This window comes from Rana temporaria, chromosome 2, assembly GCF_905171775.1.
Source record: "Rana temporaria chromosome 2, aRanTem1.1, whole genome shotgun sequence".
In the NCBI taxonomy this organism is placed as follows: domain Eukaryota; kingdom Metazoa; phylum Chordata; class Amphibia; order Anura; family Ranidae; genus Rana; species Rana temporaria.
In genome coordinates this window covers 306108297-306169244 of record NC_053490.1, presented here as the reverse complement: position 1 = coordinate 306169244, position 60948 = coordinate 306108297, and the positions used below count along the sequence as shown (strand labels likewise).

Genomic DNA, 60948 nt, shown 5'->3' with positions numbered 1-60948 from the left:
GGGGTGTACTCACTTTTGTGAGATACTGTATATATAGGATAAAAACAATTATGTTTTCTGCCTGGAGTTTGGCTTTAAGGTATATTATTAATTATTTACTGTATATACGGAACCATCATCTCTTGGGGTGCTGTACAAGTGCACAAAGGATTAGTATGGGTTATACAAATACAAAAAAAGCTTTAAATGACAAGTACTTACTATTATACAACATAAAATATACAACAATAAGATACAATGCACCTTACTATTTAGAAGGATAAGTGTTGTAACAAGAGGTATCTGGGATTTTTGGTAAGGGTAGAAGGAAGTGGGTGATTACTATAAAAAACATTTTAAGTGCTCAGAAGTGGGAAATTTGTACTTTGAGGGATCTGTTGTACTTCAAAACGTTTTATTTAAAAATACATCTGTGTCTTATTTTTGAGTTGTGCTTCTCTTTCTTCTTCATCAATCAAAAGAACCAGGTCTTTACACATGAGCCCTTGTGGATGGATATGTCCCTTCCATAGTTAAAGCCATATTTCCTAACTGTACCAGAACAAAATAAACGATCATTGCCCAAAGAACACAAAATATAACGTATAATGCATTCTGCAAAGTCAATTCAAACGCAGATCATTTCTTGTTTTTAATAAAAAAAAAGTTAAAAGAGCATAATGAGACTTTGGAAGTCAATGTGCACATTGGTTCAAAAGTCAGCAGGCCGGATCATCATGATGACAGACTTCAGTCCATGGCTGGGGCCTTTCCAATAATGCCATTTGATTCCATTGTACTTTGCAGTTCCAGATCCACTTGGATAATAAATACCATTGAGGTTTGAAGGTCCACACGCATCAAACCACCAACCTAGGAATTGAGACATTTTTATTAAGAAATATATGGCAGAAGCTAAATTTTTTTAAAACAACTTTCTCCATCAAAACAGAAGTGAAATACCTGGTACCTTTCAGAATGGAACACATGTGACTCACCCCCCCCCCCCTTCCTTTCCCAAAACAGTGCTAGTGCTTAGTGTTTGGCTGCTTTGGCATCCAGGCGGGAAGAGAATTCTTTGTCATGTATAGGTTCCAAGTCAAAAATCTAGTTCTAGAGTTACACTATTCCTGCAAATTCTGAGACTTGTTCATTCTCCGACTAGTTGGGGTAGGCGGTACACTTTGGTGGGGGTGGGTCAGCCACGCCTCGTGACCTTTGCCCTCTGGGAATCCGCCTTCTGATCTTTGACCTCTGGGGGAGGTCCCGTTCCAATTCCTGAGTCCTAGCCTTATTCTTAAAGGGAAAACCCTAATCCCTAACCCCTAACCTTAACGCCCTAACCCTAACTCCCTAACCCTAACCCCCTAACCCTTTTTACTGGTGTAATAGTGCACTTGATTATTACAGCTTACAAGTTCTAGGTCCATGTACCTAGAACAGAACTGCTAGCAAATGAGGACCACAGTTTGCCTCAACTTGACTTTGACTTTTCTTAGAAGTTAACAACAGGAAAAGCGAGGCAGAATGGCGATAATGTCTCTTTCAACCTCTCTACGCCTTGGCATGCCTCCAATGCCTATGATTTCTAATTATTTCAATGTGACATTAAAGCTAGCCAGCTAATTGAAGTAGCAGGGTGGTACCACAGGACAATTGACCAAGGGGAGAGGAAGTATAAATCTGGCCCTGCAGATTATATTTAGGTGTACAGTTGCATGTTGCCAAATCAGCTATTAGGAACAAGTCTATCTCATAAGAATGACCGCACCAGGCCTGCCTTGAAGTTTTTTCAGTCCAAAATGTTTAATATTTGGCAGGCTAATACATGAAATTACATATGTCATCATAAAATATAGATTTACCTCCTGTTGCAATCTGTGCACATTTGCAACTGCATCTGTCATTATCTGCATCCTTGGTGCTAAAGTCAGTTCCTGTGGAACTAAAACTGCTTATCCTTCCTGCTGTTCCACTATATCCTCTTAAATTCAACCTGTGAGAAGAAATAAGCATATGCAGTAAGTTCCTTCATTTCTAGGACCTCCCTTAATACACCAACAGCAGCCCTAGAGAGCAGGATACAGTCTATCATCTGAGGGAAGAGATGAACATACGCTCAGCCACTACATATCTACTAAAGTGTAGATAAGACTTCAGACTCTAATGGTGTACTGTGATTAATAATAACGTTTATAGTTTGAGCAGTGGTGCATGTAGTAGTGTGCCCTAAAACCCAACTTGAGCCAATAAATATATACTGTATATTATATACACTGATGCATGTATATTGTGAGATTTTGCTCCAAATGAAGACCTCAGTCTATTTAGACATGTGTGTTTTAGGGCTCCTGACCACTTTTATCTATCAACAGAAGTACCTTTACACAAGTTTTGCCTTTTCAGACCTGGACACATGCTCCTTACATGTCTGTATATACACACGCTGTTCCTGCAGCAACCTGTCCCCTAGGGAGGAAGCACTGACTAAGGCTAGGCTCATACTTGTGTGGGTTGAGAACCCGTGCATAATCAAATGTGCTCCGGACCGGCAGACAAACATGCTGCTCTTTTGCAGAGGTACGGGGTTCCATCAAGCCTTAATAGCACACCGAAAAACACGGCACGCATGACCTGCACACGTGTGAAGGAAACTCTCTTTTGTGGGCAACACCCACTTTTATTTAGAAGGAAGACTATAGAGGTCATGTACATAGCCCATCCTGAGCCATTCGGCGGACAATCATGAAGGACCAAAACCATAAAAGAAGAAAAAGAAAACAATGGGGGGGGGGGGGGAACCCATATATTCCATCTATTTCACCCCCTCCTCCCTCCCAATCCTAAATCAATGGCATCCAGCTCTACATGGTAGGGTGGATCAAGATAGGTCAACAACACTCAGCCTATTTTTCGTCAGCACTCAAAGCCTCCCCCCGACCTATAAGGAGCCCGGTGGTCCCCAGGGCCCCGGATGGCATTCCCCTTGTTTTTAATATTTTTTTTTTCGTCAGCACCCAAAGCCCCCCAAACGTAATTCGCGGCGGCTTCTCAACTTGCGACACTCCCCCCGCTTCTCAACTTGCGTGTCACCCCCCCGCTCCTCAATTTGAGGCGGCAGTACCCCCCCCCCACCGGTTCTCTGCTCCAGGGGGCCCATGCCTGAAGCTGTGTAAGGGGCCCCAAAATTCCTGATGGCGGCCCTGCAGCCATTTATATTATTTATATTATGAATGAATACAGGGCTTCCTCTAATTGGCAGAGGTGAAGAGGTGGATTATGTCATGATCTATACGTCACTATACAGCAGATTAGAGGAAGACTTGTATTTAATGATCAAATACAAGCCTTCCTATGAATAGCTGAGCAGCACATGAGAAGTCCTCATATCACTGACGGGACACAGCGCTGTATTCTGTGTATTTTTCTGACAGCAGGCACATCTATTAGTAAAGGATACATTTACATGGGTCAGCTTGGCACTAAGGCCCCGTACACACGAGAGGATCCATCCGCTGGAATTGATCCGCGGACCGGCTCCAGCGGATAGATCCCCTGGTGTGTACGATCCAGCGGATCTGTTTCCGCGGATTTTTATCCCCTGGGATGGATTTCAAGCGGATAAAAATTTGAAGACATGCTTTCAAATCTATCCGCTTGAATCCATCCCAACGCATTGATCCACTGGTCTGTACAGACTCACCGGATCAATCCGTCCGAATGGATCCCCCGCATGTGTCGTAATGATTCGACGCATGCGTGGAATTCCTTATATGACAGCGTCGCGCACGTTATCGCGAGGGGATTTTGGCGCGGATTTCGATCCGATGGTGAGTACACTCCATCGGATCCAAATCCGTGGAAATCCTCGAGAGGATTTATCCGCGGAACGGTCCGGTGGACCGTATCCGCGGATAAATCCTCTCGTGTGTACTAGGCCTAAGGATCTATTTAAAGTGAAAGTATACCCGGGGATATGCATTTAGGGGAATCCAATAGTTTATGGTTGTCACCAAAACATGAGTAGGGAAAAAAATCTTTCTATCTGGACACCTGCTGTAGTTACAATAGTGAAGGTCCCAAGGTGGTATTTGCGATCACTGTCAATTCCACTCAAGTCCTGTAGCATCTTTGAGACAGAAAGTGAAGGAAAATCTCCACCATGGAGAGACAGATTTTTCTTACTATCCAACATGTAAACAAAATGTTTTGCCAATAAGAATCAGCTTACACAATACTAGGCAGGTATACATTGTTATACAGGATTTATATAGTAACAAGATAACAAAGTAAGGTGCCTCTATATAAATAATTGTGACATAATTGTTACTTTTGTTATCTTTATGTGACTATTAAAGTGTTACTAAACCCACAACAGTAAAATCAGTCCGTACATGCTTGTTATACTCACTGTTGAACCTAAGGGGATAATCCTCTGCAGTGTGTAAAACGGCTGTTTAATCCCATATGCACATATTCTCCTCTTCTTCTGACTTACTGAACTCTGGATAAGACAGAGTTACTGGAGTCAGGCTGCACATGCTCAGTTTGGTGTGTATCACTTTTGTTCTTCTTGGGAGAGTGCATGTGATCAGCACAGGGCCAATCAATACTCTCCAGAGACAGGGTCAGGGGTACTGGATCCTGATAGGACAGCCAGTGCAGTATGAAAACTCCTCATACAAGCTTTACCAGGAACTGATAGAAGTCACAAAACTGCTTTATACTGCTGATGAGAAAGGGTATTTAGCAGCTTATGTTTACTAAAATAATTGCATTGCCAGGTTCGGTTTACTGTGGGCGGCCAGATATAGTGAATGCGGGCTCCTGGGTTAAGTAACAATTTAGGTATATAGTATCATCTATCTTTTGTTATCTTATTGTTTCGAAAGTGGGTTTACCACTTAAAGGGGCAGCTGTACTTTTTATTTATTTATGTTTTATTTTCTAATTTAATTCTTAATAAGGATTTTGTTGGCGCCATACTAATCACTTTGACTTGTATATATAGTGCCAACAGTTTGTGTAGCGCTTTACAACATGAGAGCAGACAGTAAAGTTACAATACAATTCAATACAGGAGGAATCAGAGGGCCCTACTCCTTAGAGCTTATCATCTAGGAGAGAGGGTATATATATATATTTTTTATTTAAAGTGGGTATGATCTTTGCATTCCTACTCCCAAAATGTTAACAGTAACTGTATATGAAAACAAGGCACATGTGAAATTATGTATGGTCCACATGGGGTAGTATTGCATCTCTTGGTTTATATGTGCTTTTGTTTCTCTCCCTTCTGTAATAATATTTGGTCTGCTTTCCTTTCCTATTGGATGAATCATCAAAGCCTTTAATATGGTCTGATGTCTGTGAGAGGACAAAAGCAGAGCATGCCTGGTACAGCCGTGCCAAGCCAACTCAAATACCCTGTGATATTTCCATTTGTTTATCTGAAGTGTTGTTTGCCTGAGACGATAAAGACAACAGCCCATTTCAAACAAGCTGACTTCCAACCCACACAGACTCATGTCCTGTTTGTCTTGAAGTGAGCTAGGGGGTTGCCAGTATCTGGCAATCAGGGCTCCTGAGAATAAAGCTGGAGCAAAACAAGAAAGGCTAACATGGTATTTATCACCTAACCTCTTCCTTCTTTTAATCACACATTCTCTAACATGAGCTTTCATAATATGGCAGTTCTTTCTGGATCTGTTACAAATACAAGTGTAAAATCAGTGCATGCAAGCTAACAAGATTAACTGACTTCTGCCTTTTATGCCCCCTGGGGGAATCCAGGATGGAGAAATATCTGGGGGTCCTCTGACTTCCAACCCACACAGACTCATGTCCTGTTTGTCTTGAAGTGAGCTAGGGGGTTGCCAGTATCTGGCAATCAGGGCTCCTGAGAATAAAGCTGGAGCAAAACAAGAAAGGCTAACATGGTATTTATCACCTAACCTCTTCCTTCTTTTAATCACACATTCTCTAACATGAGCTTTCATAATATGGCAGTTCTTTCTGGATCTGTTACAAATACAAGTGTAAAATCAGTGCATGCAAGCTAACAAGAGTAACTGACTTCTGCCTTTTATGCCCCCTGGGGGAATCCAGGATGGAGAAATATCTGGGGGTCCTAGTAGATGACAGGCTCAGCAATGGCATTCAATGCCAAGCTAATACAAGCAAAGCCAACAGAATATTGGCATGCATTAAAAAAAGGGGATTCACTCCGCAGATAAAAGACACTGAAAGAAGTCACAAGACTGATGAGAAAAGGTATTTAGCCGTTTATATTTACAAAAATAATTGCATTTCCATGTTCTGTGTACTGTGGGAGATCAGATATCGTGAATGCAGGGCCCTGGGTTTAGTAACATTTTAAGTAGTAGGTTTTACATATACACAGTGCTGTTTCCTCCCACCTGTAGTTAAGTTCCTCATTTTCAAGAGAAAAGGAATCATATAGTGAATATGCTTCATTTCCATCCCAGTCTCTTAGCTGGATTCTTAGGTTGTATGAGCCTTGAGATGTCAACTGGTGGACAAATTCATTTCCTAGCCAGTACTCTCCAGAAGTGCTGCCGAAACCCTAATAAAATAATAGGTTACAGTTATCAATGATCAAAAGCTGCATATAACACATGCAAATGCTATTAATAATACAATACAAGAGCATGCAGGAAAATTTTAGATCGGAATATATTGAATATTAGATCTTAACCCAACCCTTGAATTGCTTTGCAAATTGGGTAATTCTGATTGTCTAGATGCATGTTTTGTGTGATATTCTATGGCAGGAAAAAAACTGCATACCTATACAGTGTTCAAATAAAAATGTGTGATTAGTTTTTATGGGTTTAGCTGAATCTGAGAAATCTGAATATGTGAACTGATTTGATCATCTCTATTTTTACAATCTGTAAAATTGGTGCATATTTCTTATATTAGTTACATTTGCTTTATTGTTGTTCACCGTTATTGTGCTGGCTGGTTGAATTTATTTCTATATGATTTTAAGGTTTATTTAGCGCAGCAGACACTTATTATTTCTATTTTTATAATCCTCTCATAGATATAAGGGCTCAAACATAGACATTGGATCGAAAAGCAAATTCAGCTCAGTATATAAACTCAAGCGCCAGGCCAACAGCCCCCGGAGTTCATTAGGAAAGTGCACCAAACTCGCAATGTCCATATATATGAATCCAAACTTTTCAGCACTTGCAAATTAAGGTGCATTCCAAAATTTTGAGTTTTACATCTACAATGAACTAAGTGCATGCGCTGGATATGATCCTTAAAAATATCTCTCTCTATGTAAATAACAAATGAAAACTGAAGCACTTAGAATTTTCCAAAGATTAATTTATTAGAATTTGAAATGAATGTGCAGATGTAACATGTATTCCTGTTTCTGTGGTAATGAAAACAACAGAACTATGTGCATACACATCACTATGTGCTTCGTGAACCAGTTAATCTCTCTTGACCCGGTTTATTGCAAACATAGTGAAGTGGTATGTGTAACTCTTCTGCTTACTAATGTATTGCAGATACAGCTGTCAGAAAAGTATATTCTACATAGTGTCTATTTTAAGAAAATTATTTAACAAACATTGTTCCATTGATATGTGAAACCCATCAAAAAATCTCAGCTGTTAAAATTAAGATAGTTGATCTTCATGGGTACCTTTGCAAATCAGGACTATGCACAAATACAGTTATTTTCTAAATGTGGCCATACAAAAATAATAGATCTATGCTCTAATATACACTCTTTTTTTGTGAAAAACAAAAATATTTTTGTGTAATCCCCTAAAAAGTACATAAGTATAATATGTACAAACTATATATAAAACAAGTTACACAAACACAGTAGGGTATCACTCTTACACAATTAAGTAGTGTGGTGTTGTGTGAGTATACTCATCTGGTGTATGCTTTTTCGCAATGAGTTGCACCAGTCTAAAATGTATTTTAGGCCATGACAGCCTACTTTTTTGAAAACATGGAAAGCTCACATAAACATCAGTTGCCCACACCTTGTTTCCTTGTCAGCAGCACTAATGCTCTTTTTAGGTGTCCCTCTGACTGTGTTACCCAGCTCTCCTGGTTCATGTGGCTCACTTAGCCTTTAGTAGTAGTGCCCTGCTTCACGCCCCACTTCTGGCCCCTGGATAGGAGTTCTCCTGACCCCCCAATAGGAGCCCATCTGACTCCTGGGATGAGACCTTCTGTCTTTTGGCTGGGGTGCCTCTGACCCCTGGGTGAGACCTCCTGTCTCCAGCACAAGGAAACATAATGAGAAAATACTGTGCACTCATACAACACTGAGAGGAGTATACACAAATGCTAGGAGTCTAGCTAAAAAATGTAGGAACTGAGGCTGCTATTAAAGGAGAAGGATTTAGTCTTTGTGGGAATAACAGAAACTTGGTTTGCCAGCCAATCACATGATTGGCTGGCAAATATCGAGAGGTATTCCTGGTATCTGAAGGACAGGGAAGGTAGAAGATGGGGATGGGGTGTGTTTATATGTAAAAAATAATGCAAGGGTGGTAGAGAGGAGTGACATTGTGAACATGGGGAGGTAGAACTTCAAAGAGAAAACATAAACATAAACTGCGGTCGTTACTACATGACATCTTTTGGGACCAAATCCTAGAAACATTGAACACAGAAGAAAAATGGGAATGCTTTAGAAGAATATTAAACAAAGGTATCACACAGTGCATTCCAATGGGCAATAAATATAGAAGAGTGAAGGTTAAACCTGGGCGGCTAAAACGTAATGTGAAAATCCTCATTAAAGAGAAAAAAATGGTCTTTAAAAAACATAAAGGGGATGGGTCATCGTGGGTCATCATCAGCATTCCAACACTACAAGGAATGCAATAAGAAATGTAAAACACAATCAGGGCTGCTAAAAAAGATTACGAGAGATATATAGGAGAGTAAAAATAATCCAAATACATTTTTTAGCTACAGCATATTAACAATAAAAAAGCTATATCAGAGCACATTGCACACATAAAAGACCAGAATGGGAAAATGCTTACAGATGACATAGAGAAGGCAATGATCGTTTTTTTACGCAGGAAAAGGAGGCGTATACCGACTGCGACAGTACTGTTAGTGACACATCACAGGATGTACCCTTGTAGCTAACAGAGGCCAGAGTCAAGGAAAGACTAGTAAAACTTAATATAAATAAATCACCAGGACCAGGTGGCTTACACCCGAAAGTCCTCAGAGAACTCAGTCAGGTTATATCCAGACCATTGTTCATAATCTTTGCAGACAGCCTACTGACAGGAATGGTACCAGCTGATTGGAGAAAAGCCAATGTGGTACAAATATTCAAAAAAGGGCAGAGACAAATCTCTGGAAACTACAGGCCAATCAGCTTAACATCAATAGTGGGTACATTTTTGGAGGGGATGATAAGGCACTATATCCAAACATTTAAAGAAGAAAAAGTATCATTCATAGTAATCAGCATTGGTTTACGAAAGGTCGTTCTTGCCAGACAAATCTGTTAACATTCTAGTGAGCTACCATCTAGACAGGGGAAGGCCTGTGGATTTAGTGTATCTGGATATTGCAAAATAATTTAATACAGTTCTCCATAAGCGCTTAATTTACAAACTGAGGTCTGAGGGCATGGACCATAAGGTTTTGTTCTTGGGTAAAAAAATGGTTACAGGGGCGTGTCCAAAGGGTGGGGATAAATAACATGTACTCAGAATAGTGGTAAGTGGGATAACACCAGGGTTCTGTCTTGGGACCAAATCTTTTAAATTTATTCATAAATGATATAGAAGATGGGATACATAGCTCAATCTCAGTTTTTGCAGACGACACACAAAAAAGTGTGGCAATAACTTCACATCAGAATATAGACATTTTACAGAAAGACCTGAACAAAATAATGCAGTGGGCAACTACATGGCAAATGAGGTTTAATGTGGAGAAATGTAAAGTATTGCACTTGGAGGCAAAAAACATAAAAGCAAACTAGTCACTAGGGGGAGAAACGCTGGGAGAATCAAGGATGGAGAAAAACCTGGGGGTCCCAGTAGATGACAGACTGAGCAATAACACGCAATGTCAAGCTGCAGCTAACAAGGCCGGCAGAATTTTAACATGCATAAAAAAGGGGATTTACTCCAGGGATAAAAGTATAATCCTGACACTATATAAAACTCTGGTTAGGCCACATCTGGAATACTCTTTTCAGTTCTGGTCACCAGTCTTCAGAAGGGATGTGTGGGAAATGGAGAACATCCAAAGAAGGGCAACAAAATTAATAAGGGGCTTGGATGACCTCAATTACGAGGAACGACTACAAGCACTAAATTTATTCACGCTGTAGAAGACGCTTGAGAGGGGACCAGGAGCGTACCTAGAGCATTTGGCAGCCGGGGCGGATCCTATATCTGGCACCCCCCCCATTTAAAATGTATATACACCCACAAAAAAATTAATATTTTTAAGAATATTTATTGCACACATTTTGCAGCCCCCCATCACAGTGCTGCATGCAGTCTGCCCCCCTCGTCTCCATAATCACAGTGCCCTCTTTTGCTCTCTGCCTCCCCTACACAGTCCTACCTTTGGCATAAACAGATAGCTAATACTATTAGCAATGTGTTTAAGTAAGAGATTACAGACATACGACAGGAGATGGTTAGAGACTGAGGACATGATACAGTAGATGGTCAGAGACTGAGGACATGATACAGGAGATGGTCAGAGACTGAAGACATGATACAAGAGACAGTCAGTGACTGCAGACATGGTACAGTAGAAGGTCAGAGACTGCAGACATACTACAAAAGATGATCAGAGATTGCAGACATACTACAGGAGATGGTCAGAGACTGCAGACATGATACAAGAGATAGCCATAGACTGAGGACATGATACAGGAGATGGTCAGAGACTGCATATATGATACAAGAGATGGTCAGAAACTGCGGATATAGTACAGTATATGATCAGAGACTGAGGACATGATACAAGAGATCAATGCATCCTCACCAGTGCCCATCAGTGCACCCTCATCAGTGCCCATCAGTGCAGCCTCACCAGTGCTCATCGATGCAGCCTCACCAGTGCCAATCAGTGCCCATCAATGCAGCCTCACTAGTGCCCATCAATACAGCCTCATCAGTGTCAATCAGTGCCCATCAATGCAGCCTCACCACCCATCAATGCAGCTTCACCAGTGCCCATCAGTTCAGCCTCACCAGTGTTAATCAATGTAGCCTCATCAGACCAGCTCAGGGTGGCAGACACAAACGCCCCTCTATCTTTTCACACCAGCTCAGGGCGGCTAAAGTGACTGCATGGGAGACACAATGCCAACCCACACCCCCCACCCACTTACCGCAAGCTCACCTCAGCGGTGGAGGACACTGTGATTGCAATTCGCAACCTCGTCCCCCCAGGGTGGGCGGCTGGCTTAGCCTCATGTACACCTTAGCGGCAGCTAGGGAGGTCTGAACTTCCGGAAGGCACACCCAGGCAGAGAATAGTGACAGGCCTGAAGCGGCAGCACGGCAGTGGTGGGAGGAACGAGGAGAAAAACTGGAGCGAGGCAAAAGGAAACTGCCAAAGGGAGCAGCCAGGGCTCTTGCCACCCTCAAGATGGGGTCACCTATGGTGGGTGTCACCCCACCCGGGTGCGGAGCGCACCCTCATAGCGACGCCACTGACACCCCCCACTGTGTGGCACCTCAGGGAGTGTAAGAGAACACAGAGCCACACAATGAGATTGGAGGAGAAGCGGTTTAACCTTAAACTGCGAAAGAGGGTTTTTCACTGTAAGGGCAATACCCCTGTGGCACTCTCTTCCACAATTGGTGGTGCCAGTGGGGAGAATGGATATTTTTAAAAGACTCTTGAGAGCAAAAAGCGGGGTGTGGAGCCAAGCCCCATTCTTTGTATCTCATGGAGAAGTAAGAGCAGGTAAGCATGACATGTTGGTTATTTTAACAGAACAAAAGCCAAGCTTTACAATCACTTTAAGCCTTAATGCGAATCCTGTGTCATTTTCTCTTACATTTTCATAGTGGCAGGGCCTCAACTTTCACAGTAGTTACTATTACCCAATATAAAGGCTAGTAATTAAACATTATTCAATTGATATGTAAATTACAAAAAATTTAGGCTAGATAACCATTGAAAATACAATTTTTATATTAGGTGACTGTTTATTTTATTTCTTTCCCATGCTTTTTTCTTTATTTCCTGGTAATCCTTGGAATAACGCATTTAATCATCTGTGCGGTTTCCCCTGTTACCCCCAGGATGATGTATAACATGAATAAAAGGCAGTCTGGAGAGCGTAATACAAATATAATTTTTTTTGTAGAAGCAGGGACAGTGGGAAGTGAAGAGGGAAGAGCAGCAGGACCTGTCATAAGCACAAAATAGAGTCCAACATAGTTCAAATCCTATGAAAGGTATAGTGCTTGTAACTTAAAAAATAACCACAACATATAGAGATAAAGGGCAACCAATAGTATTAAGATTTATTTATATTTAAAAATAAAAAAAATTGGTCTGGTGACATGGTCTCGTTAATAACTTTCTTCATCGAGAATGAAAGAATTTTGAAGCTAGACAGTGTTTATCATAATATACAATACAAAACAGGTTAATAAGGGAACTTCTTACTTCTCTGTATTCTTTCCAGGTTCGATGGAAATTTACAGATCCATCCTTACGATGTTGGATAACAGTCCAGCCTCCCCCACTAGTATCCATATCACACATTGCCTGCAGAAGTCCAAGAAACATTATTAAACAATTGGAATATGTTGCTTACTGGCATAGCAGGATGGAATATCTGAGAGAGTTGCTGCTTAGTCAATTTTTATTGATGGCTGTATACCAAGTCTTATTAATAGGCTTAATATGATATTTTTTCCTTTATGTTTTCTCTCAAAATGTGGAATGCAGTAAGATGATTTGAACATAAAATCTATATTTTTCATACTTAAGCTTAAAAAGAAGCAGCAGAGCATGTTCTGTGCCTAGGCACCCATGTACTTCATAACCATTGGTTCTTAATCTAGGGGATGGGGCATATTTTTGGCAGTGCCACTGCACTCACACCTGCCAAAGGGCACCTGGGCACAGCATAGCCCATGTCTCTCTGTAAAGTCTGAAAGCCACGCTAGTGTTGCTCCACATTTTAAAGTATTATCATGTGTGTACTGGAGAGACCCACAATGTGTGGAGAGAGACGGCTGTTTTGTCAACCTGGGGAGGAGACATTGTAAAGGTGGCAGAAGAGATGTCAAATTAGAGAATTGGGTATTGAAAGTTGTCTAGGAGAGGGAGGATAACGAGTATCAGAAAGAGTGATAGGGGTAAGGAGAGGTATCATGTAGTGTCACAGGGATGAAAAAAGGTGTCAGATGGTGTTAGAGATTGAAAAGGGGTACCAAAAAAAGTGTCACAGGGAAGCGGAGGGGTATTAGCCGGTGTCAAAGGTGTACGGAGGGGTACCAGATGGTGTCAAAAGAATGAGGAAGGGTACTAGATGGTGCCATTGGTGTGAAGAAGGATACTTTATAATATCACTGGGGAGAGAAGGTAGCAGGTGGGGTTAAAGGTGTGAGAAGGGGTACCAGAAGGTGTTAAAGAATGAAAAGGGGTACTAGATGGTTTCACTGAGGTGGAGAGGGGTGCTAGATGGTATAACAGGGAAGAGGAAGTGGACCAGACTACCCTTTGGCTTCAAACCAGTATAAATTCCTCTAGGTACACTTGCACAGAGTTTATGAAGGAACTAAGCAGGTAGGTTTTTACAAACATCTTGGAGAACTAACCACAGATCTTCTGTGGATTTAGGCTGCCTCAAATTCTTCTGTCTCTTCATGTAATCCCAGACAGACTCGACAATGTTAAGATCAGGGCTCTGTGGGGTCCAAACCATTACTTGCAGGACTCCTTGTTCTTCTTTACACTGAAAATAGTTCTTAATGACATTGGCTGTAGGTTTGGGGTCATTGTCCAGCTACAAAAATAAAAGTGGGGCCAATCACACACTTCCCTGATGGTTCTCCAAAATGTTTGGAACAACCCACCAACTGAGTTCCTTCACAAACTGTGTGCAAATATACCTAGAACAGTTGATGTTGTTCATTTTTTTATTTTTTGTTTACTAATTTTGTTAATTGATAAAAATAAATTATTAACACTTCTTTAACACGCCTTTACACGCACATGAACTTTTTTTTTTTTAAATCAAGTGATTTTTCAATTTTTGACAATACAAATACAAATATGCTACAACAGAAGCGTATCACAAAAAAAAGTTTCTGATACCAGAACAATAACATAAAATAAACATATAAAACAATACAAAATCACTCATAGCTTTTCAGACTAACTAGAATCGTTAATGGCAAATACCCATATATACCATAAAACATGTGTATATACGTATTGACTCACAGGTCATGTAGAAACTGCTTGTCAATGATTTTGTATACTTTCAACTCATGCAGGATATGGAGTTTTGTACTTTAAATACCTGATAGCTCCCTTATGACCTTGTCCTCCATCCACCTTAGTCCATTTCACTGCTTACCCCAGTATCAGTTGCCACCGGAAAACTATTATTTGTGTTTTAATTATTATCCTCTGCGTTCCGAGGGGGGCATCATAAAGTGAATTATTAGAGTCCACCTACCAGGACCATATTTTTTTGCACATGAACTTTAATGGCATCCCAATCTTAGCCCATGGGATTCAATATTGAGTTGGCTGACCCTTTGCAGCTATAACAGCTTCAACTCTTCTGGGAAGGCTGCCCACAAGGTTTAGAAGTGTGTCTATGGGAATGTTCGACCATTCTTCCAGAATTGCATTTGTGAGGTCAGGCACTGATATGAACGAGAAGGCCTGGCTCGCAGTCTCCATTCTAATTCATCCCAAAGGTGTTTTATCGGGTTGAGGTCAGGACTCTGTGCAGGACAGTCAAGTTCCTCAACCACAAACTCTCTCATCCATGTCTTTATGGACCTTGCTTTGTGCATTAATCCAAATCATTTAGTGGAGGGGGGATTATGGTGTGGGGTTGTTTTATCAGGGGTTGGACTTGGCCCCTTAGTTCCAGTGAAGGGAAATCCTAAGACATCAGCATACCAAGACATTTTGGACAATTTCATGCTCCCAACTTTGTAGGAACAGTTAGGGATAGCCCCTTCCTGTTCTAACATCACTGAGCACCTGTGCACAAAGCAAGGTCCATAAAGACATGGATGAGCAAGTTTTGGGTGGAGGAACTAGACTGGCCTGCGCAGAGACCTGACCTCAACCTGATAGAACACCTTTGTGATGAATTCCTATGCATTAAGGTGAAAAAACATCTCACAGTTACGGCCCCCCCAGCCCCTACCTTGTTTTACTTACCTGAGCCCATTCACCTGCTGCGCTTGCCCCCGACGTCCTCTTATCCGCTTAGTCTGGCCATTGATTGGCTAGAGTAGATGGATTGATAGCAGCGCAGCCATTGACTCACACTGCTGTCAATCACATCCAATGACGTGGGGGGGCGGGGCCAAGTGATACAGTGAGCGGCTATGGCCGCCGGCTGTATCACGGGAGCGCGCCCGCAAGAACCAACACCCATGGGAGAGAGCTCCCATGAAGGGGATTTGTTCTTGCGGGGAGGAGCCGACACAGCCGCCGAAGGGACCCCAGAAGACCAGCTTCGAGGCCACTCTGTGAAAAACGAGCTGCACAGTGGAGGTAAGTATAACATGTTTGTTATTTAAAAAAATAATAATTATCCTTTACAACCCCTTTAAGCAAACACTGCATACCTGCAATAGTATTCTCTTCTATTTAAAAACATAACACCAATTTGTGGAAAGGTATAGTAATGTCCTTATAACTAATTATTTCTCCCTAATTTTATTCCATCTAGCTTTGTTTCTCCTTGGCCTTCTATTATATTGCAACAGAGAAACAGCATAACCATCCCAAACTCTACCAGCCGTCTAAACAGTCTATATTCCAAGGTGTATGCAGCATGCCAGTTCTCATCTGTGATAATTCCAGATGAAAGGTAAGTAAATATACATTCCAGTCATATGCTGAATGTGAGTAAGTACACCACAATTACAACTGACTAAGAAGTGGTGATGGGCTGCTGACATGACAGTCTAGATGTTGAGTTAGTACATTTTTGACTTAAATTAAAATTGTCATGAAAACAATACAAGACCTCGCCATTGTTAATCTTATTTTGCAAATGCTATTTGCCTGGTCCTCAGTAATTTACCTAGTATGCAGATCAGAATAAACAGAGAGAAGTCTTGTTCTGCTAATTGGTTCAAGGTTAGTGATTGAAAATACTGAAGCCAGATTGCTGAAAAAAAATTATATTTACTGTGAGGGGCCCGGCAGCGGGTGTGTGTGGCCCCCTGGATGGGTTCAGCACACAAAAAAGTTAGGCACAGCAGACGATGGTAGGAGGAAAACAAAAAGGTGTGGTTTTATTTGAACTATATACAAAAAGAAATATGACAGAAACAAAAGAAATACAAAAATAAACCCTGGTCACTTGACCGCTCACTAAACACGTTGGTGTCCCTAACTAACACCTGTGTACGTTGTTTGTTAGTATTGTGTTCCTGCTTGCCGTGTGCTACGTTATCGCTGTGTACTGACTTTGGCTTGTCTCCGACTACTCCTGTTTGCCTGTGACCCTGACCCTTGGCCTGTCCCTTGGTTATCCCCGTCTGCTTGTTGCCCCGACCTCGGCTTACCCTTCACTATCTCTTGTGTCCTGAATGGCTGCTTCCCCTCTCTCCCTATGAAGCGTGACCTAGGGGACTCCGGGGGCCGCGACCTGGATCCAGTTGCAGCAAAGGCCATCCTCACCACTAGAGGCTCTGGTGAATACCAACTGGATCTTAGACTCCGCACCCTGGGGAATCTTGGGCTCAAGCTTCCTATAGGATTCCTGTTTGTGCCCCAGCGAACCTCTCCTCCATACCCACTCTGTGGTCCATCCGCAGCAGTCTGCTATAGGGTTCACTACCTTGTGGTGCACCCCTGCCTCCAACGGGGTGCACTTGTCATCTGATCACAGGTGACCTGACAAAAGCTCTGCCAGCAAAAATTCATTGTTTACTGTGAAAATTACAATTGCAGTTTGGGAGTTAACCACTAGGGGGCGCTGATAGGGTTAAGTGTGACCTCATATGTGTTTCTAACTGTAGGGGGGCGGGGCTGGACGTGTGATGTCGTTGATCGTGTTTCCCTATATTAGGGAACACACGATCAATGACAGCGCCACAGTGAAGAACGGGGAAGCTTTTTTTAAAAAAAAAAAAAAGAACGGGGAAGCTGTGTTTACACACAGCTCTCCTTGTTCTTTAGCTCCAGGGACCGATCGCGGGACACCAGCGGCGATCAGGTCCGCGGGGCCCCGCGGCCGCGGTCACAAAGCTTCGGACCGGATCGCGGGCCCACGGCTGGGCACTTAAAGAGGACGTACATGTACGTGCTTGTGCCCAGCCATGCCATTCTGCCGACGTAAATGTGCAGGAGGCGGTCCTTAAGTGGTTAATTTGGCCTTCTGCACTTTCAATAATCAAAATTTATAGCACTGAGCTGTTTGCTGTTTAATGTAACACTATCCATAAGCGTTGTGCCTAATGAATTCTATTACTGCAAAAAGAATGATAAATACTATTTACCAGAAGAAGCAGGTGGCTTCTATTTTGCAGTGGTTAAATTCTTTGCACATGTGGAATGCACAGTGTTTGAGGTCCCAGTAATTATCATTTTCTATCAGTATTCAAGTTTACGTGCTAAACACTTCTTATCCTGTCACAATGAACAATCTATCCCCCATTTAATGAAGTAGTGTAACACCTTCTTCGCTACAGCATAATTCGTATTTGTCAAACAAGACGTATATGCAGTTCTACTTAAGTGTTGTTAACTAGCGCTGCTGCCCTCTTTCTGTAACTTATTAATGGTGTGCTAACATGCATTATATGCTCTTTCATTTCACCCCGGAAACCATCTAAGCAGAAAAGTATCATGAAAATGTACAGCCAGGTGGTATGCTCTGTGTAACTTTAGACAGCTACTATTATTCATCAAACACTCTAGTGTTAACACATGTTCTGTGAGTGCCCATATGGATTGCAGAAAACTCAATTTTTAAAGACACTCATTTGGCCAACAAACGTGCTGAAATATTTAATGCCTTTTTTTTCTAACAATTTTGTATTTTCTGGGTTTTTTTTTGTATGATATGAGAATTTTGACTTTTTGTTAAATTTGGACGCTCCCTTAAAACATTAGTGCATTGCTGATACTTTAGCTGCTCACCTGATGCAAAAGTACACAAATGATGCTGACACAATTGAAAAACAAAATCTGTGTTTGATATTAAAAATTACTCTGACTGAATTAAAATAATTCTAGAGTCTCCAGTTTTCTCTGTCCCAGAACAAATTTCTTGTTATTGAAAATCTAATAACATCTGCAACTGATTGCTGTTGCTTTCTAGTTTTTCTCATCACTTTCAATACAGACTGCCGCAATCGGCATTAAACACATGCAGGTGACTTCATAATTTTTCATGTTATCTTGATGTTCATTTAGGCCTGGTTCACACCTATGCAAGTTGCAGTTTGCATATTCCAGGTGCATTTTTTTGAATACACATTTTTGATCCATTAAAGTCTATGGAACCAAAAACCAGAAAAAAGTCCCTGGCCATTTCCATAAAATGCACAGACGTGACTACATCCATAGGAAACCACGTTAAATGGACTGTAGTGTGTTTCTGAAAAATGTAAAATGCACAAAAAAATGCATAGGTGTGAACCAGGCCTTAGTGAGGGGCTGGTGGTGCTGGGAGTAGGTGGATAGGGGTACCTGTATTGGATGTAGGGCATAAGATGGTGGATTTGTGTTTATGGGGGTATACATTTCTGGTGAATGCAAGGAAAGTGCATGTGTTGGCTGGAAAGAATTATGGATGCATGTATACATTAGGTACATAGGCATGTGCACAGGGTGTGCCAGTTGTGCCTAGGCACAACCTAATCACCCTGTGCTGGGGAGATTCCCTCTGCTGCTTGGTTGCGAGAAAGAGACTGGGGAATCTCTGTCCCCAGTCCCTTTCTTTGTTTCAAAAGTGAGACAGCAGGGGCCTGTTTAGACCCCTGATATTTCACCAAAGCCCCCAATGGGGAACCTAAAAAATAAAAATAAAAACAATAATAAAAATGATTGTATATATAACATATTATAACATATTATAAAAAAGAATGCAAATGTAAAAATAGAATAATAAAAAAAGTAACTACTGAAATCAACCTCTGCCCTACTGACATTGTCCACTGCTCTACCAATGCTGTCCATTGCACTACAGGGGGTCCCCCACTTACAAACGTCCGACTTACGAACGACTCCTACTTACGAACGGGCCTCAATGCCGGCTGCTTGTGCTCCACGATGGTCCCGGATACCTCCGAGCAGCTATCTTGCCACATTCCACACATTTCACACTGCAGTACTTCATGTACTGCATGGCCAGAAGAGCCCCAGAAGCATCCGGAACATGCCACATTCCTGCACAGGCGGAAGCCGGAACATCTCACATCCCTGCACAGGCAGAAGTTACACTTACAAACAGTGTTCTGACTTCCGAACAGATTTCACTTACGAACAAACCTACAGTCCTTATTGCGTTCGTAAGTCGGGGACCCCCTGTATTCATTTATACACAGTAGAAAAAAGGAAAAGGAGGGCGCATCGACCTAGTGCATTCACCAATGGCAAGATTTAATGACTGCTATTGCTTTGACTCTGAGGAAGAGGGTTCGCCCTCGTAACGCGTAAGTCGCACTGAATGAGGTTTGGACTCTCCGGCCATCTGGTTCCAGTAGGAGGCCTTTTGTTGGCATCTATCCCTGCTGATGGAGTGTTGTATACGCTTGTATTTTAACTTGCTTTGTGAGTATTTATGATCTTTGTATTAATTGTAATTAAATCTTGCCATGGGTGAATGCACTAGGTCGATGCACCCTCCTTTTCCTTTTTTCTAGTACTGTATTTAGCCTCAAAAGTACCCATTATTCTGAGGAGGGCAGCAAGACTTGTGGTCATTCCCTATTCCAACAGAAGGCTCTGGTTGTGCCACCAAGTGACCAAGCTCCCGCGCGCAGGAGACTCTGTGTTTCTATATTTATACACACACACGCATGTGTGTTTGAGCTTTGGGGTGCACACCCTAATGCAATAGACTGCACACATCTATGATTAGGTATTTCTGTATTTCATAAGGGATACTGAACTTGGAGATTATGGAGCATTGGGTGGAAGAGAGTGAATGCAAGGGCAGGTGCAGTGGGTTCTAAAGAATGAGGTGTTTGTTGCAGAGCATGTAGGGGAAGCAGGAAAACATGGCTACCCTTGCAAATTATATTTGTACTAAACGTGGACCATTAAAATTCTAAAAAGCATACTGTTTTTGTAAGTTGTAAATCATTTTTATTGCCAATCAGCAGAGGTAACAAACAGTTGCTTACATACATTGAATGCGGTAGCTACTCACTTTTATTGTGTCTGTAGAATTAGAAAAGCGTACAGTATAGACTCCACTAGATGTTAGTCCAGATTTATAGGCATCTGCACAGTCTTGGAAAGACATCAGCTCTTCCTTTGGTATTACTGGAATATCTAGACAAAACATATATAACATGTAACTAAGAGCACACTGGAGGAAGACAATATAAACATTCCCTAATCTTAAAATATATTTGGTAATTTAAAAAATATCTAAGCTCTCTATTATCTATCTATCTATCTATCTATCTATCTATCTATCTATCTATCTATCTATCTATCTATCTATCTATCTGTCTGTCTGTCTGTCTGTCTGTCTGTCTGTCTGTCTGTCTGTCTATCTATCTTTATTTATCTCTCGATTTGGGACCAACCCCTCAAACATTAATATGACCCTGTACCCAGATCATGCACACTAAAGTATCTATGTATTCCACAAGCATTGAAAGCATGTTAAAATAAGCCCCCTTTCATCTATGTATCTATAGAATTGTGGAGAAATTAAAACTTCACTCTCAGGAAAATAACAAGGTATCCTTGTAGTGGGACTCCCCTGCACTGCGACATTTAAATGATTGTTTTTGCCTAGGGTACAAGGACCTTACCTAATACCTCACAGGCTCCTGTTTCCCTGTGACCAGTCCCTGAAAGCTTTTTTTTTGCATTCCAGCTAGCAGTCATATTTGTGACATCCGGTACAGTGCAGGACCAGTAATCATGCATTGTAAATGAGAATTCTAAGGGCCTGCCCAAACCTGAAGAGAAGAGGTGAGTGCTGCCTGCTGGGAGAATAAGGGCTAAGGTAAATTATTTTTCTTAGTACCCTTGGCAAAAACAAACATTTAACTCTTGCAGTGCGGCAAAGATATTTTTCGTCTCCCTAGATTTTAGTTTTAATTTTCAAAGTTCACAATGAAGGCATTAAAATCTTATATATATTGTCAGGCTGTGAAATGTAAAAAAAAAAAAGCAGATGTTTCTAAGCTGTTAGAAACCCACTAAAACCCAACTTTAGAATGTTTATTGTGATATTTGAGGATATTTGAGAATAAATACATTCACATTAAAATCAACTTAGTTTGGGGATGGGGGCACTTTCATATTTATTAACTGAGCCCAGGTACACTTTTTAACATTTGAAGTTGATTATGATTAGTTGTTATGGATTCCTAGGCTAGCCATACATAGCCAAATGCCAACATATGTAAAACTGGGGTGAGGATCGGACCATTTATAGGTGGAGAAGATGACAAGTACTTTCAACATTGGAAGTACACTTGGTATTGCTTGCAGAATTTGTTGGAAAATGCTTTTGACCCGGTTGGTCATCCTCTACTCGATGAGAAGAGTAAGGAAAGTGCCAACTATACTTGTGTGACTTTAGTTAATTGGCAGATTGCAGGAAGTTCTAATTGGCACTGGAGATGTCAAATGTTCACCCAGACATTGTCCTTGTGGAGACATGTGTGCATCTTTGGCTATCCCAAAGCTGGCCATATACTAGTAGAACTTTGTAAAAATATTTTCATTTTTGGAACATTCATTTTCCAATAATCACTTGGATCAAATTGATTTTCATTTTCATTAAGTGACAAAAAATTTTGCTGGATGGAAACATTTTCACAAATTAAAGACATTTTAACTGTAAAGGTAGTTTCCGTTCGGGAAAGAAATTCTAAGTGTAAATGTGGTTTCTGTTTGGGAAAAATCGTACATAATTTAATGAAAACTGTCTAATACATCTGGGACTAAATTCAAATGGCAGACATAGACCAAATTTTCAGGGCTTTTGAAAGAAATTAGTGCATTTAAAGATGGTAAAAAAGAACATTCTAAGAATGCTCTGATGAGAATTTTTGTACAAACATCCATACAAGGTTCCTCTTGTGTTGCTTTCGTTTTAATAAATAAGCAAAGTATTTGTGACTCATGAAATTTTACCTATGTAGCAATAAATGTATGTTGTGCATTACTCCTTCAGAAAATAGGTAGGAAGGAATACGTTTTTTGACCTTTTAGGAGCGTGATTTTTATAGAGACTGTAAGCACTCCATTTTTACAAGATTTAAAATCACTAGGGATCCACTAACACTACACTGAAAGCTGCAACTAATGTGTAATTCAATCTTTAAAAGTGCATGATTTATTGTACATACAGCACTACAGACTGGTATTATTTGTCACATAAATACTGATCTGCTTCTGCATTTATTACAGTCCACAGTATATCACATTAGGAAATGTGTAGTTTAAGAAAGAGAGTGAAGCCAAATAATAATTGAAGCCTAATGTTGGACACACACGCAGAACATTTCAGGGAATTTTACAGTATCAGTAGAACAGTGGACAGCTCCAGTAGGGAAGTGGATGGTGTCATTAGGGCAGTGGATGGTGTCAGTAGAGCAGTGGATGATGTCAGTAGAGCAGTGGATGTGCCAGTAGGGCAGTGGATGATGTCAGTAGGGCAGTGGATGTGCCAGTAGGGCAGTGGATGTTTTCAGTAGGGCAATGGATGGTGTCAGTAGAGCAGTGGATGATGTCAATAGGGCAGTGGATGGTGTCAGTAGAGCAGTGGATAATGTCAGTAGGGCAGTGGATGGTGTTAGAAGAGCAGTGGATGATGTCAGTAGGGCAGTGGATGGTGTCAGTAGAGCAGTGGATGATGTCAGTAGGGCAGTGCATGGTGTTAGAAGAGCAGTGGATGATGTCAGTAGGGCAGTGGATGGTGTTAGAAGAGCAGTGGATGATGTCAGTAGGGCAGTGGATGGTGTCAGCAGAGCAGTGGATGATGTCAGTAGAGCAGTGGATGGTGTCAGTAAAACAGTGGATATGTTAGTAGGGCAGAGGTTGGTGTCAGTAGGGCAGTGGATAGTGTTAGTAGGGCAGTGGATAGTGTTAGTAGGGCAGTGGATGGTGTTAGTAGGGCAGTTGACAGTGCTAACAGTTTATTTTTATTTTATTTATTTATTTTACAGTTTCGTTAGCAGCACTTTTGAGGGGCTTTAGTGAAATATCAGGGGTTTAAACAGACCCCTGATGTCTTACTTTTGAGACAGAGTAAGGAGATTGAGGACACCATCCTCAATCTCCATCTCTGCAGCCTCAGATGCACACAATGAATGAACAGGAAGAGCTCTGCACCATCTCCCTGTTCATTCACAAACCTAAGCATAATAAAGACAGTTTACTATGCTTCAGTTATGAATGAAAACTCTCCCTCCTAAAACGATCCCCTGCAGCAGCCGGAAGGAGAGGAATTTGACAGTGCTGATAGGAAGGGGGGACCAGGGGAGCACACAGAAAGCCTGGGCAGCAGAAGGAAGTGGAACCTGGACAGGAGGGGCAGTGGGGGTGGCATATACTGGAGCGGATCCTCTGTATTTTCCTCCTGCAGCAGTTGAATGCTGGCGAGAGGGAGAGAAGGAGAATCACGCTTTTATCAGCTGCAGGATAAAGATACTGGGATGGGTTCCAGTAAATACCACCGTTGCTCCTGTCCAGGTTCCATGGGTCATCAGGGAAGGGCTGCGATCTACCCTTCACCTACCCGCAATCGACAGGTGGATCACAATCGAAGGGTTGCCTACCCCCAGCTTAGTCTAGTTAATATTCACAGCATGTCTTGGATGTTTATTCAATAGGTTAGGTTTTGCTTTAGCATCTGAAGTGTTTGCCCTGTTCCAAGCCAGGTAATTCTTGAACATTTGAATTGCACATTATAATGGATGGTTGGGTGATTAGAATCTCTGCAATATATGGTTGGCAAATCAGAAATTTTAAATATTGTTTATGAATCTTAGTTACCCATTATATTTGATACTCTACTAAGATTAAAGTTGAGGTATGTGATGTATTTACAAATTAGGATACATTTACAATACTTTCACACAAGCCTAAGGCATTTTAACTTAAGTCATGCGGCTGTAATTTTCAAATGTCATTGGACTTCAGCCGAAAATAACTGTTATTTTTAAAAAGAAAAAAAGAGTATGTTTGTGTAGATAATCCGCAAGTGTCATTGGGCTTCATTCACAAAACGTTATCTATTAAAATACTGCACAGCATTTTTCAAGAAATTTTGGGGAATTTACAAAATAATTCTTCTAAAATACTGCATGCAGTATTCCCGAAATATACGGTATTTTATCTCATGCGATATCCAGTGGAATGGATACAGTGGGGATTAATTAGAACCCCTGTCAGTTTTTATTGCTAATAAAGAGATAACATTTATTTTAACCGTAGAAATATGCCAACTCACTAAGTCAATGCGGTCCCTGCAGCATATGTATTAGAAAAAAGGTGACTGGAATATCATTCAAAGGGAAGCTGCTTTCACAGGACACACGTGGTGTATAAAAAACAACTAAGTTCAATTAAGTAGATACAAAGGGCCAAATCCACAAAAGAGATACGCAGGCGGAACTGCTGTTCCGCCTGCGTATCTCTGTGCCTAACTTTGGGAGCGATCCTCAAAAGGATTTTTCCCAAGTTAGGCAGAAGATCAGACATCCGTAATTTAGTTACGCTGTTGAATCTTCGGATGCAGTACCGCATCCGCCGCTGGGGGCATTTCGAGTCGAAATCCCTCCTTGCGTATGCAAATTAGTACTTACGGAGATCCACAAAGCTTTAGGCATTGTGTGATTTGCGTAAGTTACGAATTTGCTTGCGCAAAACTAAGGTTGGTTTTATATGGACTAACTTTAGTAGACCATGCAAAACCATACCTTTTTTTCGATCGCCGCGGTTTTTTTTTAAATTTGATTTTTTTTTCCCGTCGCGTAACTTTTTTTTTCCCGTCGCAACTTTACGAACCCGTCGCTATCCACAAAGCCCGACGTAAACTACGTATGCGCGATGCACGTCGGGAAAAATGACGTCACACGCATGCGCAGTCCGTCCGGCGCGGGAGCGAGCCCTAATTTTAATGGGAATCGCCCATTTTAATTAGGGATCGCTTAAGATGCAAGGAGATCAGCTACACTGGCGCAATTTTAGAGGTAAGTGCTCTGTGGATCGCTACCTAAAATACTAAAATTGCGCCAGTGTAACTTTTCTGCCTAAAACTAAGATCCGCAATTTCTTTGTGGATTTGGCCCAAAATATCTTTATAAGGCTTCATTTCCATGGACGTTTTTACAGCCACTTTTTTTAGCCTTTTTTTACAGCTTAAAAACGCCTGTCCATGTTTTTATTTATTTTATTTAAAAAAAATATATATATAATTTTTTTTGAGCTGGAGCTCAAAAACGCTGCGGTAGCGTTTTTGAGCATTTCTTAAAGTCTGGCGTTTTTACAGCTCTAAGGCTGGAGCTTCAGAACGCACTGGTCCTGTTTTTTTTTTGCAGCTTAAAAACGGCTCAACCATCTACAGCTCAAAAACGTCATGGTGGTCATGAGGCCATAGACTAACATGGGGAGCCGTTTTTAAGCTGCAAAAAAAGCTCAGAAAAGTGGCTGTAAAAACGTCCAAAAACGTCCATGGAAATGAAGCTTAAATGTCAAATATTGAATGAAAAAATAACGTTTTTTTGTTTTTACTGATTTTGTTTGTTAGTTTCTCAACAGTGTCACCTAAAAAAATTCACAAAATTAATTCCATGCTTTAAAAAAAAAAAAAAAAACTAACACTGCTCAAAATAGAAAAAAAAAAACATAATTCTTTCTATAGATCACATACAAAAATAGTTTTGCAGGGCAATATTAGGAAAAGAAAGTCTACTTTTCAAAAAACAAAAAACAAACGATGCATGTATTATGTAAATAAATGGTAATCAAGATAAACCCGCCCTCTTGATTTTCCACCGCTGCGCTGGTTGAAAGAAAACTAGGAAAAATAGCTGCCACTTTAAAATATAGTGAATAGTTTGAATAAATATAATGACAGTAGTTTAGTAAAACCAAAATCAGTGTCAAAAATACTAAGCAGCACATATATAAAAAAGTGTATAAACCTCTCAAGTGAAAAAATTAATAGATTAGAAAAAGCTTCAAAAATGTATGTGAATACTATAGAACAATAATTACCGTATTTATCGGAGTCTAACGCGCACTTTTTTCCCCTTAAAATCAGGCAAAATCGTGGGTGCGTGTTATACGCCGATCACGCTGTTTCTGAGTGCCGCCGAAATGTACGGAGCTGAGCCGATCGTACCGCTGTTTCTGAGCGCCGCTGTGTGTACTGTGTACTGGGCTAGGCTCAGCTACGCTCGCAGTCACGCCCTGCCCCGCCGAGAGAAGCCGAATACACAGGAAATCCGGCTCTGTATAGCTCGGCTGAGGCGCTAAATTTAAAAATACATAATGCTGCAATTTCGGGCAAGGTGCAGATGGACACTTATAAGGCTGCAGATGGACACTTATAAGGCTGGAGGGACTCTGTGCAAGGCTGCAGATGGATGCTGGAGGCTGCTGATGGATGCTGGGCAAGACAGCAGATGGACACTGATAAGGCTGGATGGACTCTGTGCAAGGCTGCAGATGGATGCTGGACAAGGCTGCTGATGGATGCTGGGCAAGACAGCAGATGGACACTGATAAGGCTGCATTGATGGGCATTTAAAATGTACGTTTTTTTCCCTTAAACTTCCCTCCTAAACATTTTTCTCCTTAAACTTCCCTTCTAAGCTTGGGGTCCGTGTTATACGCCATGCGTGTTATACACCGATAAATACGGTAAATAAATCAGAGATAGCTTAAAAAAAATTATTGTGAATACTATCAAGGATAGATTAAATATAGAACCCGTGAAAATAGTGTCACAAGTGATAAACATAAAGTTCATAAATTATGTATGTTCCTTGAGTCTTCAAGTCTTCCACCACACCAAAAGTGTTCAGTGAATCCTTTACCCATCAAATCAAACACTCACCAGAACGATATGCCTAAGGCCCCTTTCACATGTGCGGACCGTATATCCGCATTTCCATCCATCCGTTGTGGATGAAAACGGGACATACATTGGTCCCTATGTGATTTACGGGTGTAATTGCGGTGTGATGACCCCGCTGACACCCGTAATCACCCGCCTCCGCAATGATCCAATTTTTCGGACGGAAGAAAATCCTATTTTTCTTCTGTCTGGCAGATCAGATCGGGTTACCACGAACATACGGTCCGTGTTCATCCGATCCCCCATAGGGAAGAGCGGGGGAAAGACAGGGCGGTCCCTGCACAGTGTGCGGGGACCGCCCTGTCAGCCGACGGCTCAGCTGGGATTTTACGAAGGATCCCCGCTGAGCAAAGCGGACACACGGAGGCGGATCATTACTGATCCGCCCGTGTGAAAGGGCCCTAACACTCACGTGCTTTGGCATGTATTCTCACCACTCAAACATCCTGTATGGAATCTCTATTTCCTGATTCCTAGTTCAGCTTAGTGCATCACATGTCTAAACGTCTCACGTCGGTTCAGATGCTCACTGTGTAACCACGCCCCGACATGTTTCGTCACGAAGGACTTAATCCATACAGGTCGTTTGAGTGGTGAGAATACATCTAGCTGATCGTGGGTCCGCCGTGACCATTGTTTCACCGGTTGATCAAATTGAGAACGCTTTTTGCTGTGACTTGCTGCTTGTTTTAAAGATTTTTTTGTGAGTGCAATGTTTGAAGATTTGTGCATGGGGTTTTATTAAAACTGACCATTCGGTATTACACTATTGTGCACCTTCTGTTTTCATTACTTATATGTGGAGCAATCCGGATTTCACTGTTTGGAACAAATTTTCTGTTAAACCTACCTGAGAGGTTTTGTTTATGCCTTTATGCCAAAGCATAAAGTGTTAGGCATATCGTTCTGGTGAGTGTTTGATTTGATGGGTAAAGGATTCACTGAACACTTTTGGTGTGGTGAAAGACATGAAGACTCAAGGAACATACATCATTTATGAACTTTATGTTTATCACTTGTGACACTATTTTCACGGGTTCTATATTTCATCTATCCTTGATAGTATTCACAATAAATTTTTTGAAACTATCTCTGATTTATTTAATTATTGATCTATAGCAGGGATATGCAATTAGCGGACCTCCAGCTGTTGCAGAACTACAAGTCCCATGAGGCATAGCAAGCATGAGACCTAAAGGCAGAGGCATGATGGGACTTGTAGTTTTGCAACAGCTGGAGGTCCTCTAATTGCATTTCCCTGATCTATAGTATTCACATACATTTTTAAGCTATTTCTGAACTATTAATTTTTTCACTTGAGAGGTTTGTACACCTTTTTATATATGTGCTGCTTAGCATTTTTGACACTGATTTTGATGCATGTATTATGTTTGTTTTTTTTAAGATATGGTACAAAGGTACAAGATATGAACAAAATAAATACCTAAGGCCTTAAACCAGTGGTCTCAAAGTACCGGCCCGCGGGCCATTTGCGGCCCGCGGACCAGTTATAAATGGCCCGCAGGCAGGGTGGAAGGGGGGGAGCTGGCGCCATCTGGTGGTGAGCCGTTGGTATCACAAGTTATTACCACCAGATGTCTGAGCTGGCGCCATCTGGTGGTGGCCATTGGTATTACAAGTTAAGCATTACAAGTTAAACAGCAATTCTAATGTCATTTTACACTATTTTCACTGCCATATTCTTCCCTCTAATTAGAACCCCCAAACATTATATATATTTTTTATCCTAACACCCTAGAGAATAAAATATAGATTGTTGCAATACTTTCTGTTACGCCGTATTTGCGCAGCGGTCTTACAAGCGCACTTTTTGGGGAAAAAATTACACTTTTTTTAATTAAAAAATAAGACGAAAGTAAAGTTATCCCCTTTTTTTTTTATATTATGAAAGATAATGTTACGCCTAGTAAATTCATACCCAACATGTCACGCTTCAAAATTGTGTCCGCTTGTGGAATGCTGACAAACTTTTTTACCCTTTAAAATCTTCATAGGCGACGTTTAAAAAAATCTACAGGTTGCATGTTTTAAGTTACAGAGGAGCTAGAATTATTGCTCTCACTCTACCAATTGCGGCGATACCTCACATGTGTGGTTTGAACACTGTTTACATATGCGGGCGCTGCTCACGTATGTGTTCGCTTCTGCGCGCAAGCTCGTCGGGACGGGGTGCGTTTTCTGTCTCCTAACTTTTTTAGCTGGATCCTAGATTCCAAGCAAATTTGTCAAACCCTGACTTACACCAGTGCTGGTGGTAATAATGCGCTCGCTGACACCAGTGATGGGGGTTAATAATGTGTTCGCTGACACCAGTACTGTTGTTTTTGAAGTTTGAAAGTTTGCATGCGGCCCCCCATGGCATATGAAAACTTGTCTTGTGGCCCTCAGGTAATTTGAATTTGAGACCCCTGCCTTAAACAGTATGTGTGTCACTTCCCAGTATTGGGCTTTAGTCCTAACAGCATCCAAATTTTTACATTTTTGCAGTCATTTATATAGGCATTAAATCTGTACTAACGGTTGTATTGGGATACCAGTGTGGTTAGTTGGCTCACAATCTCCATGAGTTGTGCCTGCTGTCGTTGTAAGATGCTGTTGTTATGCATTGCATCATTGAGCTGCTGCCCCATTTCCCTGATGAGGCCACTCTGCGTGGAAAGTAAATCCTCTACATGAAGTTTCTCGGATTTTAGCACATCTATTTCCTCTCGATGCTTCTCTTCCACCTCCAAGACTCTATTTTCCAGAAAACTAGAAATAGAAGAAAAACAAACTGAGAGCATAAGGGTAATACATAATTCTCATAATTATCTTGGATTATCCCGTTAGGGATATTTCCCTTTCATGTCCCAAATACACAGAAAGAAGCAAGGGAAACAGTTGTCACCATTACAAATTTTCACACACTTTTAGTCCCAGTGACAGTGGTTACCAGGAGTATCTGTGAGGGGTTGCAGTGTTGTGGCACCAGTGCCTAAGGTCCAATTTTTCTGCCCCTGTTTAACAGGGGCGTGTAATTAAAATTTTTGATGCAATACTTTGCAGCGGGCTCATTCCTGTGCTCCAACTAGAGTATCTGTGAGGGGTTGCAGTGTTGTGGCACCAGCACCAATGCCTAAAGCCCAATTTGTCTGCCCCTGTTTAACAGGGGCGTGTAATTACAATTTTTGATGCAATACTTTGTAGCTGGCTCATTCCTGCGCTCCAACTAGAGTATCTGTGAGGGGTTGCAGTGTTGTGGCACCAGCACCACCACCAACAAAGGCCCAATTTTTCTGCCCCTGTTCAACAGGGGCATGTAATTACAATTCTTGATCTAATAGTTCACTGCAGGGCCCATTCCTGTACCCACCAAGAGTAACTGTGAGGGCTTACAGAGTTGTGGCACCAGCACCACCACCACCACCAACACAGTTGTGGCACCAGCACCAGTGCCTAAGGCCCAATTGTTCTGCCCCTGTTCAACAGGGGAATGTAATTACAATTATTGATCTAATATTTCACAGCAGGGCCCATTCCTGCACCCACCAAGAGTAACTGTGAGGACTTACAGTGTTGTGACACCAGCGCCAAGCACCAAAGGCCCAATTTTTCTACAACTGTTCAACAATGGCATGTAATTACAATTCTTGATATAATAGTTCACAACAGGGCATTCCAGCGCCCACCAAGACTAACTGTGAGGACTTACAGTGTTGTGGCACCAGCGCCAGCACCAAAGGCCCAATTTTTCTACCACTGTTTAACAATGGTATGTAATTACAATTCTTGATATAATAGTTCACACAGCAGGGCGTTCCAGCGCCCACCAAGACTAACTGTGAGGGCTTACAGTGTTGTGGCAACACCAACACTAAGGTCCCAAATTTCTGCAGAGTATATACGGCAGGCCCCTACTTTCAAACATCCAACTTACAAACGACTCCAACTTGCAAACGGAAGGAGACAACAGGAAGTGAAAGGAAATCTACCCATAGGAAGGGAAATTCTCTTCTGTAAGAGGTGTCTCCTGTCCGCTGATGCTTTATCACCAATCCTTGTTTCACTAAAAAACCCATATTTTCAAAAAATCATTTGTCATTGGGACAGAAAGTGAATTGCAATCTTCTGAACAGATGCACACAGACAGCAAAACAAATGTTACAGGGGTGATAACCCTGCAAGCAGTTTTAAATTACCTTTTACTTATAGTAATCTAATTTTGTGCAGGGACAGTTCTAAACACGTGCCACTTTACAGGCATACTATAGACACCCAGCAGGTACAATATTTAAAGGAATTTTTCATTTTTTTTTCACTTTAAGAATCATTAAAATCACTGCTCCAGAAAAAACGACCGTTTTTGAAACTTTTTTTACATTGATACATGTTCCCTGGGGAAAGACCCGGGTTCTCAAACCATTTTACGACAATAACTTGCATATTAGCCTTTAAAATTAGCACTTTTTAATTCGAACGTTCGAGTCCTATAGACTTCAATGGTGTTCTAAATGTTCGCGCAAACGTTCGGTCCGTTCGAAGGTTCTGGTGCGAACCGAACGGGGGGGTGTTCGGCTCATCGCTACTCTGGACACATCCCAGTGAGGGAGACAATTCTTCTCCAGACCAGATCACGTAAGGTGTAGTCCCACAGCCTGCTTCTCAGAAAGGTTAATTCAGGTTCTCAGCCCTTCCACCGCTGAGACCTCAGAGAACAGCTGCACAGTCCACAAACTGCCTCAGGGGGCAGCAGCCCCAAGGGGCCCTGGAACCCTCTCTGGCTATTTACCACCTCCCCATCCAGCTTCTGGGCACTCTTCTCCAAGGATTGGCTAGAGCATTATCACTATTCAGGCTGGTCATTTGCCTCTCTAAGCCCCATAGCCTGTAAAACTCCATAGATCAGAGTAAACAATAACAGCTCCCTTGACTACAGAAGGATCCAAAAATGCATTTTGCCTATCATACTACACTAGGAGGGGTTGCCTTCCTGGTAGGCAGAGCACAGTGAATACTGCTAGCGGCTATAATCCTACAGGCTGGATGTACCTACGTTGATCAATGAATACATGGATCAAATCTTGGCTGTCCCTGCTGAACCAGCCAAATTTAGATTCATGTATGGCTGGCTTTAACTCTTTCTTGAACAGACTTTGATGTTCAGGAGCTAGCAGCATTGAAAGTTGTGCTGGGGTAGGAATTTTAACAAATAACTTACTGGGGAATGTCTTCTTTATTGTGCTCAATGTGTTAAGGTAAAAAAAAAATGCTGAAGGTGTAATATACTAATTTAAGAATTGTGTGGAAATGTGTTATTTAACGATAGAAAAACACTAAAAGCAGTGCATTGTTTCCAATTTAATTTGGATGATCATAGGGGAAAAAATTAGCATTTTTTTACATGAATCTATACTGTACATTATCATCAAATTCCACAAAACCGCGCAATATACGTATGTAACTATTCACACCAGCTCTGACTCCAGAGAAATGTCTAAGTTATTATTCCAAGCAAAAATCATCCAGGCTCATATGCATATATTTTTGGACCGGTATCGGAACAAGCCAACTAATGTAAAAGTAAATTGGGGGACCTAGAGGAAAACTAACACAAACTCAAATGGGAAAAATAAACAACAACATACATACATTGCTCCCTATTAGGGACTAAAGCCCTGTATTCTTTATCTATTGATTGATATGAAAAGACTTCATCTTCACCAAGCCAGAAATTGCCAGAAAAAGTATGAGGCCCCGTACACACGACAGAGGAACTCGACGTGCTTGGCACGTCGAGTTCCTCGTCGAGTTTTGGGATGAAGCCGCCGAGGAGCTCGGCGGGCCGGCTTCTCCCATAGAAGAACGAGGACAACGAGAAAATAGAGAACATGTTCTCTATTTTCTCGTCGAGTTCCTCGGCGGCTCCATCGAGCCAAAACTGTACAGACGACAGAGTTTCTCGGCAGAATCCGGGTTTTGACCGAGTTTCTCGGTGAATTCTGCCGAGAAACTCTGTCGTGTGTACGAGGCCTCAGGGGAGCACCAGCAGGAGCAGATGGACTGGGCATATGAGATACACCAACGGGTACTTGGACCACGTTCATAGCTGGTTAAGCTCTTTGAATGAGAAAGTACTGAAAATACTGATTTAGCTTGACAGACAGACAGCATTTCAGAAGATGCAGTTTTCATGTTTCTCTGATGAGATATCTGAATATGGGATTATGTCTTTTGGACTGTTCTCCTGAGTCCTGACCCTGATGTCCAGCCTGCTCCATAAGCTTATGCCGCGTACACACGGTCGGAATTTCCGACAAGAAAAGTTTGATGTGAGCTTTTGGTCGGAAATTCCGACCGTGTGTAGGCCCCATCAGACTTTTTCTGTCGGAATCTCCGACAGCAAAAATTTGAGAGCTGGTTCTCAAATTTTCCGTTTTTTTTTTTTTTTGACATGAAAAGTTCTTGTCAGAAATTCCGATCGTCTGTATGCAGACGACATGCAACAAACCACACATGCTCGGAATCAACTCGATGCATGCTCAGAATCATTGAACTTCATTTTTCTTGGCTCGTTGTAGTGTTGTACGTCACTGTGTTCTTGACGGTCTTAATTTTGTGTGACCGCGTGTATGCAACACAAGTTTGAGCCAACATTCCGTCTGAAAAAAATCCACGGTTTTCTTGTCGGAATTTCAGATCGTGTGTATGCAGCATAAGGCTTCAACTTTGTGAAAAGCACACTATGGAAAAGTGAGGGTCATGCAGGGCTGTTTATTGGTGGAAGGCCAGTTATAGTCTGGCCTTCCACCAACCCCCTCCGCTTAAAAATATTCAACTCATGACATTATTGATATAATGTGGGTAGCAGTGGTCTAGTTGATTACATTTAATTTATGTCACTTTGAAAAAAATGCCTATCATATTTGTGTTGCCGGATCTTCTTCTAAGAAAAATGTAAAATATGAAACAAAGAGGATGAGTTCTGTAAATATGTCAGAATATATTAGATCTGTGCAGTAAAAGTCTATATATTACCAAAAGTCTAGCAGATATCTTTAACTAAACAATCCTATGTTGTGTGTCATCTCCAAAAAGGCTATATAATCCAGGACTTGGAATGAGGAGCAATGGAGTGTGAAGGACTGGAAAGAAATGGATGTTTAAAAAATAAGTATTGTCTTTCAGGTTTTTTTTTTTCTTTATGTTGGTTATCAACCACTTTAAGTGGTTTACATATCTCAGCAATACTGCACAACCAGGCAAATGCACACTTATTTCCTGGTTCAGCAATGATGAGGCTTCCTATTTCACCTCTCTGTCTTTATCTTGCTCATTAAATGATAAATAAGCATCAATGCTGTCTACTTAGAACAGTTGTGGTTTAAAGTGTAAATTGCAAGATCAACAGACCAAATTGCAGATCATTTGGCAGGTTGTACATGTACAGTATGTCTTATTTATTTAGTGGTTTACCTGTAGCACTAGTCATTGGGAGCAGGGCTCCTACACTGGGTTTCTACTTTAACACAATTTCGAGTGTAGGGATCTGCTGTTTCAATTTGTAATTTACTTGTTTGGTAATTACCACAGAGTTAATCGTGTATGTCACTTCCTGTCTGTTTTGGGGGAGGGGAGGAGGTAGTGGAGAGAGAAAGAAATTCTCAGCCACAAGTTCTGTACATGATACTAAATCCTTCACCAGAAGATACTATTATGCAAGTATTGTTCTAATGTAACTGCAGCTGCCCATAGCTTCTTGAGTGTATTTCTGAATTCTTGTGACAGAGAATCTTTGTTCTATTCTTATTATTTCACATCCACATGCCAGATAGCTAGGTTTGTGCTACTGTATGTGTAGTAGTCCCCTTACAGTATATTAGTAGGTGAACCTGTTTATTGCAATATAGTTTATATGCAATTCCTGTTATTCTAGTTAACCTTTCTCTTCTGGTCTGGGATTCTATAGCTAGTTTTAGCTTAGGGCTCAATAACCTGCATAGGCTAGAACCAGGTTAGGCATCAGATGGCCACTTCTGGATCATTAGCAGTTGCATGTCAGATGAGAAATTACTAGGGAGGGATAGGCAACTCTGAGTTCCAGTGCCACAGTTTCCGTGCAACACCACAGTTCCTGCCAGCGAGAAGCTCCGTTCCAGGCTGGTTTGACGACAGCTGGAGGATCTCTCCATGACCGTAGATATTATCTTCAGGTCCTTAACACAAAGACAGATGCTGTATCATCCTCAGGGGCCCCTGCAACTGAACTTTGCTGCAACATTCATCTGATTGTATCTCTATTACAAACTACATATGCACCTGTATATGTGCACAGTTCCACCAGAACACCTATCAGGCCCTTTGCTGATAATAATTGTTTGTACATTGGGTGCATGTACTGTTATTAATCTCTTCTTATATAAAGTTGGTTTAGTTTTTATTTGTGTGCATCTATTACTTATGGTTAATGGTATATGTTGGTTGCAGTAGTCCACTGCTCCCAATTACATTGATTAGAATACAGGTTAATTTCTCAGGAGATCCCCTCTGTTCACAGAGGCCCTGTCCTGGGTGGAGGTACTGCCAACTTTATTATCAATCCCACACGTCGACTTGGCGAAGGTTCTAGTTCTTGTATTTACCTACAGGTTTAGAGAAATATCCTGTTTGGGGAGGGCCATTTCTCTCAACCCCCTAAAAGAGGGCTACACTAGTATATTACAACACATAACAGACATACATATATGACTCTGTATTTCTTCAAGCAAGCCAAATCATGTCATGCGTCACTTTTATTACAATTTATATATTTGATTTTTTTACCAAATTATAAAAAAAAAGCAAAGAATTTAATGATATGAATGTGAACCATCTAATATCAAACAGTTTAGGAGAGAGATGAATTCTATTGCCTTTTCTCACACTTGGCTTTTTCTAGAAACAATTAAAACTCATAAAACCAGGCAACCTGCACAGTATTTAGAGATGGCGTCTTACCTGTTCTTTTCACGCAGCTTGGTAATCTCTTGGCTCTGTAGCAGAAGTTCCTTCTCCAGTTTGTTGGTTGATAAAGAATTTTCCAGCAGCTGAATTTCCAGTCTATTTGTCTGGTTCAAAACCTGCAATATATGCCAAAGTTTTAAGAGCATTCTGCATTGCTGACTTCTCCATGATACACTATTTTCTAGACTTGACAAATTCTCTTGTGGACTTATTTTTCATTTTAAGTGTTATGATCATTTGAATTTCTTTGAGTTTTCTTAAAGAGGTAAAGACGTTTTGACTCAACATTTACTTTTATTATTAAAAACTATTTTAAATGTTTAAAGCTTGCAATCTTTTTCTTAGGGTAACTTCAAAATGAATCCTTTTGTGATGAGTGGTCATGCTAAATTTAGCAGTGACAGCATGTGCTGGCTAACTTGACAATAAATCATACGTAATAAAAAAACAAAACAAAAATTAAAGCGTATGTAAACCCTCACCTTGTAAAACAACCTAATCAGTTTAAAAAAAAGAAAAGAAAGGCAAAACACTAGTGTATAGATATTAAAAAAAAAACATTGTAAATACATTTTTTCCCCTTTTTTAAAACATAGCCTCTGTTCCTAGCAGCACAGAGAGGTGTGGGAGGAGAAACAGCAGTACACTGATCTTTCCACTGATAGGCTGTGCAGGGCAGGTGACAAGTCTAAAATTGGAGGAGAGCAGGCTGAGTTCCCAGCATAGCTAGAGAACTGACCATGCTGTGTTCTCCTGCTAAGTGTAGTCAGTTTTAGGAAAGCAGAGGGACTGATAAGAACAGCAGGGATTTCACACAAAGGAAGCAATACAAAGAGAACAGGATATTTTTTTGTATACAAGTACATGGTACAGCAGACACATATTGCACAGTATTGTATTGCATTGTATAGTATTGCACAGTATAGTATTGCACAGAGCAGCCCCGATCATCCTCTCTGGGGTCCATCCGCCAGTGATCTTGAAGCTCAAGAGCTCCTCCTCTTCTGTGTCTCCTTAGCAAGTGGTGGTGGTGGTGGTAGGAGGGGTTACAACAATATTTTTTAACCAGGGAATACATTAAGGTAAAAAACATTTTAACCTTAAAACCACTTTAAACAGCAGTTCCAGGCAACAAGTGAGACGAATCATTGAACTACTAATACTACCTGGCAAATACTGCAAATATTTTTTAATTAGAATTTTGGCCTAATTTAAATTAATCTTTGTAGTTCACAGAAAACAGAATAGAGACAGAACCTCAATTTTCTAAACAGGAGTTTTCAGAACACCAGACTGACAAAAAAGAGTAGTCTGAATTGGTATACTACAGCAATGCCTGGATGAAAAACTGAAAGGAAAAAAGTAATGATCACGTAAGCTTAGCTGATAGCATGCAACTCAAATCTCTTTTTTAATCTTCAATGGAGTGTACGTTTAACATAACATGAGTGTTATATAACAGCAAAAGCATATAACTTTAACCGCTTCCAAACCACCAACCGTATATATATTGTGGCAGGGTGGCCCGGCTGCATGAAATCACGTGCCTGTACATGATTTTGTTATAAAGTTTGGGGCGCGCTTGAGTGCCCTTCTCCCGCTGTGATTGGACAAAGCGGGAGCCAATCAGCGGGTCCGTTAGAAAGCACACCCTAGGAGCACACTTAACCCTTTTATCAGCCCTAATGTTAACCCCTTCCCTGCCAGTGTCATTTATACAGTGACAGTGCATTTTTTTAAGCACTGATCACTTTATTGGTGTCACTGGTCCCCAAAAAGTGTCACTTAGTGTCAGATTTGTCTGCCCCAATGTTGCAGTCCCGCTAAAAATCGCTGATTGCCGCCATTACTAGTAAAAACAATAAAAAAAAATCAAAGCCCGGAGGCCCACCGACAAATCTATTTTTTTTTTTTAATCATTAAGACCTTACATAAGGACAATGTTACGCTCACTTTTTTGGTTAACTTTCTCCCCCGATGTCTGGTTTCGACCGATAAACGTAATTTTAAAAAGTGTATATGTCAGGTTTCATCTTGCTTGTAAGCATGTGAAGCCCACAAGCATAAACTTCTGGGATGCAGTGAATGCTGAGCTAAGAGCATTCACCACTCGTTCCCGCACATGCTCAGTTAGTACGGCGCAGATGGCAACAAAGAAAAAACAAAACAAACCCAGACGAAGGAAAGCTCAGTGTGATCTCTCGAGATTTTGTGGCGAACATTCCGCACTGACTCCTGGGAATACTGACACTTAGCTCTCAGGAGACAGTGGCGGGGTATGACGAGGATGACAAGAATAAATGCCTATTCCCGCCGGGGTCATAAACATGAAGTAACCAACAAAAGACGGCTAGACAGGTTTACAGTTAGACGCCTTTCACACTGGGTCATTTTGCAGGTGCTAACAGTTATATTTGAAATGTATCCCATTAGATGTATACAGGGAACATAGCCTAGTATCTACTGAGTTGTCCAGATTTTCATTCATTTATTTCTGTATTGAACAGGTCAATTCATTCTGTTTTGTGTGAACTGGTGGTCCTGGAACACACCTGCAGGTGATGCTGGCATAGCTACATGGCTGCTTCCAACACTAAAGCCTTGTACACGGTCTGATTGTTGGATGACCGAGCTTCTGATTTTTGTCAAAAGGGCATGTGCCAGGATCTTGTCTTGCATACTAACATTACGCAAATTGTCATTTGACAATCACAAACGTAGTGACAAACTATGAGAGTATAAAGATGAAGTTAATTTCTCAAGTGCAGCCCTTTGGACCCCTTCTGCTAATTTTGTGTTAGTAGAAGTTTGGTGAGCGTTGATTTGCAATTTTCAGATCGTAAAAAACAAATGCCTTTTAAAATACTTTTGGCATAACTACATGCAAAGCAGCTTCATTATTTTCCCAATAAAGAAGATGAGAATTTTGACATTTCATCAATTCCTGCGTCACGAATGTTAATTCTAGATTACAAACGGTAGTTTACAAGACAAAACTCTTCCCAGTCATTCCTTGATTCCGAGCTTGCGTGTTTGTACTTTTCGACTTTTGTGTGACAGATTTGTGTACTGACCATTTTGTCTGAAAATTGAAAAACAGTTGTCTAAAGTAGAGTACTAACGGTAAGAATTTTGGACAACAGTCTGTCAAACGACAACCCCCTTCTGATTTTCGTACCGTGTTTACGAGGCTTTAGAAAGCCTGCTGTAGAAAATGCCAGAACTAAAAAGTTTCTCATAATCATCCATCATTTAAAGTTTACCTTGGAAGTTTAAATATGATTGGCGATACAGGAAGCAGAGAGAGTGGAAATTAAGCAGCACAGGCTTCAGAAAATAAACTCTTACTGCCCTCCTAGTGACCCATATGAAGCTATCTGTGCTTATTCTGTAGGTGTCAGATAAAGGTAAATTGAGTGAAGGTTCTGGATTTAGCACAATAGCTATCTACATTTAGTAATTCACTGAGTGTCTTCACTTGCTTCCTGGAACTGTTTTTTAAGCATATAAAAAGTGAAGTTTTTTTTATAAAATATTCTTGCAGCTTTTATTATTATTTCAATAATAAAACAGATTGTATCTGCCCTTCTAGTTGGACACAGTGCTGCTTCCATAATTTTTCTGTCAGTAATACCTGAGTCTCGACATCCGTCAGCTTGCGTGTTTGCTCCGCAGTTTGAGCTAGCAGGTTTGTCCCGATTTCCAGCATTGTTTGATTCTGCACAGTTGATTGCTCAGAATCTGTTGTCTCACCTCTGATATTGTCATGAATGTAGCTTTCTAGCTGAAATACAGACATGATGAAAAATCCATAAGTGTTCCATTATTTAGTGATATGTCTAAAAACAGGGTGAGGTGGATTTTGTAGTGCTGCAATGGAAATTTAAAGGGGCCAGTCCTCCCAAAAGTGATATTTTATTTATAGGTGGTGCTTGATTGGCTAAGTCAGTCACTGTCTTTAATGCTTGTTTTGCATACAACGGTGATATTATTAATTCTAGTTTTCAGTTGGGTTAAATGTAATAGTGGGGATCTCCAATGGAAAGCTATAAGCCAGTGTATGGAAATACAAATTGTATGAATTAGTCTTAAGTGATGAGTAGTTAAACCAATGATTGGGGTGAATAGTAGACAGTTGGGGAGGGTATGTTTTATGTTGTTGTCCGACATTCTGGTGGAAACATTTTCAAGTTGCCTCCATTTCGGAGATACCTTTTCGCATTCCAAGAAAATACACAAAAAGATCCTATGGAAATGCAATCTCTAAAGCATGTTTGAGGACTGAAGGGAAAATAGAATGGAGTTTTACTGGAGTGTAATACCATCTTGGAAATACCTGCATAGCAGTTTCTCTGAGTGTGATTGATCTTGTGCATTTGAGTAGGTTGTGGATACAATCAGACCATTTTTCTGGGGGGAGTGAAAGCATGAGAAATATCTTAAAGCATATATAAACCCAAAAACAATACATTTATTTATTGCAGCATACCAGTATCAGTCTTTAGATGTGTTTCTGCATTTTTCAAGATTTTTACATGGTAATACTGGCAATAACACGTCCTGTCCCTATGTGCCTATCTGGTATGCTTACTACTACACTGCATCTATGGAGGAATCCATGCACATAGCTCCCAACTGTCCCTGATTTGGAGGGACTGTCCCTGATTTGGAGTAATGTCCCTCTGTCCCTCATTCCTCCTCATTTGTCCCTCATTTTGGTCTGATTTATATAGATGTATAAAAAAAATCACTTTTTATCTATCAAAAGTGTTTTTCAGAGCTAAACCTTTCATCTGAATTCTAAATTGCTGCATTTGTAAATTCCAAAAGCCAATATAAATGAATAGTAGTGGTAAAAAAAGCACTTGTGGGTTTAACCAATCTTGTTTTTTGTACAATTCTCCTTTAAGGGGTGTGGCAAGGGGTGTGTCCTATGCATGTCTCACAAAAATAAGCATGTCTCACAAAAATTGTCAGGGACACTGCATTCCTGATATATTCCGGCATTTCCTATATATTCTTATCCTGAAAAATGAAAGTTAATGCAGCCACCACATAAAATAACTTCTAAGCTGCAATACATACATTTTTTGTTCTTGGGTTTAGATATACTTTAATAGTGTTTTCAATACTGCAGAAATCCCACACTATTCTCATAGAGTCTGGAAATTCAGTAACCTACAGCAGCCAACCAGAATTTCATTGTATTACTTAATGTTGTGAATTACATAACTGTTGCACTGTTCACCATATTTGGAGTGATATGGTGTTCCAGTGAGTGATGTCACCTCCCCAGTCTTTCCTGCAGACTTCCCTGCACTGGTAAATTCTTTGGCAGAGATCCCCTTCACTTCAAGTAGATAAAAAAGCCATATGATGAGTAGTTAAACCAATGATTGGGGTGAATAGTAGACAGTTTGGGAGGGTATGTTTTACCTGATGAAAATGGTCTGATGAACCGTTTTCATCAGACTAACCGATCGTGTGTGGGCCCCATCGGTTATTTATCCATCTGTTAAAAAACTAGGAACTTGTTTTAAAATTATCTGATGGTTAACTAGCCGATAGAAAAAAACGATCGTCTGTGGGTATGTCCATTGGTTAAAAATCTCTGCATGCTCAGAATCAAGTCGACGCATGCTCGGAAGCATTGAACTTCATTTTTCTCAGCACTTTGTTGTGTTGTACGTCACCGCGTTCTGAAACGATCGTTTTTTTAACCAATGGTGTGTAGGCACGACTGATGAAAGTCAGCTTCATCGGATATCTGATGAAAAAATCCATCAGACCGTTTTCATCGGATGAACTGATCGTGTGTACAGGGCAGTAGAGTAATTCAAATTAGAGTAAGGCCACGTACACACGATCAGTTAAACCGATGAGAACAGTCTGATGGACCGTTTTCATCGGTCCAAACCGATCGTGTGTGGGCGCCATCGGTTATTTATCCATCGGTTAAAAAAAAGCCAACTTGTTTTAAATTTAACCAATGGATACCTAACCGATAGAAAAAAAACGATCTTTTGTAGGCACGTCCATTGGTTAAAAATCCACGCATGCTCAGAATCAAGTCGACGCATGCTTGGAAGCATTGAACTTCGTTTTATTCAGCATGTCGTTGTGTTTTACGTCACCGCGTTCTGACACAATGTTTTTTTTTAACTGATGGTGTGTAGGCACGACTGACCATCAGTCAGCTTCATTGGTTAACCGATGAAAACGGTCCATCTGACCGTTTTCATGGGATGGACCGATCGCATGTACAGGGCATAACTGTACAATGGCTACCTGAAGCTTTTTCAGCCATTTGCGGTTTTTATGTGCTGTTCATGTGCGTGTATGCATACAGTATTCTTTGTGATACTGGAACACATCTAATCAACTCATCATACATTTTGTATGTAGTTAATCGCTTGCTGAACGGCTCACGCCAATAGACATCGGCAGAATGGCACTCTTAGCACATAACTGCTAGTCAGTCCGCAAAAGCAGGATAGCCACGCGTGAGCCCGCCACACACAGTGGTAGTGGGCCTGCGGGTCCCACATTCTCGATGTCCGCCAGCTACCCGCGGTCACGGCGAGGAGAGGCAGAACAGGCAAAAGGAAAACAAGGCATTTTCCTGTTCTGCCTAGTAACGTGTCAGAGATTTTCTGTAATCGAGAACATCGATCTCTGTCATGTCCTATGTCTCCCATCCCCCTACAGTTAGAACACACTGAGGAAACACACTTAACCCCTTGATCGCCCCCTAGCGTTTAACCTATTCCCTGCCAGTGACATTTATACAGTAATTAGTGGCTATTTTTAGCTCTGATCGCTGTATAAATGTCAATGGTCCCAAAATAGTGTCAAATGTGTCCAATCTGTCCGCTGCAATATAGCAGTCCCGCTAAAAATTGCAGATCACCGCAATTACTAATAAAAAAAAAATGAATAATAAAAATGCCATAAATCTATCCCCTACTTTGTAGAAGCTATAACTTTTGTGCAAAACAACAAATATACACTTATTGAAGAATACATATTGGCCTAAACTGATGAATACATTTTTATTTAATTTTTTTAAATTGGGATATTTATTATAGCAAAAAGTAAAAAATATATATATTTTTTTACAAATTTACACTTTATTTTTGTTTATAGCGCAAAAAATGCAAAGGTGATCAAATACCACCAAAAAAAAGCTCTATTTGTGGGAAAGAAAGGACATCACTTTTGTTTGGGTACAACGTTGCACGCCCGTGCAATTGTCAGTTAAAGCGACGCAGTGCTGTATCGCAAAAAACTGGCCAAACCCATCAATATACACTTATTGAGATTTTTTTTTACCAAAGATATGTAAGAGAATACATATTGGCCTAAACTGAGAAAGAATTTATATATATATATCTATATATATATATATATCTATATATATATATATATAGATATATATATTTGTGATATTTATTATAGCAGAAAGTAAAAAAATATATATTTTTTCCAAAATTGTTGGTCTTTTTTTGTTTATAGTGCAAAAAAAAAAAAAATGCAGAGGTGATCAAATACCACCACCACTCTATTTGTTGGAAAAAAAGGAAGCAAATTTTGTTTGGGTGCAATGTCGCACAACTGGCGCAATTGTTAGTTCCTGAATGTGACCTGCAATCATCTTCTTGCAGTCTACTGTTAAACTAATTGTAAATACAAAAATAAAATAAATAAAAAAACAAACAAGTTTATACTTACCTGCTCTGTGCAGTGGAATTGCACAGCGAGGCCACAAACCTCTTCTTCGCTGGCGCTTCTGGCTTCTCCTTTCTGGCGAGTGGCCCCATAGGTGGTGGCATCTTATGGGGGCACTCATGCGGGTTCGGTCCCAAAACGTACTGTCTGTGTCTATGGACACAGACAGTGGGACTTGGCCCGGCCCCCTGCTCCCTCATCTCTGGCTTTGATTGATTGTAGCGGGAGCCAATGGATCCTTCTGCCTCAGCAAAGCCTATGGGACACGGGAGAGAGCTGCTGCAGACGGGCACAGCACTGGATCCAGGCAGGTGTACTATAGTGCCACACTGATAGGAGTAGAGACCAGATAGACAGAGAACATAGCTCATCAGTATGCTGCTTCTCATTTGCTCTTCAGTCACATAGTGGGGCAAAAAGGGGGGGGGTCTGTATGTCCCCTGCTAGGCAGGGCTGTACTGTGCGGCAACTGTGAAAATCTCAAGAGTGGATGGATATAAATACAAATCTTTTGGCAGGTAAATCAACCTGTCAATTTTGTTGTTTAGCTAGAGTTCAGCTTTAATGCTTTTGGACTTCACTTTGGACTGGCTTATTAAATATGTCAGCTTAAGAGAAAACAAAAAGATATACTATGTGATTGTCTTATATTTTACACTGTGGGGCAGATTCACGTACAATTGCATGGTCGCAGCGTATGTGAGATACGCTACGCCGCTGTAACTTACTTTTCAAAGCTTTGAATCCAGAAAGAATTTGCGCCGTAAGTTACGACGGCGTAGTGTATCTCACGGCGCGTAATTCAAATCGGCGAGTAGGGGGCGTGTTTCATTTAAATGAAGCGCGTCCCCGTGCCGAACAAACTGCGCATGCGCCGTCCCTAAATTTCCCGCCATGCATTGCGCTAAATGACGTCGCAAGGACGTCATTGGTTTTGACGTGGACGTAAACTACGTCCAGCCCCATTCACGGACGACTTACGCAAACTAAATAAAAAAAAATTAAATTCGACGCGGGAACGACGGCCATACTTAACATTACGTACGCCACCAGTTAGCAGCTTTAACTATACGCCAAAAAAAGCCGAACGGAAACGACGTAAAAGAATGCGACGGCCGCTTGTACGTTCGTGGATCGTCGGAAATAGCTAATTTGCATACTCAACGCGGAATACGACGGGAACGCCACCCAGTGGACGCCGAAGAATTGCATCTAAGATCCGAAGGCGTACGAAGACGTACGCCTGTCGGATCTAACCAAGATGCCGTCGTATCTTGTTTTGGGGATTCAAAACAAAGATACGACGCGGTATCACTAGATACGCCGGCGTACTTTCTTTGTGGATCTGCCCCTGTGCTTATTGTTGTAGACATATGGTGGTAGTTGATTGTACGTAAAATATTAATTCCTCCTTTCTGACATCATGTATGTCCAAAGGGCAGACAGATTTGCTTTGCTTTTCTGGTCAGTGTCCCAGGATACATATTTTAAATGATTTGTGTCTAACAGCAGACTGCTGGCTGGTTAAGCATGTTATAGAGAAATAGTTTTGCACCCCACAGACAGCTTACTTGTGGCTATTTAGTGCAGTAATATTTAAACCTTGAATGTCAACTTAATGAATAATGGGCAGAAACTATTTTTTTCAAAACATATGCACAGACTATCAAGTCTTGCACGCAATCATTTTTTGACAAGGTCAACTTTAGCCTTGTTGTATTCAATAGTCAGGGGTGCGTTACACATGGTGATATCCATAGATTGTGGAGGACCCCTGTGCAGAAAAGCAGTTTAGTTTCCCTTTGAAAACTCATCACTGCTGCTCACCACATGTGTAAATCCTTCATTAGAGTATCTATACATTTCAGGATCTTGTTTGGCCAATCATTGCCTAGAACTCTGCAAGCTCTGTAAACAGTAGGTAAAGCTTTTCTTCTAAGGCCAATTTTCCATATGAATTATAGATTTGCGCATTGAGTCGTAAAATCCCCAATGCTTTTGGGTCCCAGGGAGCAATGAGTGGCACATACAGCCACCAATACAACCAAATGGCCATACACAAGTATGCTCGGGTAATTGTAAGGCCTTCTGTACAGGCTTTTCCCCATGTATATGACTCTTCTCCCCAGATGCCTAAGTGGTGCATTTGGGGACAACCACTGTACATGGTTGTATACAGTCATTCACCAATGTAGCAGGGAGCTGGCTATCTTACCTGCAGTATCAAAAGATACTCTGCAACATTGTTTCAGTGAGATTGTTTCTCTCTTGTGCCAGTTAAGACTCTGTGTCATCACATCCTGTCAGCAGAGTGATTACCATCAGGGAGCAAAGCACAAGGGGAATTGGAGTTCCAGGACTCAAGTTTCACATTAAGATTTAACTGTATAGAACTACAAAAGACCAGCATGCTCTGTGGGCAGGAAAGGAGGGACTCTATTTTGATTTTCTGAGAAAAATTCAGACAGCACTAGGTGGAGGAAGAGATCAGATCTGAGGGAGAGATGCTGTAAGCCTCAGACATCCAGTCTGAGAGAGGGGGATCCCAGGTGCACATCCAGTTGCACCTGCACTGAAGCTGAAGTGTTTCAGTGTGAGGTGACCAGTTGGGTCAACATAAGAGCCTGCTTCTACAGGATGTTCATTTGGGCCTTTACTATAGGGTTGGCTGAGAGGGCTTTTGCCCATTTGCAGGAAACAGGGACACTGCACCACAGGATAAGTTAAATGGACACTGTATACAGACATCATTGCTGTTAGTCATCTTGCTGACATTGTAGTTCCACAGGGCCATCCATTTCCAGGGACACTGTATACAGACAACATTGTTCTTTCACCTTGCTGAGAGTGATCCTGCCTTCTTCACTTGATAATCTGGCAAGTTGTGTTATTTGGCCCTGCTATTTAGGAGTTTAAGTGCACCAACAAAAGTGGCTAGCTGAAGATACATAGTTTTATCTGTTCTTTGAAAGGACTAAAGCTACTAATGACATATGGACCCGCACACACATATTCAGGGCTCTGTATATGCAGTGGGTGTGTGGAACAGTTTATCTAGGAAGTTAAGCCATTACATGTTGATTTGAATAAAGTGTTTAAAGTTGGGCATGTGGTGTCAGGGGACAGAAGAGAGAGGCCTGACACAAAGAGGATCATTCCTCTGCTCTTCTCCTGCCTGGACTCATAGAGCCAACTTGAGTAAAGGTAACCAATCTGATATGGATTGCCATATTGTGATTTATTTTCCATGTAAGTGTGTCTCTGCTTTTCTGTTAAAAAAAAAAGTGTGCCTCTGCTTTTGGTGTTATTCTTAGGTTTTGGATCCTCTGAAAGCAGCTTGAATATAGTATTGAGTTATATTGCTCTTCCATTGCACTCCTTGAACAAATATATTGTTACTTTTCCACAGAAATATTGCAGAAAAGACAATTTTTGTGTTTTATCATAATGTGTGTGTTTCTCATTGGTTATTGCACTTACACTATTGCCAGGTGTGCCAGAGGGGGGTGTTACTGGGGCTGAGATGCAGAGTAACGGACTAAAAAAAAATTAAGTGGCAGAAACCTCATCCAAGTACAAGACTGTAAAGCACCCTCTCCTCTCCATAACATAGACAGGAGGGGTTCTGTGTTTCTTAGGGAGTGCTTGAAACCAAGTACCTGATAAGAGTGCAGCACAGGCAGAGAAAACAGGTTATCAGCTGACAAGATTAGGCACAATCAACAGGTAATTTTTTGCACTAATTAAACAGATATAGAAAAAAACAATAATATTTTTAATAGACCAAAAGGGATGAAATAAGAGAAGTTAATTGTTAGGGTTCATATACCTTTAAAGTAAGCTTGGTAACATTACATGAGGTAGTAAGGCCAGTGGGGGAGGTAACAAATGGTTGAAACCAAAACAGGGGCACATGGCGGTTCATAGCAGCAGCTGGTTTTAGGATGGGAGCTTGTCTTGGTAGCATCTTTGTGTGGGCCTTCATAACTTTTTGACTTCTGTATAAGGGCTAATATGGAAAAGGTAGTTTTACCCTCGAACTACTACTTGAATTCCTTTACATATGCATTTCAGCAGTTTGCGTCTATTGTCAGCAGTTTTTTGCCTTACCAAAACATCTAGTAAATAACAATAAAACAACTCAAAGCAGCCAATCAGATTTTGTATTTTGTTTTGCTACAGTCCGATCAGTGAAATCTTTATTCCTAATGGATAGATCTTTGCCTTTAAATAAGATTAAGATATTACAACGGGTAGTGTTATTGTAAAAAGAAAAATATCTGGTTTCCAGCTAAGTCAATTCAGCCTAAGCTAAACTATAGAGATCAGTACATAAGAAAGATTGGGTGTCACTCGAAAGAAAAATCTTGAAACAAAATGTAACATCTCTTCCCTGAATAAACAAAATAAGCAGACCATGACTCTACAAAGACTACAGTCTTTTACAGCAGACACAATTAACTTACTGGACTCTGTGGGGCAATTGTGCAAACTTCTCACAATCCAAGGTTCACTCCTTTAATGGACATTCTAGAATTCCAGCTGGTGACCCGCCCAAAAAAACACTATGCAATTTCTGACAGTCATGGATGCCTCTCTAAGGGCAATTTATGTAAGAAATCCCATCTAGCTCAAAATGTTCTATCCTGAACACTGACTCATTGGAAAGATTTCCAAATCAGAAACTATGCAACTAATCACAAATTAAAATGGGATTTTTTTGTCACTCCCTAATTGCTCCTGAAAACCTATGTTGTACCAAAACACCTGCCAGACACAGGTATATCCCCCAACACACAGGGTCTGACTATAGTATGCATATAATAGCACTCTAATGACCAATATGGCTTTGATAAAATGTTTATCTTTTAATGTAAGGTCTTAACACCCCACAGAAAATAGCGCAAATCTTATATAATATGGATAAACAGAGAGTCCATGTGCTTTTTTTTTTACAGGAGATCCACTTTAAAACCTCATCAGTTCCATTCATGCCTACACGTCACTACATCAAGTGGCATCTATGAAATAACCCAGTAAAAAAGTCAAGAGGCATGGCTATAGGCTTTTATACCTTGCTTTATGCTGCGTACACACGATTGGTTCGTCTGATGAAAACGGTCTGATGGACCGTTTTCATCAGACGAACTGATCATGTGTGGGCCCCATCGTTTTTTTATCCATCGGTGCAAAAACTTAGAACTTGTTTTAAAATTATCTGATGGTTAAAAAAACGATAAAAAAAACGATCGTCTGTGGGGAGGTTGGTATGTTCATCTGAAGACATTGCTCAGACTTTCCAAGAGTACTATAAGACACTTTACAATATTCCCAATCATCTGACGGAGCCTACCAACACACAGGAACGTGAAAGGATTGCTTAATACATCTGGAATACAGCTCTTCCAAGGCTAGATCAGGGTGTTGCTGATTTATTGAGCACTCCCTTCACTATAGAGGAAATGTATCAAACCTTTAAGGCACTCCTGTAGGGCAAGAGTCCAGACCCTGACGGTTTCATAACCGTTTTTTACAAACAATTTCAGGATGTCCTTGCCCCTTTTCTAGACTTTACGTTTATCTTGATTTCTGATTCATGCCCCTTCCCCGGTCAATCCCAGGAAGCCAACATTACCCTTATCCATAAAGGCCAAAAAGATCCCACTAAATGTTCAAGCTATCGCCCAATCTCTTTAATGAATGTAGATCTTAAAATGTATGCAAAAATAATAGCGATTAGATTTCAGTTGGTTATCCCCTCTATGATAAGTTTAGATCAGTTGGGCTTTGTCCCTACCCGGGAAGCAAGGGACAACACTATAAAATATTATCTTTTATCTCATACTGTCAGTCACAGAAGGTCCTTCTCTGTCTCCTCTCATTAGATGCGGAAAAAGCGTTTGATCGTTTTGTTTGGACATTCCTGTCAGCAACATTGGAACAAATAGGCTTACCCCCGGTATTCAAAAAATGATGGCCCTGTTTTCCTGACCATTAGCTTGTGTTAGGGTGAAAGGCCTACTTTCAGAACGTGTACCTATATCCAACGGGGCCCACCAAGAGTGTCCTCTCTCGCCACTCCTGTACATATTAGCAATGGAGCACTTGGCGACTGCCTTACAGACTAACAACTCGATAGGCGGGGTGGATATAATTGGCAAGCAATAAAAAATTAGCCTGTTCGCAGACAATCTTTTGCTTAATATAACTAACCCATTCGTAGATTTTCCCTCTCTTTTAACCACTTCCCGCCTGGCCTATAGACAGAGACTCTTTTCCACGTGATCAGCTGTGTCAAATCACGGCTGATCACTATGTAAACAGGAAGAGCCGTTGATCGGCTTTTCCTCACTCGCGTCTGACAGACGCGAGTAGAGGAGAGCCGATCGGCTGCTCTCCTGACAGGGGGGTCTGTGCTGATTGTTTATCAGGGCAGCCCCCCTCGGATGCCCGCCAATGACCACTGGGATGCCACCCAGGATCACCAGGATGGGCACAACACAAAATCACCAGGTATGTCCCATTAGACCATCAGGGAAATTGCAATCTGTGCCCAGGCAGCTGCCAATAAATGCCCAGGCAGCTGCCAATCAGTGCCCACCCACAATGCCTACCACTGCCAGTGCCACCTGGGATGCCTATCAGTGCTGTATATCATTGCCACGTATCAGTGCCCACCAGTGCCACGTTTTAATGCCCATCAATGCTCAGCAGTGCTGCCTATCAGTGCCACCCATAAGTACCCATATTTGCAGCCTTTCAGTGCCCATCAGTGTCGCCTATCAGTGTCCACCAGTGCCATCCATGAGTGAAGGAGAAAACGTACTTATTTACAGAATTTTATAACAGAAACAAAAGCAAAAAGATTTTTCCCGTTTTTTTTTTTATTTGTTTAGCAAAAAATAAAAACCGCAGAGGTGATCAAATACCACCAAAAGAAATCTCTATTTGTGGGAACAAAAAGATACAAATTCTCTTTGGGTAAAGTGTAGCATGACCGTGCAATTGTAATTTAAACAGCGACAGTGCAGAAAGCTGAACATTTTGGCCTGGGCAGGAAGGGGGTATAAGTGCCTGGTATTGAAGTGGTTAAAGAAATTAGAACTATTCGGTGAGTCTTTTTAAAATCAATGCAACCAAATCACATTGCTTAAATATTTCTCTTCCTGCAGGGACTCAAGATTCTCTTGCCAATACATTTTTCTTCCAATGGACCCAGCACTCTATTAAATATCTGGGGCTCCAGATACCTGGGCAACTCCATTAATTATTTGAGCTAAACTACCATCCGCTTTTGCATTCTATGCAACAATGCCTCAAGATATGGTCATCAATGCGACATTCATGGTTGGGAAAGATGTCCCTTTTTAAGATGGTAATACCTCCAACAAAAACGAATTCAAGTTTAAGGAAATGTGGACCCCTTGGATGAAGTGTTTTGAATCTCCCTTATTCTTATCCTATATGAGTTACCCAGTCACTGTCTCCCCCTTACTTAAGCTAGCCATATTTGGTCAAGCCACCATGGGACCATTGTTTGAAGTTTAAGTTCACCTTTATAGAAAAATCCGTATAGTGAACTCGCACAAGTCCTCCTCCTCACCCCCCGGTCCCGTTGACCTGGACTGTGGCAATCTCCGGTTCTAAGCCCAGGTATATCCAGCGCCGCCCATGTGACGGGGCTGACTAATTAAAATTTTCCAAAACGTCCCTCCTGACGAGGACATTCAGCTCAGGGGATTTCTAAGCCCTGGATTACTGGCGCGGAGATTAACACAGCCCAGGTCAGCTAGACCGGAGGGGGGGGGCAAGGAGGGGGACCTGTGTAAGTTCACATTACGTATTTTTCTGTAAAGGTGAACTTACCCTTTAAAATTTACAGGTGAACAATGGCAAAAAACATGCACCTTGATGTGGTATAGAAATCCACAAAATCATCATAAGTTTTACATTGGCACTCCCCATAACTGTTGGTAAGGGTGCAATGAAGTGGACTCCTTCTTGTATATTTGGAGGGATTTGCCGAGAATTTCCACTTACTGGATCTCCATAAGAGACTAGATTAATCATATAACTGAGCAACTTGTACCCTTCAATTCCACAGTATTACTCTTACATGATAATTACATGATATCAGTTGTCATATTTGGTGCAGTCTGAGCTGAATAATGTGGACTATGCAGCATGGACATACATTATGTCATGTTATTTTTGTATACAAAATGAATAATCATTGTGGTTTTAATATTATTTGTAAATGTTCTGCTTCTTACCCTCTTTAATTTTATTGCTGTCTTCCTTTGTATTCAAAATGATATTCTTTTTTATATAATTTTGTTTAATTTGGTAGGTAATGCAGCATACCTGTGCTCACCAAAGCCTGACAATTTTCCTGCTGCATAAATCAAAATACCTTCAAAGTTCAATTTTGTCCCTTTTTTTACACTATTTAGTTCATCCTGAATACGTCTAGTCAGATCTGAGCAATACAACAGTAGAAGGTAAACTCAAACTCTGCAGTCAAAAAACTCCTCACCACGGGGGGCCTTGGTTACTTCAAATTGATAAGGGAAGGAAATCATGGCACCCCTTTAGTTTGGAAGAATATCTCTCCAGGCAAGAATTGCAGGCTTAGTAGTGGAGCTGTAACCTGGTTAGGCCAGGCTGGGCCTTGTCTAGAGTTCCCAAAAGGTTAGGTTGTCCCTTAGTTTCCACCCTTGGAGCAGCGGGAGCTCTGGGGAAGTCCATGTAAAAGATTATAATGATGCCACACTTATCTCCCCAAACTAAAGATGCTCTACAGAGAGGGGTTAATGGCAGTAAGCAGTTAATCCTGTGTGTCCTGCTGTTACAACTGTACAGCAGTACATGTACAGAATCTAAGAGCCACGGACGCAATATGTCATGAGTCAACATGTAATGGGTGAACGATTTAGGCCCCGTACACACGTCGGAGGAACTCGACGGGCAAAACTCATCGTTTTGCTCGTCAAGTTCTGTGTGAAGCCGCCGAAGATCTCTGCGAGCCAACTTTCCTCATTGAACAACGAGGAAATAAAGAACATGTTCTCTATTTGGCTCGACGAGGAACTCGTCGGCTTCCTCGGCCGAAAGTGTACACACGCCGGGTTTCTCGGCAGAATTCAGCTCCGATCGAGTTTCTGGCTGAATTCTGCCGAGAAACTCGGTCGTGTGTACGGGGCCCTAGGCAGTTTATGGTTGTCTTTGTCTCCCAGACTTCCCTCCTCCTGAACTGCAAATTCTGGAATCCTAAAAATTTTAAAATGTGTTATTATATTGTGAATGTTATTTGCTTTTGTGTGTTTTATGTGCATGCCATAATGAGACAACTTTGGTATACAACCAGAAACATGATATGATGAAGTGCCGTGTTTACAAGCTAGTAGTATATGCAGAAGGAAATAATTAAGAAGAAGACAGACAGTAGCAGCATAATGACTGCAGTCCAATCAGGCAAAGTTTTGTCAGAATTGGGAGACAATTGTCAAATATTATTTCAATGCACAAATACCCAAACCAATCATTCTCATAGTCTATAGTACATCATCTGTGTTGTATTTTAAAAGTCCATATTATACCACCAAAATTTGCACAAAACATGTGGCAGCAGAGAGGATTTTTTTTCTTACGTGAGACTTTTTACATGTGTAAAAAGCTTTTTATGATTTCAAATATGATTTGAATTTGAAGTGTAACTATGGGTCATTATTAAAAAAAATATGTTTTAAATAATATTTATGATGCAGTCTGTTGCCACTATTGAGGCAGCAGTTTTGGTATTTCCATAGTATCCCCAAAGCCATAGTTTGTGCTGGATAATATGTAATATGTGCTGGATAAAATACTTGCAATGGGGAGGATGCTGTTGGAGAAGGCGGGGTGGGTGTAGGAAAATTTTGCAGAGGTTCAAGTCTTTGCTTGGCCCTTCTCATCATAGCCAAATGACCCTCCTCTCTACTTGATGTGGTGTATCTTAAATTTTTGAAGCTGCTTATGAGTCTTTCCTCCCTGTCATTAGAGGCCACAGAAATTGCAGTAAATACAGCAAAAGAATGTTGTGGAAGAAGGGTAAGATGCAGAATGTAAAGAACAAAGAGTAGGAATAGTGCAGGCCTTTTGCTGCTGACTTGTGTCAATGTGATGCTGTTGCCACTGAGCTCTGAGCAGGGCCATTTGAAGGAATTTGGGGGCCCCAAGCAAAATGGACAACAACAGGGCGGGGTTGAGAAGCTTGCGGATGTTCTGCTGTCAGAATGTCGGAAATGACATCCGAGTCTTTTCAAGTTCAGAAGCGGGGGTGGGGGGTTCGGCCGCTACCAAAAATGGCTTCTTAGTTCTTCCTCCTCCCTCATCCTCCTTCCTCCTCCCATGCAGCGAGCGAGTTGCGATGGAGGGGGGCCCAGCATGCCAGCTTGGGGCCTCAGGCCAGCTCTGGGGCCCCAAGCAATTGCTTGATTTGCCTGTCCTGTAGCAACAGCCGTGTATTTCCTCATACTTGAGGTACTCAAATGACTGGTACATTTTTCATGGATGATATGCCATGAAAGAGGGAACTGAAGGAATGTGATCAGTTATAAAAAAAGGAAAAAGGTATTTATAATGTTTATTTTATATTATTCACAAATGCTTTGCCTTTCATTTCTATTTTAAACTGAATGGGTTGTTTTCCAAAGTGATCGTTTACAATCATTTTAAATCTGACTGGCTGCTGTGGGAGAACTATTCCTGCATTTCCTGCAGCACCCTGTGACTTACAGTTATATTTTAGTTGCCCAAAAACAACTCCTTGTAATAGAAGAAGTATACTTATCACTCTGGTAGCCCATATCTTTGCTCCAAACTTTCCAACCTTTCTCAGTCCCTTCAGCATTCAGCACTTCTGGGAGTGTCGGATGTCTGTGTTGCCCTGCTGCATGCTGCAGTTACATCTTCCAATCCCTATGTCATTGTTGTGTCCTGCAGTAACATAGGAGTTGGAAAATGGAACCGCATTGCTGGTGAAGGATAAAGAACGTCCAACAATCCAGAACATGTTAAATGTAGAAGACTCAGACGAAGGCTGCAGCATTAGCACTTTATTGGTGCATAGGCCGGAGCCAAGGACCACCATAAAGGTGAAAAAAATACTATTCTATTATTGGGATCTGCTTTGAGGATTTTTTTGAGACAACAACATTTTTGCAATGAAAATTACCTATTGCCAAAATTCAGAATCTCTGTTAAAATAATTGAGTCTAGTCATAAAAAAATATAATTGCTTTGCTAATGCCTCATCATTCTTGTAAACATAAAGAACAATAAGAGAAAAATAATTATAAGAACATATGACCATAAACGTTGACTCAAAGGCGCTGTTATGGAAATTGAGAGGGACCCTGCGCTTTTCTTTTCTTTTTTTTTGTGGGATCCCCTTCAAACCCATACCAGACCGAAAAAGCCCAGTGTGAATTTTGGAGGGGGACCTTACACCTTTTTTTTAAAACTCTATCCCTGCTGCTTTTTTTCCCTTCATCTGTCAGTTGGGTTGTTAGGATGCCAGAGGGTGTTAGCTCCCTAACAACCAGGAGGAAGCTGTCATATTTAGCAGTGTTAATGATACTACTGCCAAATGTTTCACTTAACACTGCAGCTGGTGGTTTACTCGGCCATCATATTATTTACCCTGCTGACCAATTGTTCTTCTCATGGTTCTTTTAGCAATTTTTCTCTTAGGATCGAATTCTAGGGAATGCTACATGTGCCCAGTGAAAGGCAAAAAAAATAAACTATTATCTATATGTATATTAGAACCTAAAATAAAGTATTTTTGTCCATTCTGGATAGTGTAGGGAAGGGATAGACCCTTGGCCAAGCTTTTATGGATGTCTGTGTCCCCACTAGCAAAATTCGCTCCTAGAGCAAGAGGTGATGGAAAATCCTCCCCATGTTCCTGTGACAACGATCTAAGATAGAAAATCAATTTTTTTTCTCATTTTCTGTTGCTTCTCTGGGACTGGAAGTAAAGGGGAATTTCCCTAGCAATAATCAGGCAACACAAAAATTACCTGATAATAGTTTTAACCCTTCCCTATTCTGTCTAAAACAAAAGGAAAAAGGTTTGGCTTTGCATACACTTCATGGGTATGACAGGTAATATTATGGGTCATATGATTTCTCAACTTTCACAAGGAGAGGGTTGTACCATCCCAAAGTACTGCTACAGTGCCTTGTGGAAGTAAAATCTACAATGGAATGGTTCAGAAATAAACATATCCAGGTGTTAGAATGGCCAAGTCAAAGTCCAGACCTGAATCCAATCGAGAATCTGTGGAAAGAACTGAAAACTGCTGTTCACAAACGTTCTCCATCCAACCTCACTGACCTCGAGCTGTTTTGCAAGGAGGAATGGGCAAAAATGTAAGTCTCTCGATGTGCAAAACTGATAGAGACATACCCCAAGCGACTTACAGCTGTAATCGCAGCAAAAGGTGGCGCTACAAAGTATTAACTTAAGGGGGCTGAATAATTTTGCACGCCCAATTTTCAGTTTTTTATTTGTTAAAAAAGTTTGAAATATCCAATAAATTTCGTTCCACTTCATGATTGTGTCCCACTTGTTGTTGATTCTTCAAAAAAAATTACAGTTTTTAATCTTTATGTTTTGAAGCCTGAAATGTGGCAAAAGGTCGCAAAGTTCAAGGGGGCCGAATACTTTCGCAAGGCACTGTATATGTGCAAAAGTATGCAAGAATGAAATAGTCACGGAACTGTGCAAAAGGAATGATACTACAACAATTGGATTTTTTCTAATACAAGATATAGAAACTGAAGGAAAGAATTTGACAGGTTGCTATAATACAGCCTTTTTCTCTAGGTAAATGTATACTCGTGGCTGATGATGTTTAAAATAAGAAATAGATAAATTAGAGCAAGGTCATGCATCAGCATCAAAAAAGAAATGCAGTGTAGCAGGAGGAAAAAAATAGAAGGAAATGCTCACTAGCTCTTTAGATCTTAAGCTTTTATGAGCAGGGCCCTCCTAACCCTCTTATCTTAAATTGCATTGTAATGGTACTTTCTGGCAAATCTATAAAAATATAAATCCTGTATAATAATAATATTAATAATAATACAAGTTGCTAAAAAAAACAAAGTGCTAGCTGGATAAGGAAATTATCACTAGTTTTTTAGATCTTAAAGGGGTTGTAAAGGTTTGTTTTTTATTTTCTAAATTGGTTCCTTTAAGCTAGTGCATTGTTGGTTCACTTACCTTTTCCTTTGATTTCCCTTCTAAATGTTTTTTTCTTTGTCTGAATTTCTCACTTCCTGTTTTTCCTCAGTAAGCTTGCCCCCATCATCCATGGGGGCTAGTCAGCCAGAACAGCTTACTGAGGAGAAAAAGGAAGTGAGAAATTCAGACAAAGAAAACAAAGAAAAAGACATTTAGAAGGAAAATCGAAGGAAAAGGTTAGTGAACCAACAATGCACTAGCAGGAACCTATTTAGAAAATAAAAAATGAACCTTTACAACCCCTTTAAGCTTTTATGAGCAGAGCCCTCCTAACCCTCTTGTCTTAAATTGCATTGTTATGTTACTTTCTGGCAAATATATCTATAAAAATATAAATCCTGTATAATAACAATATTAATAATAATAATACAAGTTAATAAAAAAACAATTCTAGCTGGAAAAGCAAATTCTCACTAGTTCTTTAGATATTAAGCTTACATGAGCAGGGCCCTTCTAACCCTCTTGTCTTAAATTGCATTTTAGGGAACTTTTTGTCAAACCTATAAAAATATAAATCCTGTATAATAATAATATTAATAATAATAATAATAATAATAATACACGTTGATAAAAAAAAAAAAAAAACAATGCTAGCTGGAAAAGGAAATTCTCACTAGCTCTTCAGATCTTAAAGCGGGAGTTCACCCATAAAACCTTTTTTACCCTTAGATTGATGCTCATTTTGTCTAGGGGAATCGGCTAGTTGTTTTAAAATCGACAGGCTTCCGACGGTCGCATCCATCGCGTCACGAGTAGCCGAAAGAAGCCGAACGTCGGTGCGGCTCTATACTGCGCCTGCACACCGACGTTCGGCTACTTTCAGAAAATCGTGACGCGATGGAATACGACCGTCGGAAGCCTGTCGGAAGACTGTCAATCAAAATAGGAACGCCCAGTCCCGCAGCCCATACCCGAAAGCGGCGGAGAAGATCGCTCTCTACAACGGTAAGTACAGCTTCGATTTTAAAACAACTAGCCAATTCCCCTAGACAAAATGAGCAGGAATCTAAGGTTAAAAAATGTTAGTTCCGGGTGAACCTCCACTTTAAGCTTTCATGAGCAGGGCCCTCCTAACCCTCTTGTCTTAAATTGCATTGTTATGGTACTTTCTAGCAAATCTATAAATCTATAAAACTATAAATCCTGTATAATAATAATATTAATAATAATAATAATAAAAGTTGATAAAAAAAACAATGCTAGCTAAGATAGTATTTACATTACCTTTTGAAGCCACTGTGTATTATTCTCCATCATGCTTTCCAGCTCCTGTATCCTCTTGTTTGGCCAATGGAGATCAGGGTGTGCTGGCGCATCCCTCTGTAATGAATTGGATACCTGGTAGTCAGCTGGAGGTGGATAGCAGTTTTCTATCTCAGGCAAAAGAAAAGTGAAGCTGCAGTGTCCATGTTGGACTTTGTGCTGACGTTTTTCAGGGATTTCAATCCCTTTCAGGTGAGACCCCACCACTGAATTCACTAAGGTCAAGAAAAGGCAATGTTTAATCAGCACCAGCACCATGCTCATTGCCATCCTAGAATTGATTCTTGTGCAGTGATGGAATGGGATTCTTCTCAAAGCTGAGACATACACCGCTATAGAAAAGCCGTGCGTAGTGTTTCCCAGAGTGTGAACTCAGACAACTTCTTTGTATCACTAACCCACGTTTTTCTGACAGCTCTAGGAAGTTTTTCTTAGTAAGCAATCCTCTCTGGCTGCAAATTTTGTCTGTTCCCTCCCAGTGTTTGCAGTCCACAAGCTGGAAGTGCTCCCATACCACACATAAGGATGCTTTATCATTAACCTCTTCACTGCAAGTCTAATGTGACTCATTGCACTGACAACATTTCCAGAAAAGGGATAATGCAGACTATTCCCCTCTAACAGAAGCACATGTGCCAGTTGTTACAGTAATAATGTTACAGTTAGTTACCACACATTAACACAGAGTCCTATAAAGGATTATTATTTAATATGGGCTCAAATATGAATATTAAACAAGACAGCTTGATGCTGGAAAAAAATGTAAAACAAAACGTAAAAAAAAAATCATCATTTGCTGCATATTTTTGATTTAAATGACTTTTAACTTAAATGGTAGACAATGGTTATGAAAATATTAACTATTCAGTTCATTTTCTGGTTTCTTGTTTATTAGTCATTTTTGTTATTTTAATCACTTCCATACTGCGCCTATTCTGGCACTTCTCTCCTTCATGTAAAAATCATAATTTTCTTGCTAGAAAATTACTCAGAACCCCCAAACATTATATATATATTTTTTTAGCAGACACCCTAGGGATTAAAATGGCGGTCATTGCAACTTTTTATCTTGCACAATATTTGAGCAATAATTCATCAAAAGCATTTTTTTGGGGGAAAAAAAACGGTTTCATGAATTAAAAAATAACAAAACAGTAAAGTTAGCACAATTTATTTGTATAATGTGAAAGGTGATGTTACGCCAAGTAAATAGATACTTAACTTGTCACGCTGTAAAATTGCGCACACTCATGGAATAGCACCAAATTTCGGTACTTGAAAATCTCCATAGGTGACGGTTTAATTTTTTTTTACAAATTACCAGTTTTTTTAAACTAAATTTAGACTTTAATAATTTAAGTGTTTTTAAATAACATACTTATTATGATGTTTATAATAAGCATCCAGATCAATTAAGTATTTGGATTATTTTAGGTCAAGCTGAATTCTGAATTGGTGTACAAAGAACTTCAGGCAAACAAGTAAATATGCAATTGCAATACATACAATATACAGTATATTTACATTTCTTTTGTAATTCTCATTATAAAGATTTGTTACAGTCTTGTTATTTACACACCCCTGCCACGCTGAACAGCCAGAGACATGACATTCTAGTTCAGTCTTTTCTATTTTTTTGTGAGACTGTTCATTGGATTGTAAGACATCTTCACCTGTGCCTAAATAGTAGTTAGGAGAAATAGGAAGCAGTAAAGCTGGAACAGAAAGTAGTTTCACTTTACATCAAGCTAGATTTCTATTGAATAGGAATGAGGTTCAGGTTCACCACTACCATGAGTACAATGCAAATCCTGCAGCTTCAATGTTTGCGGTCCCAGCGAATTTATGTGCAAAACATTTCTTAAACCAAATTGCACTACGTGGCCTTTGAACTGGTCAACCGGCTTAGAAAGACCAATAAGGGGATATTGGTTAAACCAGTCCTTAGGTATGAGGCACAGAGTAGCCATAGTGTAAGTGCATTGTTGTAAGCTGTTGCAGGAAAAGTTTAGGAAAAAGTAACAAACATCAAAGGGAGAGATTAGGTCAACTATAAAAATGTAATTTCATTCTGATTGCTAGCTTTTTGGGAAATTAAACCCTTTGCTTCTTTTTTGTAGTTGTTATTAGGTGCTTTTTGTCTCTTATTTTAATTTGTGGTTGATTTGATGTCAGC

At 40.6% G+C, this 60948-nt stretch overlaps 1 protein-coding gene across 2 annotated transcripts; it reads right to left on the bottom strand.

Annotated features, from left to right (window-relative positions):
- Positions 1–380: 380 nt before the first annotated feature.
- On the bottom strand, positions 381–59320 carry LOC120926973 (angiopoietin-2-like). 2 transcript variants are annotated; one of them, XM_040337328.1, is made up of 9 exons: positions 58734–59318; positions 40125–40274; positions 36485–36606; positions 30030–30262; positions 20585–20709; positions 12661–12762; positions 6399–6565; positions 1845–1975; positions 381–852 (listed from the first exon to the last, which is right to left on the bottom strand). In XM_040337328.1, the coding sequence occupies exons 1-9, from the start codon at positions 59040–59042 to the stop codon at positions 692–694; spliced, it is 1500 nt and encodes a 499-aa protein (XP_040193262.1). In that variant the 5' UTR covers positions 59043–59318; the 3' UTR covers positions 381–691. The 2 variants fall into 2 exon arrangements, with proteins under 2 accessions (XP_040193262.1, XP_040193263.1); XM_040337329.1 differs by lacking the exon at positions 40125–40274 and having other exon boundaries at positions 58734–59320.
- Between the last annotated feature and the right edge of the window lie 1628 nt (positions 59321–60948).

Excerpts from the sequence above, each read along its gene's own strand:
- LOC120926973 (XM_040337328.1), bottom strand. The coding sequence starts at position 59,042 with ATGGCAATGAGCATGGTGCTGGTGCTGATTAAACATTGCCTTTTCTTG. Across the intron at positions 20,710-30,029 it reads ACTGGTATCCCAATACAACC|ATATTCCAGTAATACCAAAG; the intron begins GTTAGTACAGAT and ends TGTTTTGTCTAG. Across the intron at positions 6,566-12,660 it reads CCTGGAAAGAATACAGAGAA|GGTTTCGGCAGCACTTCTGG; the intron begins GTAAGAAGTTCC and ends TTATTTTATTAG.